Consider the following 72,089-nt stretch of genomic DNA (forward strand, 5'->3'; position numbering starts at 1 on the left):
TCTTCAAGTACTTCAACAAAAAAAGCACTTCCATCTGGCCAGTCCCTGTATGACAGCCTGGAAAATCTTTTTTACATAGAGCATGAGGTGACGCATTTGTTCACTATCCCACCTAATTTATTCAGGTACACAGAGACTGATGAGACTTTAAGGAATCTACAAAGACATCTAATACTAGGGCCAGAATGATGGGAAAGCATTCTAGAGATCCTGTAGATTTATCATTGGTCAAATCAAAATTTTGCACCATCTGTTGTAAATGCGCAGAACAGAAATTAACCATGGTCTTGCAAATTAAAGCGTATCACGTCAGCATTAAAGGAAGCCCGGCCAAAGCAGAAAGATCAGTGCAAAGAATCCATAGAAGGCAGCTGGGAGACCGACTTACAACATCTACCTCCACTACTTCTCTTTAATTCATATCAACCAGCGCAGCACAAATTTATTGCACCATTTATTGACTCCCTGTTTTTGAGACTGTCTGTCTCTATCTATGTAAGAGAAACATTAATTGTCAGCAGATATTTATTTCTATCATATATTTTGCATAATATCTTGGCATTTTTGTATAAATACCCTCCAAGACAAGGTATTTGGGGTTGGTTGGTGGTGGATATTCGTAGCTGTGACTGTAATACTGAACAATTTTGGAATAAAAAGGCTGTTGGAACCATTTTGTCTTGCTCACTGGATGAAGAATTGATGCTAAGGACCATGTTGTAGAATTCTTGAATCATTTCATGGATCAATAAGTCTCTTCTAACTTATGTTTTATAGTTTATGTGTTTACTATATCATCTATGTTTCATGATCTAAGTAATAGAGAAAAAGAATAACCCAGAATTTGCTTGTTTGCACTCTGTGTTCAATCTCTGTTATTATTAATGTTTTCTTCAAGAATTAGCATAAACAATGAATTCTTAATTGCTCTTGTTTCCCCTGGTTCTTTCATCTTGAATATTAGCTAAGGAATTCTTAATTGCTCCTTGGTGATAATCATCCATTTTCCCTTTGTCAACATGATGAAGGATTCTTAATTGCCCTTCACCCATTGACTCCATTCCATCAGATTTCAGCCTACGAATTGTTCCATATTTGAGCACCTTGCTCTGTAATAAATCCTCTGATAACAAACTTAACCCAGAAAGCCAATCTCCTTTGACTCCATCATGCCCAATGGACTGAAACTCTTCAATTTTACCTCACTGTTCTATTGAGCCCCCATCCTTCCAACCAAAATTCAAAATGATGCAGGAGCATCTAACTTCCTCCTTAATCAAAGAGGAATCCAAAGCGGAGCTAAGTTGACGTGGCCACAAAAACCATATTTTCGTTAAATTCATATTATTAATAGAGATTGTTGTCATTCGGTTGAGTAAATTTAGAGATCTTATGATGGGAGATCGGATCTGGAACGATCCAATCTACTTTCCTCCATTGTTATAAACTAGTCTTAGTGCATTTTTAGGGGGGAGCCAGGCGCATGTATATCCAGCGTGTTGGAAATAATACTGAGAGGGGGGGGGTGAATCAGTATTATCATATCAATAAAACTTTTTCATTTCCATATTCAGATTCATATATGCTACTTCCATAACTTCTTATGATTCAGTTAGTTGATCCTTAATGAGTGCATTAGAACATTATCAACCATATTAACAATAAGCAGGTGCAGTAAAATAGAACAGATCATCACACATAAGCCACACACATGAACACCGTGATATAAGGTGGAAACCCAATGTGGGAGAAAACCACCTGTTGCAAGCCATCTCAATATTCTTCTTAATAAGAAAATCCTTTTTACAATATTTTTGTACTGGTGCAGTGTTATACCAGTACGTAGGCTTCTACCTGCAGAGAGCTACAACCCCCATAGTTCTTGTACTAGCCAATCCATTTACTAGTACGCAGGCTGCTACCTGCTACAATGCTCCAAAGTTTTCCCTTAGCTCTTGTACTAGCTTAGATGCTAGTACGTAGGCGCCGGCCTACAATCATCTCTCCTCCGGGTACCACTTTTCATACATTTTCAGACTGGATACACCTGAAGCACAACACATAATCTGAAAGGCCACGTTTCATCCAATTTTCATACTGGACCCATAAATATCATTGAAGCACATAATCAATCAATCTTCTGGATCACCCCAAACACCAGATCAATACATATACAAGGATAATATGTGAGTTATCAACCAGATCTAGTCCATCAGATCACATAAAGTTAAGTCATCAATCATGCTGCTATCAGAACTCAATACCAGTAACCAAACATCAAATATGCACCCAGAACCCTGCAGAATAGTCAAAGGCAGTTAAAACAAATTTCAAGCAGGGTCCGCAACTTCACCAATAAGCATCTGCGGATATCCGCACTTCAACTGTCACTGTGCCTGCGGATCTCCGCACCTGCACCTGCGGGTTGCCTGTGCACCTCTGCACCTTCTCTGTGTCTGACTTGCGCACCTCCACACTGTGCCTTCTGCTGCACTGCGTACCTACGTACCTGCGCCTTCAGCTGCGCTGCGTACCTCCGTACTTTTCCTGTGTTGCAGCTGCGGTCCTGAGTATAAAGGTGATTTTCATACTTCAAGCATACCCCATACTATCAGATCTACAGATATGATCATGGGCAAAGTTGATCTCGACCCTTCAGTAAATTCGCCTTATAAAGCTCATGTTTCTCCTTGATTTAGATCTAGGCATTACTCACCAAGAGATCATTAGTATCTCAGATCTTCCTCTTCTTAAGATATTCAACACAACCACAACTATATCTCATCCAAATGATCTCCTTCCCTTTTATAGGCTAGGCCTTGCTTAAACCATGGTCCAAAACCATAGGTGTTCAATACTAGGAACCCAATACCTTGGATCAATACTTTAGAAGAAAAACCACGGACCAAGACCATAGGATCAAACGTGTCAGGCTAAATACCATGGACCACCATAGGATTTCCCACGTGTGTGCGCTTTTCCCTGCATGAAAGTGTGTGAACTTTAGGACCGCACCTTTTGTTCCGTGATCCTGCGAACATGTCTGCACCTTCTGAACGTAGTACCTGCGGACCCAGCCTATGACCACACCTACTAAACGGTGCACCTGCGTACTTCTTATTTCTTCTTTCTTTGTGAGTTGATCATCAATCTCTACTACTGACCTGTTGTACTGGGATCTATCACCTGTATGAGTTTCCATCAAGGATAACACTTGAGCCATAATGCCAACAATCTCCCCCTTTGGACTTGATGGCAAAGCTAACTTGTCATACTGAGAACTTGTCTTTTGATTCCTTTGAGTTGTCCTGCATCCCATGTATTATGTCACATCTGATATTTCTTCTATAGATTCATCTAGATATGTATAAGTGAGATGTTCTTCTATGAGTGGGTTGCCATCAAGTACAACACATGCATCATAATGCCAACACAGCGCTGCCAGGGCAACCTGGGTCATAAAAAAAACGTATTGTAATTTGAATTCAGAAATAATATAAATCATGTGTTTTGTGGTTATGAGTTTCTTTCATTATGTATACGAGTATGTTAGTTCTTAAATTGATCCTGCTTGTTGGTGTAGCCTGCGCAAGGATAGAATTATGACAACGTTTTTTTCTGAGGTTACAAATCGTAGTATTGGTGTATGGGCCTGTAGTCACTTGAAAACATCTTCAAGAGAAGAGCGTTGTGTGAACTTGGTTCATACGTTGGGGAACTGCAGCTACGTTGGCTTATAAAGACCATGGTGATGAGATGAGCGGCGTTGAAAGGCATTTAGACAGCACATTGACCAAGATTAAACAGTGGCACAATTGTTAGACGCAACAAAGGTAATGCGTATTCAAGATTTGTGAAGGACTGTGGTTGATTGTACGTTGGGGAGAGAAATCAATATAAATATAAAGTCATCGATTCTTGCTGTGATAATCGATACAAGTTTCAATTCTTCGCTGTATGAATATGTGTAGCCATCAAATTGTTTATTGGATGTCGTCCATAGTTATGTCAACATGGTAAACGGTTCCAAATTTATATATGAAAGGGGATTTTGGAAATACCCCAAGATCTCTTTTCATCACAAAACAAACCTTTGCACTTCATAACTAGCCTAATACACCCTAAAACGAAGCTAAATTATAAAGAGAGAGCCCTCTTTGGATACAGATTGGCTAGAATCTATGTCTGAAAGATTGGTCTATGGTTACCTCAGCCGTATTCCCTTTCTTACAACTTCTGGGAACAACTTGAGTGATAACATGTGGAATCTACTAGAACTGATTGTTTGCGTGTTCTCCAAAGACGTCTCCTGATCGAAGACTCATAGCATATCCTGAAGTAGATACCCCAGTTTATTTGTCTCCATCGAAGTCTAAATCAGAGTATCCAATCAAGTTGAAGTTGTCCACCTGTGTATACTTGATTCCAAAGTCTTGAGTTCCCTTCAAGTACCTTAGAACTCTTTTTTGCAGCAGACCAATGTCCCTCACAAGGCTTTTGCATAAACCTAGAGAGGATTCCAACAGCAAACGAAATGTCTGGTCTGGTAGTAGTTAGGTAGTTGAGACTTCCTACAAGTTGTCTATACTTTGTTGCATCCTCAAATTCTTTTCCTTCAATAGATGTGAGCTTTAAGTTTTGTTCCATTGGAGTAGTAAGAGGATTGCACTTTGTCATGCCAAACCTATTCAACAGATCTCCAATGTATTTCTTTTGAGAAAGAAATATGGACTTCGAATGTTGGGTTACTTCAATGCCAAGATAGTAATGAACATAGCTCAAATCAGTCATTTCAAAACTTTTCCCCAATTCCTTCTTTATGGATGCAATGTAGCTTTCATTGTTCCCCGTCATCAAAAGATCATCTACATATACCACAAGATATACAACTATTTTTCCAACTTTCTTGACAAATAAAGTTGCATCATCAAGATCATAATGTTTGAAAATGAGTTTCAGAAGATGCTCAGATAGTTTTTTATACCAGGCTCACGGTGCTTGTTAGAGGCCATACAAGGACTTCACCAGTTTTCATACTTTATGTTCATGTCCTTTCACAGCAAATCCTTCAGGCTGAGACATAAAAACATTCTCTTTTATATCTCCATTTAAGAAAGTAGTTTTTCAATCCATTTGGTGGACTTTCCAACCGTTCTGAGCTGCTAGTGCAAAGAGTGTCCAGATGGTAGCCCATTTTGCTATGGGGGCAAAAGTCTCCTCATAATCAACCCCTTCCTTCTGTGCAAAACCTTTTGCCACAAGCCTAGCTTTGTGCTTGTCAAGTGAGCCATCAGCTTTATACTTGTTCTTGTAGACCCACTTGCAGCCAATTGGTTTGGTTCCTAATGGAGGATCAACCAGCTTCCAAGTGTCGTTCTTTATGAGGGCATCATACTCCTTTTGCATCACTTCTTTCCATGAGAATCAACTTCTTTGAAGGAAGTTGGTTCAAAATTTGTAGACAAGTTCAATTCACAATCATAAGAAACATCCATATCAACAGGTGAATTAGAGTCATCTACATCACCTCCATTTTGCCGGTTTGAATTTCTAGTTCCTGTCTTTCCAACCTCATCAGGATGAACACTTTCAAGTGTCTTTGTCAGCCACTTTGGGGGACCTTTCTCAGATGGTCCAGGCTGCTCCGCTGATTGAGTTGGGACTGAATCAAGGTTGAGTCTCCCAATTTTGTCAATCACATCACTTAAAGCATCATCCATTGTTGGAGTTTCATGCAGGGGAGAGTGTTCCTCAGAAGAAGATTCCACATGTTGATCTAATATAGGAATCCCCCCTTCAAGATGTGGAATCTGATTAGCAAATTCTTGAAATGATTTTGCTTTTGCCTATCCAAGCGATCAAGTTTCCGCTCAACAACATTGTCAGTTTTGGATGATTCAAGAAAAATTACATCTCTATATATAACAAACTTTTTATTTACTTCATCATAGAGACGATATGCTTTGGAGGTGTTTGAATACCCGAGGAAGATACACTTACAACTTCTAGCACCAAGTTTGTTTCTATGTACCTTGGGTATCAAGGCATAACAGGTGGAACCAAAGACCCTGAGATGCTTTACCGAAGGAACATGTCCATACCACATTTCATATGGGGTCTTGTTTCTTATAGCATTAGATGGACATCTATTCTGTTAGAGTCGGTCCAGTCAGTCCTCTGTCAGAGATCAAAACTCTTTATGCATTTCATGTTTAGGTGTCCCGCTCCATTCACTCAGCTGCATTCCGCTAGGGGCATGCCATAATTTGATGGAGAAGGTCATGCTAGTCATTTCCCCTCATGTCTGGCTCCTGCTGGCTTATGTCTTTGTGTCAAACAATCAAAAAGTCCACAACAGTCAAGGTCTGGTCCTTTAATGGACAAAAGTCATTTTTGGTCATTAGGTCTAGGGATTGATCAATTTGGTCTTTAAATATGTCCAGTAAAGCCATGCAGGCCAGAGTGATGTTCTTGCAAAGTAATGATCCGCAGAGTTTCATCATCATATTGATAGACTTCGACTATTCTTCAAAACTCTGTTTTGAAGAAAAGTCAAATAGTGTCATTTGTGACAAAATTTTCAAAAAGAGTCGACAGTTGATTTCTTCAGGTGCAGTCATGGTTCCCATGACCAGATGCTCTATCATGCAATCCTTGCAAAAAGTGTCGAAAATTTCATCGTTTGAGCCAAAATTTCAGAGGAAAAGTGAAAATCAGGGTTATATTAAAATCAGTGAAAAAGTGTTGAACAAGACATTAGAAAAGTGGGTTTTTAAAAAAGTAAATTTAAAACATGACCTCCAAGGCTATATATACAAGTTTTCATCAAAATCAAAGGCATTGTGCTAATCCAAGCCTTGGAGAAACGTTGCAAAGGGTGTGAGTGTGCATCGTGAGTGTTTGAGGGAGTTGGAGGTAGTTTGAAGGCACGCGGCGCACACAGACAGGGGTGCGGCGCACACAGAGCCTGCCCGTAGTTCAAACTTTCCACAGGTGCGGCGCATACCCAGCGCGCGGCGCACTGGGCTTTGCGCGCGGCGCACAAGGACAAAACGCCCAAAACTTCACCAAATCGCCTCAAATCTTTGTGGAGCTCATCTACTTGAAATGTAGGCACGAAACATAACTTGTGCATCAAATTTTTATGGTGATATAAGGGTTTTTATGCCTATAATTAAATGCAAAAAAATTTCATAAAGCAAACACAAGAAGACATCAAAGAAAAACTATTCTGCTAGGGTTTGTGCCACAATGTTGTTGCTACCAAGGTTATTTTTCCTACCCTACCCCTGTTCCTTATTCCCCTATTGCATTATTCCTACTATCACTACCCTAAACACTCCCAAACTCCTTATTCCCTTACCCCTCCTCCTATCACTCAATACAAACCCCAAAACCCTACCTTGCCAAAAAACCAAACCCTACCCTATCAAAATACCCCAAAGCCTCCTACATATCCATAAACAAAATTCTCCTACAACCCCTATTCCCATTATATTACCCCCCTCCTAATGCTCCCTTGTTTCATTGTCCCTGTTACGCAGTAATTTGTCACTGTCTCCTTGTCAGTCTCCCTACTGTATCATGAATTCAAAATAACCATGCTCATGCTCTCTAAACTGGCCAAATGATCCACTTTGCCAAAGTTTATTTCATCAGCGCGACTGTTATTAAAATAACCGCGCTGACTGGCGGCTGGTAATGTAACTGATGCGCTGCCAGCGCGGAAGCACACGGGTTTTTCGCGCTGGTCGAATTTCATGACCCAGCGCATCCTATGTTTGTATCCAGTCGCGCTGACACAGCCTTCTCTGTTGTTAAGATGCGACGTCAGCGCTCCAGTCCAGTTATGCACCCGCGCTAACCCTGTTTGGGCGAGTTTGTTCTAACAGCCAGCCTTCTAGATGACTCCAGACCTGGTTGTTGGCCTTGTGAATGTCTCCCTACCTTCTATGGCATGTCTGTTCGTCATTTGAGCCACCTTCCTTGGAGATAAGCTCATCCTCCCACCATTCATGGAGACTCCTTCTCCTATTTAAACCTCTACCATTGCCATGAGCAGCTAGTTTTGGATAGTGTGGAATTCATAGTGCTTAGAGTGCTGCTGCTAATAGGTAGTTGGTGTGACAAGTGTGGATTTGCTAGAGGAAGCTTAAGGAAGGTTGTGAGTATTGCTTGTGTGAGAGAGAGTTTTGTCTTGGGAGAATCTACCTCCAAGGGTGAATGCCTAAGAGACTTGCTGGCTGGACCCTCTTGAGAAGGACTCAGCGTCAGAACTTTGGTTGTACCTTTCTCTGTTATTGATTAATAATAGATGACTACTGTTATGGTTCCATTCTCATTTGTCTTTGTAATGGTTAATGTGAATTACGTCCTTTCTGACTGATGTATAATTGCATTTATTAGATTTCACGTTTGTGTTTGTGTTTCTCTTCGTGTGTGCAGGCATATATCTACGAGGATCGTGGAAGATCGTGACCGGCCAAAGCGAAGGAGCGAGAACGACATCTCTTCATCAAACAATAGCGTTGGAATCCAAGTAGGTGTTCATTGCCTATCTTTTATTTGCAATTAGGAACTTGCACAGTAGCATTGATTGATTGTTGCTAGACCCATTCTGGGCTAGTAGGGATCGCCTCTATCCGTAGAGGGGATTTACCTCTCCAACAATTTGGCGACTCCGCTGGGGAGCTGGCCTTTGTCTCTTTTGTTCATTCTTGTTCTTGAGTTTGATTGTTACTCTCTTTTCAAAATTGGGGATTAGTTCTCTGCTTTTAGACTTCCTGGTTCAGTCTGGGAGGTGCCTTAATCGTTTAAAGAGTTCTTACCTTGGTTTGGGAGTTTTTGGCTTGATTCGGCCTGTTTTTTTAGCCTCAGCGTGGTTTATATCGAAACAGTCTCGCTGACAGCGCATAGCTGTCGCTTTGACCCCGTTGTCATCGCGCTTGTATGTAAAACAGTTGCGACGGTTCTGAAATCGAACCAGCGCGCTTAAGTCGTGTGCTTCCGCGCTGACAGCGCTTTGTTGCTACGCGTGACTTCTGGTCAGCGCATTGTTGCTGAGTGTTACCCGCGCTGATCCTGTAGAATTGAATTTGTTTCAATTTTGCCTCCTGAGCCTGTTGGTTTGACTATCTCCTGCTCTTTCTACTTGGTTTATGACTTGATTTTTATTGTTTGAATTGTGAAGCACTTGCTTGCGAAGTCTTGTCGAACGAATCTTGTTTTGTGTCCCGTGACCTAGTGCCATCATCCCGTTTTCATTGGATTGACCTTGTTTTATCACTCGTTCACAAAGATTCGTTGCTGCTTGCCTTTGCTATTGCGGAAACCTTCCTCTTTTTGCTTTCTTTGCTTGGTTGTTTGAGGTGATTGTCGTTGAACCAGTCCTCAGATTGTTTCACTACCCAGACACAGATCACAGTTGCTTGGGTTCAATCGCCTTTTTTCACGCTTGTTGTGTTTTTCATTGAGTGATTTTATTTCTCTTTGCTCGGTGTTGTTGTCTCTCAAAATTCATTTTAAGTGCACAGTGCCATTGAAAAAGAAATCAAACTAATGTATTTTGCATACAATAGTTAATGAAAAGAAGAGCATTTCATTGATTCGTTTTCTCAAAAAGAAAAATTTGATTTCTTTGTCATTAGCTGCATTAGATTGTTTGATTGATTGAGTTCATCTTGTTTTATTGGAAACTCTTAACCCTCTCATAGTTAGAATTCATCGAACGAAATGGTATTCTTTGGCATGTAGTTTGCATCTAGGTAATTGTGAGAGATCACACGATAAGGCCTGAAACCGAAACTTAATTCAAGATTAACCATAAAATAAACTGAATAAACCTAAAAACGCATTGGAACTTAACGCAAACATCTAGAGGTCTAGGTTAGAGACGTGTTCCGGCGTCTTTAAACATAGTCACTATTGTTTCACATTACGGTTGGGTGATTCCTCCTTCTGTGACTCGATAGTGGTCTAACACGGACTGTGCTCCCACGTACCGTCGAGTATGTAGGGAGACCCCACTAGGCTTTTATCCTTAATCCATAGGAAGCCGAGTCTGCCGCCCTGCGAACCGTAACGCACCGAACACAGCATTCGGGAAGATTGACTGCAGTACGGAAAGTCCTTGGTTCTCATACGATTGCCAAGGTGTATAAGCAGTTTTACGGATTGCTTGGTAAACCCTTTGCCTAGAATCTCCAGAGCAGTCACTTTTGATCCTTTTCGGACTCCCTAAAAGAAAAGGTGCCAGTGAGCGTCTTGTCACTTCGTGCTCATTAAACATTCGAAGGAGACTAGAGTCATCTTTTCGTCCTTTTCTCGACTCTTGAAACATGAAAAGGTCAGGTTTAGCTCCTGTGTCTTAAAAATTTATTCGGCCACGATAACATTACCTGGTTAGTTCTTGTGTGCGTTAGCTTGAGTAGGGTCTTTATCGTTAGTTTCCTTTAGGTTTTGTGTGGGGTTTGTCATCCTGGCTGACCCGTCAACTCCCGGTCCAAGTGATCAAGGTTCTCCATCTTCTGTTGCTCCTGAGGTACCAGTTGTAAGCGATACTCTTCCTGTTATCCCAAGTATCCAACCTATCAACGTACGTGCCCCGGGCGACGAGGATTACGAAGAAGATTGGAACCCTATTTGGGAGCCTGACGAGGACGATATTCCTGTTACCCCCCCTGGTTTTTCGTCTCCAATGTCTACTTCCCATATGGATGAGACATCTCCCAGTGCGAGTAAGACACCCGTGGTGTCGAATATTGAATCGCCCATTCCAGCTACTTCTCCACTCCCCCCATGATATCAGTCGATGAGGGATAGAATAGCTGCCAGGATGCCTACTACGACTATGTGGGATCCTCAGATCACTCCCACCATGGGACCCTTTGTTTCACAACCCCATATTGCACCTATTACCTCAGTTCCCACGATTCCAACTGTTTGTGTAGCATACTCAACTCCGGTCGTCAGTGTCGTGATAGCGTCTTCATCTACAAACCCTGGTGCTGGTCCCTCTCACGGTCAAGTGAGTAATGGCCAGCCGGAGCTTTCGTCTGGAGTCGTCGACCATGCACAAAGTGCTCAACCCTCTTCTGGTCCTGTTCCAGGAGGGGGGCCGTATGATGCCCATGGGCAATCCATTGTGGACCCAAATACGCAAAGTCCACTCTTTTATTATGATTCTACCGGTCAATACCTTCAGTTTACTCAAACCACGCCTCTTCAACCTTTCGTTGAAGTCTCGGTACCATTATCCATTACTTGGGACGCCGGTACTCATTCTTTTCATGGGGGCCAGGCAATTCCTGGACAGCCTCAAGGACCACCTAATCTAGGCCAGCCACCTTATGTGCAAGCCCCCCAAGGGCAACCACTTTATGGCCAGTCTTACCCAGGAAAATCTGGGGGCCCACAAGGACAACCCTACCCGGGACAACCTTCGGCCATTGGTGGTCCATCTTTTTCCTATCAGAGTCAACCTTCTAGTTATCCAGGGCAACCTGGTGCCCAACAAGGTTACCCGTCTGGACAACCAGGACAGCCTTACATCCAACAAGGCCAACCTAGTTTCCAGCAGGGTTATCCCGCTGGACAAGCTGGGCAAAATTATATTCCTCAAGGTCAACCAGCAGTCCAACAGGGGTATCCGTCTGGGCAAGGGGGGCAACCCTACGTGCAGCAGGGCCCACCCACTTCTCAGTCTAGTCATTCTTCTGGGCAAGGGGGGCAACCCTACGTACAACAGGGCCAACCCACTGCTCAGTCCATGCATCCTCCTGGGCAAGGGGGGCAACCCTACGTACAGCAGGGCCAACCCACTGCTCAGCCAGTACAACCTTCCGGACCAACGGGCCAACCTTCTATGTAGCAAGGCCAACCCACTGTCCGCCCTAATCATCCATCTGGACAGGCCGGCCAACTGCAAGGTCAACCAGCCGTCCAGCCTGCTCGGCCATCTGTTCCACAAGGACAACCCTTGGTTGCTCAAGGACAACCTGGCACCCAGCAAGTACGTCCTTCTGGGCAAACAGGTCTATCCCAAACTCAACCAGGCCAACCTTCCGGTCAGATGATCCAAGCCCAGCCAGTTCAAGGACATTATTCTGGGCCCCAAACTCAAACGGGTTATCAAATGCAAGGCGGGCCACGGCCCCAACCTTCCTACCAAGTGCAGCCTTCTTATTAGGCTCAGCATGGAGCCCATCAAATGTATGGCTACCAGCAACCCAAGGGGCAAACTCAGTTTACCCCTTATCAAAATTATCAATAGATGCAGGTCACTCCTTACCAAAATTATCAGTATGCTGCACCTGCGGGTCAAGTTGCTAATACATGGGGTGCTGGGGGGCAGACCTAGGGACAACTGTCTGCATATGGACAGAATCCGTATGGACAGAACCCCTACGGGCAAGGTCCCTATGGGCCAGGCCCTTTTGGGTCAGGTCCATCTGGACAGAGTCCATGGGGGCAACCACCACCTGGTTGGAACCCTGGTACCGCCCCGCTTCCACAGCCACAAATGTCCTTTAACCCTCAGTTGCCGTTCTTAGCGACGTTGGAACTTCCGGATGTGTCCAAGTTGACGAATGATCCCATTCTGCATAATCCATATTGGCCACCAGTTCCAACTAAAATACCCGGTGATTGTCCAAAATTTGATGGCAAAGCTGGTGAAGATCCTCAAGCCCATGTCATGACCTATCACCTCTGGTGTTCATCGAACTCATGGCTTGATGACTCTATCCGGCTCTGCCTCTTTCAGAGAACTCTCACCGGCTCAGCCGCTAAGTGGTACATTGAGCTGAATCGCGACACGTTTCAAGATTTCAACTCACTGGCTATGGCGTTCTTAACTCATTTTCAGTTACCCATTCGGTACGAGACAGGGACACATCTCCTCACGTCTCTCAAACAGGACACGACGACCCATATATCTGATCATATACATGAATGGAGAAGGCGTCGTCGCTTGATCAAATTCTGGATTCCTGATCAACTCCTGACCGATTGGTTCACAACTTCCTTTGTCCCTGCGATTGCGCGAGACATCGCCATGGGAGCTTGTGTAACTGAAGAGCAAGCGATCGTGCGAGCTCAGTACCTAGACTTAGTATACTCTCAGTCGGGTACTCTATATGATTATTTGCCAGACGCCCCGAGGCCTGGACAGCCCAAGGCTCCGCCCAAACCATCTGTTGATGGAGTCATTGGCTCTGTAAATTCGTCATCGAAGAAATCGTCCGCGAACCCTAGGAAGCAAAAACAGAACGCTTCTAATGGAATTGCTCCTCAGGGCCAATCTAATCCTGGAAGTACCTCTGAGGTAAACGCCGTTCAGTCCACCGCGGCGGATAAATCCTCAAAAGGGAAAAAGAAAGGGAAAGCTAAAGATAAATCTGGACAGCCCAAGCAGGATTCCCCTAAGCCTTCACCCGAGGAAGGAGCTAAACGAAAACCTAAGTATCCTTGTCTCATCTGTGATGAGGATCACTACACTAAGGACTGCCCAAGGCGGTCCGAAGTTAGTCGGTTATTGAAAGGTGCTCCTGGGACTCCTGCCGTGCTTAAAGAGCCTTTCCCTTCCCAGCAGACTCAAATGGTGGCAGACCCGTCTCAACCCTCTTCCTCGTTCGGTTCTCAAGTGTTCATGGCTGGAACGATTCCCATCCATGTTTCAACTCGAGCGAAAGACTATCCATCTCATGCCGGGAAAGAGCCGGAGGTTCCCTCCAGCGCTCCTCCGTCTAGTTCTGGTCCTCTCCACATCGAAAGGCCCAGCGCTGAGACAATCCCCCGACCCCCTCCCAAAGGTGTACTCAGGAAGTCGTCTTACAACCCTAATGCTCGTGCTGCCTAGCACTATAGCATTGTTGAGGACTTAGCTCAGGCTCCGTCTGCTATGTCCGCTCTAGAAGTCCTCCAGAGCTACCCCTCCCAGAGGAAGTCCCTGCTATCAGCTATTGGTGGCATCGACCCGGCAGATTCAGATTTGATTTCTTTTGATCTCGAGGGTTTTACACAGAGACTGCCTCACCAAGTCGCTTTCCTTATACAGGTCATCATCAATAGCAAAACGATTCATCGTACGGTTATTGATTAAGGTGCCTCAACCCGCATCATGTCCGTTGCTTGCTGGAAGGCGATTGGTTCCCCTGCTTTGAGTCAGTCTCCTACGACGTTAGAAGCTTTCGATGGAAGAGAGTCCCGTCCTTACGGTATCCTCCAACGCTTGCCCATCTCTTTGGAAGGGAAGACCGTAGAAGTGGAGGTCGAAGTTGTTGACGCCAATCTTACCTACAACCTCCTCCTCGGACGGAGCTAGACATACGCCATGCAAGCCGTGGATTCCTCCCCGTTCCATGTCATTCGTTTCCCTCACCAGGGGAAGATTGTCACAGTGGACCAACTCTCCTTCTTCGCCTCTTCTTCTGAAGGTAATGTGCCATTCGTGGAGCATACCTCTAAGTCGCTCGAGAGCATGGGTGCCAGACTTTTCAAAGATCCCACTCTAATGGGAGTCTTTCCCCTCCCACCTCCAAATCTCGCCCCTATTAACATGATCTCTGTACGCTCTGATCCGTGGGTTCTTCCTCCTGCTAATCAGGAAGACTCTTGGGGTGATATGATGCCGTTGAGCCCTGCCGAACTCAACTACATCGAGATTGTCGCTACATCGGCTCCCCCTGATGAACCTGCTCTCCCGAGCAGTGTTCCCGATTCATATGATCATTTCCCTTGGCTAGGAGATGAGGCTACTTCGGATCCATTGAAGGAAATATTTCCTTCCGATGAAGCCATCATAGAGACAATGTCTCTCGAAGAGCTCCCTTGGTCAGATCACCACCACCGCTCTTCGTTTCTCCCTCCCCATCCGGAAATGACCGCATGTCTCGAGCGGTTTGCTTCGTGTGTCCCATCCCCGCCCCTCCAAACACCCATTCAGCTTTATCAAGTGTCTTCAGAGGGCAATACGGGAAATATCACGCAAACCCAACCGATCGACATCTCTGTCAAACCAGGGATTGTCGAGCACATTCATATCGGAGTCACTTGCACTCCAGAGGAAGTTCAACTCTACACTGCTCTATTTCGCGAATTTCGTGATGTCTTCGCATGGTCCTACGAGGAAATGCCCGGCATCGACCCCAGTATAGTGGTGCACGAAATACCTACATATCCAGGTGCCAAGCCTGTTCGACAGCGCTTACGCCCTGTGCACCCCCGAAAGGCTACAGCCATCAAGGCCGAAGTCGAAAAGCTTCTTAAAGCTGGTTTCATTTAGCCCATTCCCCTTACGGATTGGGTATCTAATATAGTCCCTGTGAATAAAAAGCAGGGCACTATCCGGGTCTGTGTTGACTACCGTGATATCAATCGTGCCTGTCCGAAGGATAACTTCCCTATGCCCTTCATCGATCAGCTTATTGATGAGTGCGCAGGAAGTGAAATTTACTCATTTATGGACGGCTTCTCTGGCTATAACCAGATCAACATTGCACCTGCGGACCAGCATAAGACGACTTTTATTTGTCCTTGGGGCACCTTCTCCTATAAGAAGCTTCCTTTCGGTCTAAAGAATGCCGGCGCTACATTTCAGCGTGCAATGTCTTATGCCTTTCATGACATTTGTCACATTGTACAACCTTATCTGGATGACCTCCCAGCTCATTCAGCTAAGCGTCAGGACCATCCCTCTCATCTTCGCGAGATTTTTCTTCGCTGTCGACACTACCGTATTAGGCTTAATCCTCATAAGTGTGTCTTCTGCGTAGAATCAGGTCGACTGCTTGGGTTCATCGTCTCCCGAGAAGGCATCCGTCTGGATCCCCTCAAAGTTGAGGCCATCTTGAATCTTCCTCCCCCTGCCTCCTTGCAGCAATTGCAGAGCTTGCAGGGCAAAGCGAATTTCCTTAGACGGTTCATTCCGAATTATGCCGAGGTGGCTAAGGGTTTCACACGGTTATTAAAGCGAGACACACCCTTTCATTGGGATGCCATCGCCCAGGAGTCTTTCGAGCAACTCAAGGACCTCCTTGTCTCGGCTCCACTCTTAAGACCTCCGAACTACCACCGTGATTATACTCTCTATCTAGCTGCCGCTGACACCACCATCGGCATGGTTCTGGTGCAGGATGATGATGATGGCAATGAGCACGTTATCTATTACCTTAGTCGCAATCTCTTGGATATGGAAACTCGCTACGCTTATGTTGAGAAGTTGGCATTGGCAGCTGTCTGCGCCGTCCAACGATTCCGACACTATATCCTGTTGCGCACTACGACCGTGATTTCCGACTGCAACCCAATGACCTACATCTTGTCGCGTCAGCTGCTGGGGGGCAAGTACTCGAAATGGATAGTAATCCTACAAGAGTTTGACTTGGAATTTACTGCTGCCAAGTCTAAGAAGTCTCTGGTCTTTGCAGAATTGCTCTGTTCTTTGCCATCCTCTTCTGCACCATCTCGTTCGGAAGAGCATATCCCGGATGAAACATTGTTTCTAATCAGCACCCTCGACCCTTGGTATGGGGACATCATCGTATATTTGCAGACGTCTTCCTTCCGTCCCAATGTATCGAAAGACGCTCGACGGAGGATTCGTCACCAATCTCAACCCTATCGCATTATTGGTGATACCCTGTACCGCCTCGGCATTGATTCTGTTCTCCGCCGATGTTTGACTCTCGAGGAGGCTGAGCGGGTGTTGAATGACTGCCACTCCGGTGCTTGTGGCGGCCACATGTCCGGATATGCCACCACCTAGAAAATCCTCCGTGCTAGTTATTTCTGGCCTTCCATCTTCAAGGATTGCATCCTTGCCGTCCGTGCATGTCATGAATGTCAGATCTACCACCGGAAAATGCGTGCACCTCCTGCACCACTGCACCCTGTTGTTACCGTAGGTCCATTTGCCAAATGGGGCATCGATTATACGTCCTGTAACCCTCGTTCGGCCGAGGGGCATGGGTATATCATCGTTGCCGTGGATTATTTCACCAAATGGGCCGAAGCGATGCCTACATGTAACGAAGACGGTTACACAGCGGCGCAGTTTTTGTTTAATCATGTCATTACTCGGTTCGGAGTCCCCCAGGTTATCATCACGGATCACGAAAAAAATTTCCGTAATCACATGATGACGGAGCTAACGACCCAGCTAGGCTTGCGTCAAGATAGTTCGACACCGTATTACCCTCAATCCAACGGCCAAGTTGAAGCTGTGAACAAAGTTTTGATCACAATGCTCCAACGTACCGTGGGTACGCACAAGTCTAACTGGCATCTGATGCTGTTCCCCGCCTTGTGGGCCTATCGGACCTCCGTGAAGGACGCCACCGGTTTCACTCCTTTTCAGCTTGTTTATGGACTGGAGGCCACCCTTCCTGTTGAGTGTGAGATTCCTTCGTTAAAGTTAGCTGTCGAGTTGCTTCCCAACACCACTCCGGTGGAGGAACGGCTTCTTTATTTAGAACGGCTAGACGAGACTCGTCGCTTAGCCTCTCTAGCTATTGAAGCGCAGAAGAAGAGGGTTAAGGCTCACTTCGACAATACTATTCAACCTCGTTCCTTTGTTGAGGGAGATCTAGTACTGCTCTATGATCAAGCTAAAGATAAGCTGGGGGCAGGTAAACTCGAATCCATGTGGCTAGGCCCCTATATCGTGAAGAGAGTTCTGCAAAAGGGGGCATATGAGCTGATCGACTACGAAGGAAATCCTCTCGACAAGCCCCGCAACGGGCTCTATTTGAAAAAATACTATGCATGATTTCGTGCACCTAGTTTGTACATACGTGTGTTTTTAGCAAGTGTGTTATGTGTGCATGATTTCTTGTTTTGCTTTGGTGTGAAGGCGTGTTTGCCTCTTATTGTGTTTTCTGCTTCTTGTGCAGATGTCTAGTACGCCTTATGTTGGTTTCGCTGATGGCGCCTGCCGTAGCACTTGCAATTTGTCTTCTACGGCGTGGGTGATCTACGATCCTCACGACGAGTTGCTAGATCTTCAAGGTGTATGCTTGGGTCGTACCACTAACAATGTTGCCGAATACAGTGCGGTAATTGAATTACTAGCCGAAGCAGTTGATCTCGGCATTCGTGCATTGGTGGTAAACCTGGACTCTCAACTTGTCGTCCATCAACTCAACGAGCGGTATTCCGTAAGAGACCAACGCATTTTAAGGTTGTATTTACGTGTAAGATTGTTAGAAAGGAATTTTGATTACATTACATATCAACACATTCCGAGACGATTAAACATGTTAACTGATGCATTGGCGAACCATGTGTTAGACAAACATTTGCGTAATAGATAAACATCATACAAGAAGGCATATAAAGCATAATAAGACCATAGAATAAGCATATGTAAATAAATTCTTTTCCAAGCATAGTTTGCATGTGTGTTTGCATGTGTGTTTTTAAGCTTGCATAAAAAATGAAAATATGTGGATCGCATGTTGTGCAACTAATACATTAGATCACATTTGTGTTAGACATTTTCATAGCATATAAAACATCATCATATGTAAAAGGTCCACCCAAAATCGGTATATATATATATATCGTGTGGCGCACTAAGGCGCTCAAAAATAAGTGTATATGTCTGAAATAAGGCCGATGTCCTCAGTACATCTGAGACGCGTGTCTCTCAAAAAACATCAGTGGAAATAAAACCTAGATGTCTACTGTGGTGGGTTGTGCTCTCTGTAGCACACGACTGCCCGTGCCACCCGCCTCAACAGACGGTGCATCCTGGGTTCTGTTAGTGTCAGTCTTTCCAGCCTTCCTCCAGTGATCAAACGTGCTCTTACAAAGTGATTTTGAAGTGTCAAGGTCAAATTTTGTCATTTCAGTGAGTCTTCAAGCAAAATTTGGTCACAAGGCATTAGGTCTAGGGTTTGTTTTCACTCCTTTCAAAGTTGCCCAAATGTCAGTCCATGTCATCATTCAGATGAGTGTATCATCATTCAGAGGGTTGTCATCATCATATTAGGTTCCATTGGGTCATGTTACACCTTGTTCATGCTTCAGTTGTGCCTAGGCAGGGTCATTTCCCTCTCCTAGGGTTTTGAAAGCTAATTTCTCTTGGACAGTCAAATCATCGGCAAAACTGGTATCCAGATGTTCATACACCTCTCCCTATCCTTAAAGTACCTTATCAAACACTTCCCATCCCTTAGATCCGCCAAATTCCTCATTTTTGTACAAACCCTAGTTTCTAGCTACAACCTGGCAATTTTCTAGGTTTGGCCTGTGTTTTGCCCTTTTGGACCCCTTCCCCTCACTCAATCTCTGAGATTCCACTTTCTCCTGCTTCCTAACATCCCTCCCTACTCCCAAAAATTTCCTCAAGAATTTAGAAGCCCCTTATCCCCTCCATTTCGCGTCATTTCGGCAAAATTCCTTGTTTCACACATCGGGACAAGTCGCACTCAAATGATGTTCCAGAGAACTAAAAGATGAATTTTGGAAATCTGAGAGAGGTTTTTGTCCATAACATGCCAAATAAGAGAAACCTCCTTCACTTTTTTCACAGGTGTCATGGTTTTAGAGAAATGTCAAAATTGCAATCGCCAGATCCAAGGAGGTTGGCCAAGGCACTAAAACGACGGAAAAGGCCCGATCCACTCCAAATTTTGGCCAAAGCCTCTTTGACTGAGCATGGCACTAAATAGCTCAGCCCCAACACAAATTCCAAGAAATTTTGAGCATTTTGGGTGATTTTTGGTTTTTAAGGCAAAAAACAGGTTTTTCCGCTTGACGGGTCTCACCCCCCGCGCGACCCTTTCACTTGGCAACTCTATTTTCAAAAAACTCAGCATTTCTGGATTTGGCATGAAAAGTTACACATTCTCACCCATTTCCAAGAGATTTTATGAAGTTTTGGGCCTCCTGAAAGTCAAAACACAAGCAAAAAATGACTTTCTGCCACATTTTTGACACACAGAAAGCAGTCTTGGGAGATTGCCATTTTGGAGGGTCAAATGACAACCCAATTCAGAAATTCCAGTTGGGTTGGAAAGTAGACTCATAGACCTTTCCAAAACGCCTACTCTTGCGTTATGTGGACACCTGAAAGTGCCCCAAAAGTGCTCTCCAAGGCGCGCGACCCGTCAGGAAAATTGCTCAGGATTTCAGCCTACAGCTCAACAAAACGCAGTTTTGACTGTGTTTGACTTTTTGGAGTTGATTTTTATCCTTCTTGTTGTAAATGATATAAATTTATGACACTTTTACACTTATTTGTCTCTTCTAGAAGATTCATTCATAAGATAGGCAAAAATTTAATGAATGAATTGGTTTCCTAGCTTATAGAGGCAAGTTGTTTTGACTGCCTAGATTTTAGTGCTCAGTTTAGAATTGGTTGAAACAGCTCCTAGAAGGATGAGCTCGACCCCTAGAGGCAAGGAAAGGTGTTAGCTTGCCTATATTATGTATTTTCTTAGTCATTTTCAGAGGTTGGAAGGTTGGACTCTTGAGGGAGAAGCTCTTATTGTATTACTCACTGTATCTTTGCAATTTTTGGCAAAGGAAGACCAGGGTTTTGCAGTCCTTTTTGGGATTCTTGTGGTCACATGTATTGATGGTGTGTTTCTCTTTGTACTTGTAAGTGTGTTATGTGAATCATTTCCTTACTTTTCCTTCTGCACATTAGGCAAATGAAGTGTTAAAGTAGAACTCATGACTGTCATGCTCTGCTTTTAAGTTTGCTTAATATCAATGTTTTCGACTGTTTAAAGGGGATTCAAGGTTATTGCTTGCTCTCTTTAACTCCTCACCGGTCATTCTCATCCATCCATCTCTATTAAAGGCATCAATACTGTTTCCTACCTCGCCCCAAAGAACCCCCTGCGAAAACTGTGTCCAATCCCCGCACCTAAAATTGCAATTTCCCCAATTTTCCACCAAAAACCCTAAAAATCCCAAATCAACCCTTTTGATCAGTTTACTAGCCTAAAATCAGTGTTACCCTATTGGTTATCTCGCCCATTGAAGATTTTTATCGAGATAGACCGGAGAGAGCCCTCTCCTGCCCCGTAGGGCTAGCTACGAGGCTAAGTGGTTTGATGTTGCCTTGAGGTTTACCTTTCTCAGCCTGAGGTGAAATTTCAAGCGCTAACATACTGGCGACCATACTGGGGAGAAAAAACTTGTTTGTGGGTTGATGTGTTGGTTTCATAAGTCTTAGACGGAGCCTGAAGTTATGCCAGGTAGCCTTCGAAACACTTTTGCTTTGCATAAGCGGAAGTAGATAAACGCTGCTTCAGTCAATCTCCGTGAGCTTGTGAATACAGCACTTCATTTGCATTTCACCCCAGTACATGTATCAAGTTCAGATCTGATTGTTGATGGTGGACAACGATCAGACACTTGAAAGGCTGAAATCATTCACTTGGCGACTCTAAATCAGTTTCGAGATCAGATCCAAAGACTCCACTGGAGGATGATCCCGACCAACAAAAACATGAAAGGACAATATGGACATATCAGGTATTCAAGTTGGAATTTCATCCAAGACATTTTGTTCTTTGTCATAAATTATTTCTTCTCTTTTCCCAAGAATGTTAAGAAGGCTTTGCAAAGTATACTGTGTTTGAGAAGAGATCTTCGGCCTGCAGTTGATTCTTTCCCTTTGAAGATTGTGAATACCAAAGATTTGCATGCCTTTGAGCTTGATCAAGATCCTTTTTTCGAATTTTGTGATGACCATATTCAGATTGATGAAGCCCAAGCAACCAAAACTGATCCTATACCTTCTGTACATACCCCTACACCTTGTAAAATTCCAGATCGGTATAAACCTCTTGTTTTACCTTATGTTCTCCATGCTTTCCCCAAAAACTATGATCTATACTTGCCGATGTTCGATAGTGAAAGCAAGAATGTCAATGCTGAGCAACATGTGCAGAATTTTCTAGATCTTTTTGAAGTTGATGAAGAAGATGTCATTATTAGGATTTTTGCTCTTTCTTTGCAAGCCAAAGTGAAGAGTTGGTTCAAAGCCCGGCCTGATGCGAGCATTTCAGATTTCCAGCAGTTTGTCAAAGTTTTTCTCGATAGGTGGATGATCGGACAGAACCTTTTCTTGATTGTAGAAGAGTATAACCAGCTGAAAAGAATGCCAGGGGAGACAGTACAACAATTTTCGGCCAGATTTAATCAAGTTTATTATTCGATGCCAATTGATATAAGGCCTACTCATAGATCTGCTCTCTTGCACTATCCGGGTGCCTTTGATCTGGAGATGGAGTTTCAACTGAGAGAAAGGGATATTGCAACACTTCACGAGATGCAAAACAGTGCAGTAAATGTAGAATCTCATCTGTTGATCCGAAGGGCAAGGTTGAAAGAAGAAGAGATGAAAAACATAGATACGGCCGAATCAACATCTCTAGAGGTGAAGCTTGCCATTTTGGTAAATGCAGTGGAAAAGATGATGGACAAGATCAACGCAAGGAATGATTATGACGTTCAAGCCCATGGCGCGCTGATTGAAGAAGAACAAGTTGCTGATCCAAAACATTTTGTTTCTTATCCCAATTGTTATAGATCTGATGATGATTGTTTTGTAGATCACCTTGGAGAAGAGAGATCTGTTGATATGACATGTATGCTTGATAATGTCTTTTATACTGATGATTTGCCTCAGTTTGATCAGTATGATGATGATTATGTTCTCCAAACAGAAGCTAATCTTGCAGACAAATCAACAGCTAGTTTGTGGGAGGAAAAAGTTCATTTTCAGCAGCTTGAATACAATGTTCAGCCATCACATATCAGCTATGACATTGATGAGGAAAGTGCAGCAAAGTTTGAAGTAAGTGAAGGATCTTTGCCTTTTTGTTTTGATTCGTTTCAGTTCATCAGAGATAACTACCATGCAATCAGAAATCAAATGTCAACAAGTCTTGATTTGAATCATATAAAGAGCAATGAGAACCTTGTTCAAGACTTCTCATATTCAGATTTGCAACCCCCGAAAGCCATTGATTATCAAATTGCAGATGAAGACTTGGAAGTGCACACGCATGATTTAATGATTCAAGGTGACTCCGTACCATTTTGTTTTGAATCATTTCAGTTTTTGAAGGGTAGATTGCATAGTAAATCTTCAAATGAACAACCTATAACAAATCAGCAATCTCTCAGTGTTAATGTTGAGGATGAGACAGATAACAAAATTCTTGAGTAGCCTGTAGCATTAGATTTGCAGCGACCAAATGAAATTGAAGGGCAGATTACAGATGAAGTTGTGGAAGACGAAATACATGATTTGATGATACAGGAAGATTCTATACCCTTTTCTTTCGAAGCATTTCAGTTTATAAGGAAGAATCTTCGTAAAATCTCTCAAGAAAAAGATGAACAGCTAGAAGGATGTCATGCATTTTCAATGGATACATTACAGCAGTCTTTTCAAGTTTTTCATGATCCAATAGCTGATGTTTTGGATGAGGTTTGCAGTCAAAGTCTTTCTCCATTGACTACATGTGAGCTTGAAACGTGTATTGATACAAATTTGATCCGGCAGCCGGTTTCTTTCTCATTTTCAGCAGAGGTCTCGTCACAAGGCTCAGATCAAAGTTTGCATTCATGGTATGAGGAGACGAGAAGTAATCCATTGGATGAGCTAAGTTCCAGTGTGCATGAATTTCAAGATCCTTATGCAGTGTTTTTGGAGGTGGATAGAGAATTCATATCATTCAAAGGATCTGTTTCTAAGTTGTCATGGGAGTTGCCTTTCAGTAGTTTTCTCTTGTTGTTCATAAGTGAGCACTTGCGGAGAATTCAACCAGCGGACGGGATTCTTACTTGGTTGCATTGGTTGTGTCATTTCACTTGATCATGTGATGAATGAAACTGTTAGAGTAGGTTTTGATGAATAAGCTCCCCTTTGAGCATCATTTCAATTTGTCGGTTGTGTTTAAGTATCGAGTCAGTTTTTAGTTGAGTGAGAGTCAATTTGTGTTGTCAAGTCATCAGTTTTTAGTCATGCATTTCAGCTTGAGTTAATGACTCCATCGCCCAATGGTCGAAAGCACTGGTCTGCTCTCCCAGAGGTCTAAGGTTCTTGGCACCTCCAAGGAGCTACCATCCCCATTGGAGCCAATGTTAGTGTCAATCTTTCCAACCTTCATCCAGTGATCAAATGTGCTCTTACAAAGTGATTTTGAAGTGTCAAGGTCAAATTTTGTCATTTCAGTGAGTCTTCAAGCAAAATTTGGTCACAAGGCATTAGGTCTAGGGTTTGTTTTCACTCCTTTCAAAGTTGCCCAAATGTCAGTCCATGTCATCATTCAGCTGAGTGTATCATCATTCAGAGGGTTTTCATCATCATATTAGGTTCCATTGGGTCATGTTACACCTTGTTCATGCTTCAGTTGTGCCTAGGCAGGGTCATTTCCCTCTCCTAGGGTTTTGAAAGCTAATTTCTCTTGGACGGTCAAATCATCGGCAAAACTGGTATCCAGATGTTCATACACCTTCCCCTATCCTTAAAGTACCTTATCAAACACTTCCCATCCCTTAGATCCGCCAAATTCCTCATTTTTGTACAAACCCTAGTTTCTAGCTACAACCTGGCAATTTTCTAGGTTTGGCCTGTGTTTTGCCCTTTTGGACCCCTTCCCCTCACTCAATCTCTGAGATTCCACTTTCCCCTACTTCCTAACATCCCTCCCTACTCCCAAAAATTTCCTCAAGAATTTAGAAGCCCCTTATCCCCTTCATTTCGCGTCATTTCGGCAAAATTCCTTGTTTCACACATCGGGACAAGTCGCACTCAAATGATGTTCCAGAGAAATAAAAGATGAATTTTGGAAATCTGAGAGAGGTTTTTGTCCACAACATGCCAAAGAAGAGAAACCTCCTTCACTTTTTTCACAGGGGTCATGGTTTTAGAGAAATGTCAAAATTGCAATCGCGAGATCCAAGGAGGTTGGCCAAGGCAATAAAACGACGGAAAAGGCCCGATCCACTCCAAATTTTGGCCAAAGCCTCTTTGAATGAGCATGGAACTAAATAGCTCAGCCCCAACACAAATTCCAAGAAATTTTGAGCATTTTGGGTGATTTTTTGTTTTTAAGGCAAAAAACAGGTTTTTCCGCTTGACGGGTCTCACCCCCCGCGCGACCCTTTCACTTGGCAACTCTATTTTCAAAAAACTCAGCATTTCTGGATTTGGCATGAAAATTTACACATGCTCATCCATTTCCAAGAGATTTTATGAAGTTTTGGGCCTCCTGAAAGTCAAAATACAAGCAAAAAATGACTTTCTGCCACATTTTTGGCACACAGAAAGCAGTCTTGGGAGATTGAAATTTTGGAGGGCAAATGACAACCAAATTCAGAAATTCCAGTTGAGTTGGAAAGTAGACTCACAGAAATTTCCAACAAGCCTACTCTTGCCTCATTTGGACACCTGAAAGTGCCCCAAAAGTGCTCTCAAAGGCGTGTGACCCGTCAGGATTTGGCGCGCGACCCGTCAGGCAAATTGCTCAGGATTTCAGCCTACAACTCAGCAAAACGCAGTTTTGACTGTGTTTGACTTTTTGGAGTTGATTTTTATCCTTCTTGTTGTAAATGATGTAAATTTATGACACTTCTACACTTATTTATCTCTTCTAGAAGATTCATTCATAAGATAGGCAAAAATAATTGGTTTCCTAGCTTATAGAGGCAAGTTGTTTTGATACCTAGATTTTAGTGCTCAGTTTAGAATTGGTTGAAACAGCTCCTAGAAGGATGAGCTTGACCCCTAGAGGCAAGGAAAGGTGTTAGCTTACCTATATTATGTATTTTCTTAGTCATTTTCAGAGGTTGGAAGGTTGGACTCTTGAGGGAGAAGCTCTTATTGTATTACTCACTGTATCTCTGCAATTTTTGGCAAAGAAAGACCAGGGTTTTGCAGTCCTTTTTGGGATTCTTGTGGTCACATGAATTGATGGTGTGTTTCTCTTTGTACTTGTAAGTGTGTTATGTGAATCATTTCCTTACTTTTCCTTCTGCACATTAGGCAAATGAAGTGTTAAAGTAGAACTCATGACTGTCATGCTCTGCTTTTAAGTTTGCTTAATATCAATGTTTTCGACTGTTTAAAGGGGATTCAAGGTTATTGCTTGCTATCTTTAACTCCTCACCGGTCATTCTCATCCATCCATCTCTATTAAAGGCATCAATACTGTTTCCTACCTCGCCCCAAAGAACCCCCTGCGAAAACTGTGTCCAATCCCCGCACCTAAAATTGCAATTTCCCCAATTTTCCACCAAAAACCCTAAAAATCCCAAATCAACCCTTTTGATCAGTTTACTAGCCTAAAATCAGTGTTACCCTATTGGTTATCTCGCCCATTGAAGATTTTTATCGAGATAGACCGGAGAGAGCCCTCTCCTGCCCCGTAGGGCTAGCTACAAGGCTAAGTGGTTTGATGTTGCCTTGAGGTTTACCTTTCTCAGCCTGAGGTGAAATTTCAAGCGCTAACAGGTTCCACCCCCACTGTGTGGATCTGAGATGCTATGGGGACCTCCTCGATCCCCTGGTAATCTGGCACTCCCGCCAGTAAATCCTCAAGGTTCTGTAGCACAATCTCCGGTGTGTTGACTCCTGGAGGAGCCAAGGCTAGGGCTCCAGCGCCCTGCCCCTCTCTCCGTGCCTCTGGGGCTAGACCAAGGGGTCTCGCGGGTCCCACATCTGCACATCATAGCATTCATCAAGACATGTACATGAAAAAATTAAAAAACATTAAAAAGATAAAAATTAAAAAGAGATCAAGTGTCATACCTCCATCGTCCCAATGCTCTCCCGCGAGCAGTGGCATGTCGGGATCGCCGCGGAAGTCGATACCAGCATATGGCCAGTCCTCTACGAAAATGACCTGCCGATCCAGCTACTCGCGAAAATAAACACCCCATGCCACTGGGCGGCCGCCACCTCCGCGCGGCATGACATGGCCCCATCGACTGGCCCTCGTCTCCCGGGGACCTCTGGGTGGATCCACGACCATGTCCTGTAGCTGTAAGGCCGGCACCCGCTCCAGCATGAGCGGAAGTAAGAGCGACCCATAACCGAACTGCTTCGACTCTCCGCGTCGACAGTTGCTCAGTTGCCTCTTCATGCTGTTTGTTACTGCTGCTGCCCAGTTGAATATGGTGGGCAATAAGCACTCGAGAGCTAATAGTGAATGGGTCTTTGAGGCCTCATGATTGGCCAAGCAACCCGCTGCCCGTGTCACCATGAAGAGTATGGTGCGAAGAATGATGTCGTCCACCGTCGGAATGCCCACCTTCCCACTCCGTGTTTTAACGGCCCGTGGACACACTCGATCCATGAGCTGGTCAAGGGTCTCACCACTGGGCCGTTGCCCCTCCAGAATGGGCATCTCGCCCCGGCATGACAACCCAGTCAAAAAATAAATATCCGTGTAATCGAACTCGATATCACGGCCTCGGATCGTGAACTTGCCGTCAACTGGGTTCCAAGCTCTGATTAAGAGCTCGAGGAGATCAGGTTGCGCTCTCAGGCGCGGAGTGAGGAAACTTTTTAGGAATCCACATGCCCGCATTGCATTTCGGCAATCCGCATTGGCATACGCTGCTATATCTTCGTTATCGTGAGCTCTCTCTTGCCAAACAAACGCCATTGTGTCCTGCATGACCATGAAAAAATATTAGAGCCCTGACCGTTGAAGTTTGTACGTTCAATTTCTTAAAAACAAAATTTCACGGCGTCAGCGCGGCTGTTTTTAAAACAGTCGCGCTGATCATGGCGCCCCTTTGTTTTTTCCTTGGGTCAGCGCGGAAGCACACGTGTTTTCCGCGCTGATCCGAGAGGTGGTGTGTGTAAAATTTATCGATCAGCGCGGACCCGATGGGGAAATCCGCGCTGACCGAGAGCGCATCAAAGCTCCAAGAATTCGCCCAAATGGCCAAATCCCACCGTGGAAATGCTGCAAAAAAGGCTTAAAATGAAGCGCAGGGAGAGGAGAACCTACCTAGAACAGGCTGTCGGATGGATGGTGTCCACACGGGATGGAAATCACTCCATCAACCTCGCAGCTCCACAACGTTCTCCACAACTCAAAATGGTAACAATGGTAAAAAATGGCTTTTACCCCCCTATTTATGGTAAAAAAATTGTAATTGACTATGGTTTTTTATAAATGTGGGTTTTTGTCATATTTTTACCATGGATTTCGTGCTAATGTCGCTATATTACGCTTTTACGCATGTTTTACTATGTTTTTTTTACATGTCGAACGAGTTTACGCGAGTGGTGTTCTTGTGCAGATTCTAGTAACCGGCGTGGTCGCAACGGTTCTATGTACACTTGGTCCCAAAAACGTCGTCTTCAAGCTCTTTTCCGACGTAAAGCAAGAAAAGATGGCCGGGTTCCCTCTCGACTCGTTAAACGGAACGAGAGGCGGTCGCTTTTAAAGCTCTTTTTTTGACCGTTTAACTTAAAAAGATTGCCGGGTGTTTGTCATTTCGCACTCGTTATTGGCTCCAAAACGACGTACTTCCGACCGCTTTTTTACTTTTTCGGGTCGAAGTCACTATTCACGAAAAGTACTCCTCGATCATGCTAGTCGGACGGTTCTTTCGAGCATTTTTTTATACTTTTTCGGGCTCGAGAGACACAACTTTACGAAAAAGGACCCCCCTGGAGTTTTCTTTTCCGCCGTCTTTTCAGACTCTCTAAACAGGAAAAGACGCCGAGTTCTTCCTTTGTCAGGCTCGTTAAAACTTAATGACATCGGACATCGTCGAAATGACGCCTTCCCAAGCATATGCTATCCCCGTCAAGCTTGTCATCCAAAAATAATCGGGGTACCTGCCAGAAATGGTGCGGAAAATGAAACTGTAATAATCGCCGTGTCGGCAGTATGTCGCTCTTGAACATGGCACTCGTCTGCATTCGTGTCTGGGTGGGTATTTTCTCATCTTGTTTTACACTAGCCTCCGTGGGTTTGGGTTATCCTATTTGACCTCTCATCTGCTCATTGCCTTGTCACCATGACCTCTGCTCATTTGATGTCAGATACTGCCAAATCCGCTGTCGTGCCACCGATATGTTCAAGAGAAGTTGGCCTCTGCAAGCTTACCACCTCCCTCTGATGTCTCACACAAAACATTTTATCCTTCTCTGTCTCGTGTCGATGATGTGGGAAACATCATGGCCCACCTTCGATCAAGGTTACTTCCTGTCGACTTCAGCTCATTATCCAGGACAGTGACCTAGAGACTCCCTTCAGGTGCCTTAGAGCCTGCATGCCTCAATGGCAAGTTCTTCGTGTTTGACGTGAGGTTTTCATCATTGGCCTTCGATCGGATGATTCTGCGGGTGTTCAACACCAGCTCATTAATTCACACACCACGGATTGTACCTATAAGTACCTTGAGGACCATTGTCATTATTGGTGGTACCTCTCGCGTCTGTTAACAATTTTCATCATTGACTGGTACTCAAACGATGTTCATGCATGTTCGACTTCAGCTCATGTATTCACATGCTTGGACTTGTACTTTGTTCAGGTTGGGATGGAGCGCAAGACCCTGGTTTTTGTCTGTTACCAACCAGGCTGTGATTTTGTGGATTATTATTACATGACTCATTGATGGATGGCTGCGCCCATACCTGAGTCTTTGGGATGGCTGCGACCATACCTTATTATCATCATGGTCTCTTAAGCTGGGTGGTTGCGTCCATACCACAGACCTTCTTCGTATGTCTTTTGGATGGCTGCGCCCATGCCTAGACTACATGTAATCGAGATATCAGTTGTACATACGTGCAGGTTCTTCCTGGTGGTGTTCCAGTTCAGCAGTTTTGTAAAGCATTTCACCCCTCCCACTCTCTCGGGCTTCATGCTTTAGGGGGCATCTGTTACGCAGTAATTTGTCACTGTCTCCTTGTCAGTCTCCCTACTGTATCATGAATTCAAAATAACCATGCTCATGCTCTCTGAACTGGCCAAATGACGCACTTTGCCAAAGTTTATTTCATCAGCGCGACTGTTATTAAAATAACCGCGCTGACTGGCAGCTGGTAGTGTAACTGATGCGCTACCAGCGCGGAAGCACACGGGTTTTCCGCGCTGGTCGAATTTCATGACCCAGCGCATCCTATGTTTGTATCCAGTCGCGCTGACACAGCCTTCTCTATGTTAAGATGCGACGTCAGCGCTCCAGTCCAGTTATGCACCCGCGCTGACCCTGTTTGGGCGAGTTTGTTCTAACAGTCAGCCTTCCAGATGACTCCAGGCCTGGTTGTTGGCCTTGTGAATGTCGCCCTACCTTCTATGGCATGTCTGTTCGTCATTTGAGCCACCTTCCTTGGAGATAAGCTCATCCTCCCACCATTCATGGAGACTCCTTCTCCTATTTAAACCTCTACCATTGCCATGAGCAGCTAGTTTTGGATAGTGTGGAATTCATAGTGCTTAGAGTGCTGCTGCTAATAGGTAGTTGGTGTGACAAGTGTGGATTTGCTAGAGGAAGCTTAAGGAAGGTTGTGAGTATTGCTTGTGTGAGAGAGAGTTTTGTCTTGGGAGAATCTACCTCCAAGGGTGAATGCCTAAGAGACTTGCTGGCTGGACCCTCTTGAGAAGGACTCAGCGTCAGAACTTTGGTTGTACCTTTCTCTGTTATTGATTAATAATAGATGACTACTGTTATGGTTCCATTCTCATTTGTCTTTGTAATGGTTAATGTGAATTACATCCTTTCTGACTGATGTATAATTGCATTTATTAGATTTCACGTTTGTGTTTGTGTTTATCTTCGTGTGTGCAGGCATCTATCTACGGGGATCGTGGAAGATCGTGACCGGCCAAAGTGAAGGAGCGAGAGCGACATCTCTTCATCAAACAATAGCGTTGGAATCCAAGTAGGTGTTCATTTCCTATCTTTTATTTGCAATTATGAACTTGCACAGTAGCATTGATTGATTGTTGCTAGACCCATTCTGGGCTAGTAGGGATCGCCTCTATCCGTAGAGGGGATTTACCTCTCCAACAGTCCCCTTGGTGGCAGATTATCAAAACAACCTAGATTTCATCATCATCAAAGGGGCAGCCTAAATTCAGTTTATAAAACAGCAGTCATCGCATCCTAGGTTTCCATCAGAGTATGAGGAGGAAACCCATAGTGATACAACTTCAGGATAACAGCCCCCCAGGAGACATCACCGGAGTGGAAAACATGTTAGAGATGAGCCAAACACCCTCACCGAGTTGCAGGCATGCCCTCTTGCTATGTCATGTTTCCAACATTTAGCATGTCTTGAATTTTGTCAAAGGGTGGCAAATGTCAGATTTCATCATGAGTTGGCCCGTCTTTTTGCACTTCACCTACATGGAGGTCAGTCTATCTTGGCTGGGGTCACTCTCACATTGACACCCGAAGCCATATCAGTGGCAACAGGCATACCAAAGTTTGGAGAACAGTGGCATAAGAAGAAGAAGGTGAAGAGGCATCATTATGAGCCTTACATTAAGGCCAGTTGTTTGAGTCAGCTCACGAGAGTTTTCCCGTTCATATTTTTGAGAGATGAGTATGCTCCGCTCATGAAACTGATCATGAAATACTTCAGTTGTGAGGGGAGGTTTTCTCGCCTTTATGCCTATCACATCAGGTTGCTCATGCACTTTACCAGGGTGCGAATGATGAACCTCCCATTTTTCATCTGCGGGAACATAGAGAGGATGAAAAATTTCATGCAGCACAAGACCCCTCGACAGCAGCTTAACAGTGTTTATCACTTTGCTCTTATCTGGATTTTGGTAGATCATCAGTTGGGATTGCAAGGTATTGCTTGGGAGGACTTCATCTCCCGTGACTTCTTCAACACTCCACAGGTAGTATCAGAGGCAGAGCATGAGATAGGTGGTCCACCTCATCAGTATGAGCGACATGAGACTACTACTATGCCAGTATACATCACCTATTAGAGAGGCAATAGACCCTTATTTGCAGCAGAAAAGCGAGTGTTATCTCCACCCGGGGTGGAAGGGGCCTCGCTTCCGACATCAGCATCACATGAGCAGGGCAGAGGTAAGGAGCCAGTGCAGGAGGAAGGGCCATCAGGTGAACGAGAGACCGAATTCATTCTCCTCCATGATGATGAGACAGATACAGAACCAATAAATGCAGAGTTTACAGAGATCATCCAGGAGCAGCAATCAGTGATTGAGTCCTTATCCCTTGACTTGGAGAAGGAAAAGTGGAACATGAAGTACCTGGAGCATAGAAACAAGCAGCTTGAGGATCATCAGGCGATTATGGAGCTGCAAAACATTCATGAACATCGCCAAGCTGCTCAAAGGAGAAGAGTTGAGCTCACATCATTGGAGCAAGAAATCAATGAGGATCAAGAGGCCCATCTCGAGAGCGTGAACATGCACTTGGAGAGGCTGCTGGACAAGGCCGATCAGGACCTTGCCTTACTAAGACACATGGCTTATCGTTATAGGACACGAAACATGAGTGCAAGGGCCCGGATAAGGAGTTTGGAGGCAAAATTGAGGAAAGCAACAAGAAAGGCAAAAGAGGCAAAAGAGAAAGGTCGGCTTCGAATCTTGGTTGAGGCTTCCTTGGCCCATCATAACACCCCATAGGGAACCTCCATCCCTAATGTCAAGAAATTTGGGGAATTTTTGGTCACATGACAAATTTTTGGGCAAAACACAGGGTTTTTCTCCCTGTGTGGCGTGGCGCTAAAATTCTAGAGCTCCAAATGAGGAATGGTTTGAATTTTTGGATTCAACATGGAAAATCACGACTACTAGTGCCTGGATAAGAAATTTTGGCAAGGTATGAGTCTCTAAAAGGTCAAAAAACACCCAAAAATGGCCTCTCTGCCCCTTTTTTGACACACAGGAAGTAGTCTTGGGAGAATGGAGATTTGGAGGCGCAAATGAGCACCAAATTCAAAAATTCTAGTTGGGTTAGAAAGTAAACAGGACAAGCTTTCCAACAAGCCCACTTGGGCACATTTTTCACACCTTCAAGTTCCCCAAAATAGGCCCCAAAGTAGCATGGCGCACAGAGGAAAAATTGTCAAATTTGCTTCCGTTTCGCGAAATTTCGGTTCGCGACTTCTCCAAGTGGGCCCGCTCATCTACACTTCGGTTTTTTGTCACCAAAGGTGGCATTTAAAGTATTTTTTCTCCAGATTGGCTTCTATCCAAGTGGCAAAGGAAGGAAAACAGTCACCCAAGCCAAATGTCATGTTTGTAGCGCTGCGCCTGTAGCTGATGGTTGGCTCTTCATCTCCATTTTGTAATGATTCAAGTAACTCCCCAACCCTTGGGCGTTCTATCTATTCCTTACACATTCTATATATTGTATGCAAGCTATTTGAAAAGGGTTGGTTGGCTTGTAACTTCTGGGAGACTGTGGGAAAGAAACTTTGTTTCTTCACTGTGTATTTTTGACAGAGAATTAGTGAAAGACAGCGGCTATGTTTCATGAGATTCTTGTGGTTGTGAGTGTAGCAAATGTGTCTCTTATGTTTTCATATCTATTTCGTTATGTTTCATAATTCAATTCATGTTCATTTCTAGTGAGATTAGGTAGAATTCAATTTTATTTCTCTGCCTGTGGGAAAATTTCATGTTCAATGTTTTTCTTCTATTGAAAAGGATTCATGTAACTATGCCCTTTTCACTTTCTTCAGCAATCTATTCATGCCATGTTACCTCAAACTAAATTGTTACATTTTCCACCTACCTTGCCTCATGGAATAATCTGTGCCTTTGTATTAAATTCTCTGTTCCTTGCTGACCGTTGGTCCCATACCATCCCAGAAGCTCGGTCATTCATGAAAATGGTTTCTTGTATCCCTATTCACTTACTAGCCTAAGATCAATATTTCACTGTAAGTCATCTCAGACCGTTTTTGCTTATATATTCACTGAGCATGACTCGGAGAGAGCCCTCTCCTGCTCTGGTAGGGCTAGCTACCAGACTGAGCGTGGTTTGTGGTTACCCTAATTTTTGCCTTCCTTCAGCCTAAGGCAGATTTAGGTGCTAACATAGTGGCGACTCCACTGGGGAACAAAATTGAAATCAAATCCCCTTGTTTCATAATAATTCTAAGCTTTCGGATGATGAGCTTAGGATTGGAAAGGCTGAGTAAGTTGGTTGTGTCCTGTGATTTTTCTCAATAGCACGCTGGCTTCGAGACGATATACCAGAGCCAATCCAGACCCAGATCCTCCTCATATCTACGAAAACCCCAATTTGATTCCGAGACTCCTTCGTCAAGAAAGCACCATAACTCCCGTGTTCAAATCCCATTCATGTCCCGACATTTTTGAGTATCTTGAAGAGCTTGAGTTTGACGAACGGTTTGAGATATCATTGTTTGAGTCTAAATCTGAAAGGGCTGTTGATTATACTGTCCCCAATCCTCAATTTCTTGTAGACCTCAAAACAGAAAGAGCTAATCACTTAATTGATAATTATATTGCGGCACAACCCCAAACTCCAATTGCTAGCCCCTTACAAACTGTGCACACTCCTCCAACACCCCTAAGGCCAAATCCACCGAGGGTGATGACTGCCCGTTTTGCACCCCTTGTTCTGCCCCAAGCTCTAGATGATATGCCAGCAGATTATCAAAGTAAAATCCCGTTTTTTGATGGCACTCCTAACAGCATTACTGCTCAGCAACATGTGGACAAAATGGCAGACTTCTATGAACTCCATGAGATCGATGCGGAGAACGTGGCAATGAGACTCTTTGTACAAACATTTGCAAGTGATGTGAGGAAATGGTTTAGAGGTTTGCTGGTAGCAAGTATCACTACCTTGGTTGAACTACAAAGACAATTTTTAAATTGATGGGAAGTGAAAAAGAATCCCCTTCAAATTCTGGCTAAATATGAGAAAATCAAACGAAACGCTGGTGAGTCGGTCCAAGATTATTGTGTTAGATTCAATACAGTTTATAACGAGATTCCAGATCATCTAAAGCCACCTGTGGGACTGGCTATGATGAAATTTCCGGATGGTTTTGACGCTGATATGGCCTACCAATTAAGAGAGAGAGAACCGGCCACAATGGAAGACATGCAGAAAATCGCGGTCAGCGTTGAAGCAAATCTGTTGTCCAAAAGAGCTAGAGCGAAAGCAGAAAAGAAAATCACTGTGAAAGAAGAGTCTTCTTCAATGGATCAACTACTCAAAAAGGTAGAGCAGATGCTTGAAAGGGTGAAGCTCGACAAGCCTGAGCCACAAGTTAGAAATCCTAACTTCTGTGGCCAGCAACAGCCACAATATAGAATAAGACAGAGAGATCAGCAAACCCAAGAGCAGACAGCACAACAGCCGGTACAAACACCTTTGCAGCAAAATTTTGTGCATGGACTGGAGTCAGATGAGGATGGGAATGTAATAGGCAAAGAAAACCACCTCTTTACTCCAGATGAGCTGCCTACTTACATTACCGAAGAAGAAGAGTGTGCGGTGAGTTCAGCTGCACACAAAGACACGGATTTCATTCTAGCTAGTGACACTGTTTTAGAAGAAGAATCAAAGGAGTATCAAAGGGGGTATATGAATGCTCTGTCTGCACAGCAGCAGTGATATTCACTTAGAAACAGAGATGTGCCGACCAAACCAATTCAGAAAAAGAAGGAGGTTGAAGCAGCAAAGAATGATTCATCAGCCACACAAAGAAAAGGAAAAGAGGCGGTTGGTCCGGAGAGCAGCAAATCAAAATCAGCAGAACAATCACAACAGCAAGCTACATCAAAAGAAAAAGAAAAGAAAGAGATCCCAGTCAAAGAGGTAGAAAAGACTCCCGCTTTTAGCTTAGAGAATGAGATTTCTAAGTTAAAGGTATCCATCCCCTTGACTGAAATAATGAAGAACAAAATTTATAGAGGAAAAATATCTAAGATGTTGAATTTGGACCCAATGTCTGACATGGTAAATGTAGAAGATAATCAGCATGAAATGATTTTTGGACCAGCATCGAATGGTGAGTCTCCTGATAGCGATGTGCCACCCTTTTACATCAGTTTAAGATTGCATGATTTTGTGTTACATAATGCCATGTTCGATTCCGGAGCTTCTCACAATCTCATGCCCAAGGCTATCATGGATAAGCTCGGTCTGGACATCACCCGACAGTACCACGATCTCTATTCATTTGATTCCAGCAGAGTGAGATGTATAGGACTCATCAAAGACTTGGTTGTGAGTTTGGATCAACTTCCCATGAAAAATGTTTTGATGGATGTGGTGGTAGCAGATATTCCTCCAAGGTTTGGCATGCTTCTTTCCAGGTCTTGGGTAGCGAAATTGAAAGGGACACTACAGCTGGATTTCTCCTATGCAACAATCCTGGTGTTTGGACAAATGAGGAAATTATATCGGGAACAAAAAATGAAATATATGATCACAAGCAAGGAGAAACCTATAAATCATCCAATTAACTATGTACATACATATTTAGTCTTTTGTTTTGTTTTCAGATAGTTTAAATGATATAGATAGTCAGATAGTAGAAGCAGATGATATTCCAGAAATAACAGAAAATTACAGAGAAATTTTGAAGAAAGAAGGACAAACAAATTTCCAGCACTTACAAGAGGAGGAAGAAGGCTTGTGGACCATGGATTTTGATGGAGTAGTAGGAAATGATGGCGCTGGAATTGGAATTCGGGTACGCAGTCCTTTCTCCGCCCCAAACAAAGTGCCTAGCAGCGTGAGGATTTGCTCTTACAAGCTGGCCTTTGAGTGTTCAAACAATGAAGCTGAGTATGAAGCTCTGATTGCTGGCCTGAAGATTCTTAGAAAGTTGAATGCTAAAAGGATTTCGGTATATGGCGACTCCGAATTGGTAATAAAGCATGTCAGAGGTGAGTATCAAGCAAAGCATCCTAGGATGCGGGTCTATCGTAATGCAGTTTTAGACATATTAAAATTATTTTCAAAATACACCTTGACATGTGTGCCTCGTATACAAAATAGTATTGATGATGCTCTTTCCAAGGCAACAAGTAGTTTGAAGATCCCCATGAACTCCAGCAATAAATTTGAAATCCATGTCAAGCATCGTCCAACCATTCCAGACAATCAGCAATATTGGCAAGTGTTTCAAGATGATGAGGAGATTAAGGATTTTCTACAAAACAAAGGCAAGTTCAAAGAAACCTCAATTGATGTAGAAAACGACGATGGTAAAGGGAATGGTACAGATGACGTGCAGATAAATGAAATGGATGTGTTGCAGCTGAAGAATAACATTATTCCTAAAGGCCTGATACCTCTAGAAGAACTTTTTGATCAGGATGATGTAGCCCGCAAGCCAACATTACAACCAACAGAGAAGGGTGTAGAAGAGGTCAACATCGGAACAGCTACCAATCCAAAGTTGGTAAAATTGTCTAAAGCATTACCGCCAAAGATCATAGACAAATATATTAGTTTGATGGCTTCATTTGCAGATGTGTTTGCTTGGGACTATTCTGATTTAAAGACCTATGATACCAATATTATTCAGCACACAATACCCATCAAGCCCAATCAAAAACCATTTAGACAGAATATGAGAAGGATAAATCCAGAGTTGCTGCCATCTATTGAAAAAGAGGTAAACAGGTTGTACACGTCAGGTATCATTGTGCCCATCAGATTTTCAGATTGGATCTCTAACTTGGTGCTCGTATGAAAAAATACAGGTGAGATTTGCTTGTGTATTGTTTTCATAAATCTAAATAAAGTCTCATTGAAGGAAAATTATCCACTGCCCAAAATGGACCATATACTTCAGCGAGTAGTGGGGGCATCTCGTATGTCACTACTTGATGGTTATTCCTAATATAACCAAATTTCTGTCCATGAGGATGACCGAGACAAGACAGCATTCACCACTCCATGGGGAACCTTTCATTATGCAAAAATGCCTTTCGGTTTAAAGAAAGCAGGTGCCACATTTCAGCGTGCAATGGACTTGGCTTTTGCGAATGAAAAGGATGTGTTTTTGGTGGTGTACCTGGATGATTTGACGGTTTTTTCCAAATCTGATGAAGAACACATGCATCGTCTAAAAACTGTCTTTCAAAAGTGCAGAAAATATGGTTTATCGCTGAATCCTAAGAAGAGCTTGTTCGCCATGGAGGAAGGCAAATTACTTGGGCACATTATTTCAAAGGATGGCATTCGTATTGACCCAGCACGTGTGCAAGAAATTCAGCAAATCGATTTGCCCCGGAATAAAAAAGAGATACAGTCGTTCAATGGTAAGATGAATTTTCTGCGTCGCTTTGTGCCTAATCTTGTTGAACACTTAAGAGAGATGACCAACATGCTCAAGAAGGACAACCAAGTGAAATGGACAGAGGAGGCTGTAAAATCTTTCAACTTGGTCAAATTGGCCCTTTCTTCAGCTCCAGTTCTAGTCAACCCGGACTACACTCAGGATTTCATATTGTTTTCATTTGCTTCGGAGCACACTATGGCAACAGTATTATTGCAGAAAAGAGATGATCACGAAAGACCCATAGCATTCTTCAGCAGGGCTATAAGAGATGCAGCTTTAAAGTACAACATCATTGAGAAGCAAGCCCTGGCATTGGTGAAGGCATTGAAGGATTTCCGGGTATATATTCTACATTCTCACATTCTGGCCTATGTTCCTAACGCTGTTGTAAAGGATGTTTTAGTGCAGACCGATCTGGAAGGAAGAAGAGGCAAATGGATTGCAGCCTTGTTGAAATATGCTGTGGAAATAAAGCCCACAAAGCTGGTCAAAGGACAGGGATTGGGGAAGTTAATGGCCGAATCAAACTTGCATGCCTTGGACATCAATCCGATCGCTACTATGTCCGATGAGAACGAGGAAATATCATCCATTCAGGTATCTGAAATGTTTGTTCTGTCCCCATGGTATTCAGATATAATATATGTGCTAAAAAATCTATCACCACTGCCCGGCATGACTAGAAATAAAGCGAGAACACTAAAGCTGAAGGCTGCCAAGTTTTGCATTCTAAATTCCGCGCTATATTGGAAAGATCCCGATGGCATTTTGTTGATTTCTTTGGTGGAAGAGGAGGCAAAGAAAGTCATGGAGGATTTCCACGAAGGAGAGTGTGGTGGTCACCTTTTTTGGAAGTCAACAACAAATAAAATTTTGAGAGCAGGGTACTATTGGCCCACATTGTTTGCTGATGTGTACAAGATGGTCAAGCATTGTCATAAATGTCATATTTTCGAAGGAAAACAGAAATTACAGCCTTTACCACTTAAGCCTATTGAGGTGAGCGCTCCTTTTTAGCAATGGGGGTTGGATTTCATTGGTGAAATTCATCCCGCTTCTTCCGGAGAGCATAGATGGATCCTCACAGTGACAGATTATTTCACAAAATGGATTGAAGCAGCACCCACCAGACAAGCTACAGATACGGTAATCATTTCATTTCTTGAAAATAACATCTTGTCTCGCTTTGGTTGTCCGAATAAGTTAATCACCAATAATGCAGCAGCTTTCAAATCAAAGAGGATGGTAGAATTTTGTCATAAATATCACATCATTTTGGGTCACTCAACTGCCTATCATCCGCAAGGAAATGGATTGGCAGAATCTTCGAATAAATCATTGGTCAACATCATCAAGAAGCTGCTGGAAATAAATAAAAAGAGCTGGAATAAGAGGTTGGTCCATGCGCTTTGGGCAGATCGGATCAGTCAGAAAAAATCCATTGGTATGTCACCGTTTGAGCTTGTTTATGGAGTTGACATAGTATTTCCCACCTCTCTTGCTGCCCCGGTAGTTAGACTTCTTCAGGAGGCAGGAAGTGAAGAAGATCCCATGCAGAGAAGGTTGAATCAAATGGTCCACTTGCAGCAGACAAGAGAAGAAGTTTTCAAGAACACATCCAAATTGCAGGAGAAAATAAAGAAAATCTATGATAGAAAAGAAAAGGCAGATAAATTTCAGTTGGATGATGTGGTGTTGAAGTGGGATGCAAGGAATGAAGAGAAAGGTAAGCACGAAAAGTTCGAGAATCTTTGGAAAGGTCCTTTCAAAATTGCAGCATATAGGGGTCAGAATGCCTTTCTTCTGAAGGAAATGAATGGGGAAGATTGTCCAAGAGGGACGATCAATGGTCGGCTGCTCAAGCGTCACCACTATTGATTTATTAACGCTGCTTCCACTGTCATTGTAAATACCATTTTTATTTCAGTTTGGTTTCAGTTTGTCAAGTTAGTTTTTGAGTCATTTCAATATCAAGTTTGAGTCAATTTCTCGGTCATTTCAGTTTCATAAATAAGTCAGAGTCCTGTGTTGTAGTCGAAATGATGACTCCATAGCCCAATGGACAAAAGGCATTATCTAGCTCCTCCGGAGATCTGATGTTCTTGGCAGCTCCAAGGAGCTACCATCCCCCATTGGAGCCAATGTTAGAGTCGGTCTCGTCAGTCCTCCATCAGAGATCAAAACTCTTTATGCATTTCATGTTTAGGTGTCCTGCTCCATTCACTCAACTGCATTCTGCTAGGGGCATGCCATAATCTAACGGAGAAGGTCATGCTAGTCATTTCCCCTCATGTTTGGCTCCTGTTGGCTTATGTCTTTGTGTCAAACAATCAAAAAGTCCACAACAGTCAAGATTTGGTCCTTTAATGGACAAAAGTCATTTTTGGTCATTAGGTCTAGGGATTGATCAATTTGGTCTTTAAATATGTCCAGTAAAGCCATGCAGTCCAGAGTGATGTTCTTGCAAAGTAATGATCTGCAGAGTTTCATCATCATATTGATAGACTTCGACTATTCTTCAAAACTCTGTTTTGAAGAAAAGTCAAATAGTGTCATTTGTGACAAAATTTTAAAAAAGATTCAACAATTGATTTCTTTAGGTGCAGTCATGGTTCCCGTGACCAGATGCTCTGTCATGTAATCCCTGCAAAAAGTGTCGAAAATTTCATCGTTTGAGCCAAAATTTCAGAGGAAAAGTGAAAATTAGGGTTATATTAAAATCGGTGAAAAAGTGTTGAACAGGACATTAGAAAAGTGAGTTTTTTAAAAAGTAAATTTAAAAAATGACCTCCAAGGCTATATATACAAGTTTTCATCAAAATCAAAGGCATTGTGCTAATCCAAGCCTTGGAGAAACGTTGCAAAGGGTGTGAGTGTGCATCGTGAGTGTTTGAGGGAGTTGGAGGCAGTTTGAAGGCGCGCGGCGCACACAGACAAGGGTGCGGCACACACAGACAGGGGCGCGGCGTACACAGAGCCTGCCCATAGTTCAAACTTTCCACAGGTGCGGCGTATACCTAGCGTGCGGCACACTGGGCTTTGCGCGCGACGCACAGGGACAAAACGCCCAAAACTTCACCAAATCGCCTCAAATCTTTGTGGAGCTCATCTATTTGAAAGGTAGGCACGAAACATAACTTGTGCATCAAATTTTTATGGTGATATAAGGGTTTTTATGCCTATAATTAAATGCAAAAAAATTTCATAAAGCAAACACAAGAAGACATCAAAGAAAAACTATTCTGCTAGGGTTTGTGCCACAGTGTTGTTGCTGCCAAGGTTATTTTTCCTACCCTACCCCTGTTCCTTATTCCCCTATTGCATTCTTCCTACTATCACTACCCTAAACACTACCAAACTCCTTATTCCCTTACCCCTCCTCCTATCACTCAATACAAACCCTAAAACCCTACCTTGCCAAAAAACCAAACCCTACCCTATCAAAATACCCCAAAGCCCCCTACATATCCCTAAACAAAATTCTCCTACAACCCCTATTCCCATTATATTACCCCCCTCCTAATGCTCCCTTGTTTCATTGTCCCCTTGGTGGCAGATTATCAAAACAACCTAGCTTTCATCATCATCAAAGGGGCAGCCTAAATTCAGTTTATAAAATAGCAGTCATGGCATCCGAGGTTTCATCAGAGTATGAGGAGGAAACCCATAGTGATACAACTTTAGGATAACAGCCCCCCAGGAGACATCACCGGAGTGGAAAACATGTTAGAGATGAGCCAAACACCCTCACCGAGTTGCAGGCATGCCCTCTTGCTATGTCATGTTTCCAACATTTAGCATGTCTTGAATTTTGTCAAAGGGTGGCAAATGTCAGAGTTCATCATGAGTTGGCCCGTCTTTTTGCACTTCACCTACATGGAGGTCAGTCTATCTTGGCTGGGGTCACTTTCACATTGACACCCGAAGCCATATCAGTGGCAACAGGCATACCAAATTTTGGAGAACAGTGGGATAAGAAGAAGAAGGTGAAGAGGCATCATTATGAGCCTTACATTAAGGCCAGTTGTTTGAGTCAGCTCACAAGAGTTTTCCCGTTCAGATTTTTGAGAGATGAGTATGCTCCGCTCATGAAACTGATCATGAAATACTTCAGTTGTGAGGGGAGGTTTTCTCGCCTTTATGCCTATCACATCAGGTTGCTCATGCACTTTACCAGGGTGCGAATGATGAACCTCCCATTTTTCATCTGCGGGAACATAGAGAGGATGAAAAATTTCATGCAGCACAAGACCCCTCGAGAGCAGCTTAACAATGTTTATCTCTTTGCTCTTATCCGGATTTTGGTAGATCATCAGTTGGGATTGCAAGGTATTGCTTGGGAGGACTTCATCTCCCGTGACTTCTTCAACACTCCACAGGTAGTATCAGAGGCAGAGCATGAGATAGGTGGTCCACCTCATCAGTATGAGCGACATGAGACTACTACTATGCCAGTATACATCACCTATTAGAGAGGCAGTAGACCCTTATTTGCAGCAGTAAAGCGAGTGTTATCTCCACCCGGGGTGGAAGGGGCCTCGCTTCCGACATCAACATCACATGAGCAGGGCAGAGGTAAGGAGCCAGTGCAGGAGGAAGGGCCATCAGGTGAACGAGAGACCAAATTCATTCTCCTCCATGATGATGAGACAGATACAGAACCAATAAATGCAGAGCTTACAGAGATCATCCAGGAGCAGAAATCAGTGATTGAGTCCTTATCCCTTGACTTGGAGAAGGAAAAGTGGAACATGAAGTACCTGGAGCAGAGAAACAAGCAGCTTGAGGATCAGTGAGTGATTATGGAGCTGCAAAACATTCGTGAACATCGCCAAGCTGCTCAAAGGAGAAGAGTTGAGCTCACATCATTGGGGCAAGAAATCAATGAGGATCAGGAGGCCCATCTCGAGAGCGTGAACATGCACTTGGAGAGGCTACTAGACAAGGCTGATCAGGACCTTTCCTTACTGAGACACATGGCTTATCATTACAGGACACGAAACATGAGTTCAAGGGCCCAGATAAGGAGTTTGAAGGCGAAATTGAGGAAAGCAACAAGAAAGGAAAAAGGGGAAAAAGAGCAAGATCAGCTTTGAATCTTGGCTGAGGCTTCCTTGGCCCATCATAACACCCCATAGGGAACCTCCAGCCCAAATTTCAAGAAATTTGGGGAATTTTTAGTCACATGACAGATTTTTGGGCAAAACACAGGGTTTTTCTCCCTATGTGGCGCGGCGCTAAAGTTCTAGAGCTCCAAATGAGGAATGGTTTGCATTTTTGGATTCAACATGGAAAATCACAACCACTGGTGCCCAGACAAGAAATTTTGGCAAGGTATGAGTCTCCGAAAGGTAAAAAAAAACACCCCAAAATGGCCTCTCTGCCCCTTTTTTGACACACAGGAAGCAGTCTTAGAAGAATGGAGATTTGGAGGGGCAAATGAGCACCAAATTCAAAAATTCCAGTGAGGTTAGAAAGTAGACAGGACAGGCTTTCCAACAAGCCCACTTGGGAATATTTTGAACACCTGCAAGTGCCCCAAAATAGGCCCCAAAGTAGCGTGGCACACATAGAAAATGGCGCGGCGCACATAGGAAAAATTACCAAATTTGCTTCTGTTTTGCGAAATGTCGGTTCGCGACTTCTCCAAGTGGGCCTGCTCATCTACACTTCGGTTTTTTGGCACCAAAGGCAGCATTTAAAGTATTTTTTCTCCAGATTGGTTTCTATCCAAGTAGCGAAGGAAGGCAAACGGTCACCCAAGCCAAATGTCATGTTTGTAGCGTTGCACTTGTAGCTGATGGTTGGCTCTTCATCTCCATTTTGTAATGATTCGAGTAACTCCCCAACCCTTGGGCGTTATATCTCTTCCTTACACATTCTATATATTGTATGCAAGTTATTTGCAAAGGGTTGGTTGGCTTGTAACTTCTGGGAGACTGTGGGAAAGAAACTCTGTTTCTTCACTGTGTATTTTTGATAGAGAATTAATGAAAGGCAGCGGCTCTGTTTCATGAGATTCTTGTGGTTGTGAGTGTAGAAAATGTGTCTCTTATGTTTTCATATGTATTTCGTTATGTTTCATAATTCAATTCATGTTCATTTCTAGTGAAATTTTCTAAGTGAGATTAGGTAGAATTCAATTTTATTGCTCTGCCTGTGGGAAAATTTCATGTTCAGTGTTTTTCTTCTGTTGAAAAGGATTCATGTAACTATGCCCTTTTCACTTTCTTCAGCAATCTATTCATGCCGTGTTACCTCAAACTAAATTGTTACATTTTCCGCCTACCTTGCCTCACGGAATAATCTGTGCCTTTGTATTAAATTCTCTGTTCCTTGCTGACCGTTGGTCCCATACCATCCCAGAAGCTCGGTCATTCATGAAAATGGTTTCTTGTATCCCTATTCACTTACTAGCCTAAGATCAATATTTCACTGTAAGTCATCTCAGACCGTTTTTGCTTATATATTCATTGAGCATGACTCGGAGAGAGCCCTCTCCTGCTCTGGTAGGGCTAGCTACCAGACTGAGCGTGGTTTGTGGTTACCATAATTGTTGCCTTCCTTCAGCCTAAGGCAGATTTAGGTGCTAACATATTCTTTATATATGCAGCACATAGAACAACATCAGCCCAAAACATTATCTTTACATTTTTGAAGAAGAGCATGGATCATACCATATTTAAGATTGTCCTATTCATTCTTTCAGCTACACCATTCTGTTGGGGATTATAAGGCATAGTTGTTTGATGTTTGATCCCATGTTGGCGAAGATAGTTTTCAAATTCATTTGATGTGTATTCTTTTCCATTATCAGTGCGAATATACCCAGTATGAGATTGTGCATCATTTTCAATCCATTTATGAAAATTCTTGAATGTTTGAAAAGCATCAGATTTGTTCTTCAATAAATAAACCCAACACATTCTAGTGTAGTCATCAATAAATGTCATGATATATTTATTTCCATTTGCGGAAGGAATAGGCATTGGACCACATAAATATGAATGAATGAGTTCAATTTTTCTATGTGCTCTTGAATTTGAATCATGAAAAGATTGTTTGCTATGCTTTCCTAGAATGCAAGCATCACATTGCTTAAGTTTCCTAGGAATTGTAGGCAAACCAACAACACCATTTGTCTTCAACAAGCGGAGACTGTCATAGTTAAAATGTCCAAATCTAGCATGCCATAATAAACTTGATGGAAGTGTACCTTCTTCATGATGAGAATTGTATGAGAAATGTTGTGCACACGCAGAGGTTCCTTGCAACTTGAGAAGCCTTTCTTCTTCTATTCCCCTCATGACAAGTGAGTGGTCAGATGCTTTTCTTACCTCAAGCTTGCCATCAAACATATGAATGGAGTGACCTTGCTGGCGGATGTGGACCAAGGACAACAAGTTTCTCTTGAGCTGTGGGAGATATAGAACATGATGCAGAAGAAATTCTGGTAGACCAGGCATTTTAAGCCTGATTGTGCCAAGCCTTGATGGCTTGATTTTTGATTGGTCTGCAAAGTATACTGCTCCATCAACATTGTCAGTGAAATCTTCAAAAAAATCTTTTTTATGAGTCATGTGGCAGGTTGCTCCTGAATCAAGCAACCAATCATTTTTCCAAGAAACAAGTGAAGCATTAAATAAATCTTCATTTACTCCAATGTTACATTGTGCCGCAACATAGTGAGCGGATTCAGGTTCTTTACCTTTGTCTGTATCATTAGTTTTACCTTTTTGTTCGTTTCTTTTCTGCTCAATTTTTTCCCATGGTAGCTTGCATGTAGAGGCATCATGTGATCCATTTCTTTTGCAACATATGTAGTGCAAATCTACATTTTCTCCTTGAGAATGTCTGCCCCCCCTGCCTCTGAAATATCTTCCTCTTCCTCTTCGACCACCTCTTCCTCTTGTAGAATCTGGAGCAAGATGCTTTTCTTTATGAGCAAGGCACACAACCTCTTCATAAGATTCAAGGGCTATCTTCTTTCCAAAATCTTTCTCTCTTTCAACAAACTTTTTCACAAGAGAGTCAAAGGTTATATCTTTGAGATTTCCATTTGCTTGCAATGACTCAAGATAATTGGAGTAAGTAGGATAAAGTGCCTTGAGAAAAGCGATAAGAGGAATATCCAATTCAACCTTAGTGGATTTGATATCATGCATTATAGACTTTACTTCAGATGCAAGAGCAAGAGAATCATTATTTTGTAGTTCAAGAAGAGTTTAATCATGAGTTGAACAACTTCAAGTGCAGAATGTGAGTCATAGAGTTCTTTCAGCTTTTGTAAGGCTTCAAAGGCAGTTGAATATGACAAAATATGGTGACTCACCTCTTCATTTACAGATGTTGTGATTAATGCATAAGCTTTGATGTTCTTGTTTTCCCAAATGACGAGCTCTTTGTCCAGGGTAGGCTATATTGGTTCATTGTCTTCGTCTCCGACACACACTCCTTTCCACAACTCATTGAAAATGAGGGTGTGTTTTATCATCCGGGACCATTCAGGATAGTTCTCCTTTCCAGTGAGAACAATTCCCACCATGGATATGATTGAATGCATTTTGTAAAAAAAAACTTTTGCTGCAAAATTTTACTCTTAATGGGAAAGAAAAATATAGTGTCAATACACAAAACTCTATAAATATACAAAATTGTACAGTGTATTCAACTGGACAGTGCTCCAACAAAGGTACATTTGCATCTTCTCACAATCAAAAAACGCAGTAACAATGGACAAGTCTTCTCACAATCACCAAGGGGCGGTGAGCGTGGATTGTAAGGTGCAGTTGGCATTCTCGGCTAGTGCACTCACATGAACATAATAATGAGAAAACGAGTCTATATTCCCAATAAGAGGCCCTCAAAATGTAACTAATTATGAAAACCAATCGCACAAATGAATGAAATTCGAAGCATGTGTTTATAGTGAAACTCTAATAGAAAAAGGCATCATCAAAATTTTCGCTTCAAAATGTTTCATGGTGCCTCCACGCATGAGCTTGGAACCCCAGCACTAAGGAAGTGAAATAGTGTGCTGTCAAAGGTGAGGTTGTGGGTTTACCCACATGGCGCAGTGGTAATACAACTTGGGTATCCCTCTTCCGCCCCTCAGACAAGAACCGGTAGGAAATCGTAATGTGAAAAACTTCAAAGTATCATTCACGCAACAGCATTCTGTCAGCCAGCGTTAAAAAATACTGGAGCAGTGACAAACATGAAACAACATTTATAAGAATCATTGATAAACAAAACGCCCTTCAAATCTTTCAGTATTTTTTGGAACATGACACTGCAATAGTAATATGACTGCAAAGTGATGGTTTGATAATGAATAGGACACTGCGTATCTACACCATGGAAAGCACTACCTAAGAGATTGCTACATCTAAGGCAACATCGACTTCATCTTTGGAGATGCAATGGCATTGTTAGAACACTGCTGCAAGTCTGCGGGGTTTGTCACCGCATAAGACCGTAGATCTCGGGATGTTCCGACGGCTTATGTGTTTCTCAAGCGTGATCATAGTGTGGCTTGATTCCTTCGGCAATGGACCGGACTTATGGAGGAGAGTTACATCGGCAACCACTATGGTGGCAGCATGACAGCTGTGCAAACTGTGAATAGTATGGCAGAAAATGTTTATGGATAGTCCAGAGAGCCAGAGAGCACAGGCAGTGTCAGGCTCTGAATTATATGGGCAACTAATTGTATGGAGGAGCAACGCTTCTATATGGAGAGCAGACTAGGGAGTTACAAGGGACATAAGAGCTAAAAAAAGAAGGAGCTGGCTCTGATACCATGTCAGGCCAGGCAGTAACTCCATAAGGCAAAAAATGATTCGTGTGTTCTATTCCATCAGGTAGGTTTTCATTATATACATGAGGGAGAGACTGTTCAGTTCATCTCCCAATGACTGTTCATATTTCTTATTTATCTATTTACATATATTCACCCAATCACAAGGATTAGGTGTCAACAAAAGATATTATTCTTGATATGAGGATAAGAACTTCATGCAGAAGAAACATGGAGTATCTTTGTGTGGGGTTCAAAGGAACTAATCCAAGTAAAGCCAAGTCGATTGAGATTGGAAAAGTGAGGGAGTTGTACCCTCACTTACATGCTGATTGAAACAATCCAAAATCTTCCATTAGGGAGGAATGATCTAGATGATCAGAAAAATCCTCAAAAATGAAAGTGCTTGAAATAGCTAGAAACCAATGCAAAATCATATTGTTCGTCGTCTTATTTCCAACACCACTTCAATCGACTCAATCTAATGTCATATGAGAAAGTTATGATGTTATAAAAAAATTTCCAAATAGCTAAAATGTCAAATGGTAGAGTCGACTGGGATGCTGACTGGGTGGTCCATGTGATGACATCATCAGCTAGCTATGCAGGGTACAGTGTCAGATGAGAAAATCCCATGCCAACACATGGCAGGGTCGTACAATTTGGGTTAACGATATTTCATTGGTTGTTGTGTTTTGTTTGTGGCCAATCATAGGCCGCCACATAGCCCAATGGAAGGTCATCATGTGGGGTTCGATCGCTATACCTTTGGCAATCCAACACAATGCCTTACAAACACATGGCCACAATGGTTCTTAACATAACATGGTGGGTGCTTTTATTTGAAAATGAGTAATGACATGTTTAGGGAAGAGGGGTCGGGCAGTTAGCCCTAGCCCCTAGTCTTATATTCCGACACATGACCAGCGCGGAGGAGCAGAAAGCGAAGGGGCGAGAACTAGGCCCCAACCTGGTTCTATGTGGTTCCCATAAGACCACTGTTGGGAGGCTACAGCGGAGGGGATGAGCGGATAAGATCTGGTTCCTGGTCACCAACCAACCCCATAACCAACGAATGGAACAATGGAGCTAAACTGGCGGGGATGGGTGGTTAGCCCAACCCCCGACCATATGGGCCATACGACCACCTGTTAGGGCTGAAAATTTGGCACTTAAGGGGTTATTGGTGAAATTAAGGAGGTGATATTTTGTGCCTTTTTTTAGACGAATCCCACTAGCATCAGGTCAATTTTTTAGTCGAAAACCAATGGAAAGATAGAATACGTAGAATGGTTAGCCAATTTTTCATAATTGCAAAACAAATAAAATAGCTTGGTTCCAGGAAGCATATCTTACTCGTTTTTTAACCTTTTTGAGCTAAACAAGAGCCTAGATAGGGGTTTTTGAGCATTCTAAATCCAATTTGAGCACTATAAACAAATTTAATTTCATATTTGAGCATATAATTGTAGTGACCCAACATTGGAAGCTAGACCCAGAGATGTAGCCCAAGAGGGGTGTTCAGTCAATTTAGTGTCCTAAATTGCTACATAAATTATCAATCCGGGTATCGTAAACTGATGAAGTGTAGTGCACTATATGTGTTAGATGACCCTTCTTACCTCACTATTTTTGAGTGTATGTTTGTTTTGGGGTTTTGCTCTTTTGATTCCTAATGTTCTACAATGTATTCTTCAAAATCTTAATATATTACTGCTAGAATATAGAGAAATGAAATGAGAGCTAAAAGTGCTTTAAGCAAGATTTGGAAGTAAAGTTTTAAACAAGAAAATGAAAACAGAGCTTCTCTTCTTGCTATTATGATTGTTTCCAAAACATGAAGTGAAAGGACTTAAAACTACTGTCTACTCAATTACAAAACCAAATCTTAAATGAGAAAATGAGATTGCAGCTATCTATGATAAACCAAAAATGAAATATTGGAAATAAGATTACCACTACTGTCTAATCTATTGCAGAATCAAAACTTAATAAACAAATGACGGTGGAATTGCAGCGAAACTAAGTGAAAAACTATAATTGAAAATGAAGTTGCAACTATTCTATTATGAAAGCAAGGATAAATGAAGTATTTTTGTCACTCTGCTACAAAAATTAGGGAGAACTACCTCCTTGTGATAGCATTTTGAGAGATTTCATTCTTCATTATTCTAAGAAAAGTAAACATAAAAATGCAGAGTATGACTCATTCATAAATGAAACATTTCATCACTTAGTTTTAAGATTAACCATCAACTGAAAGGGATTTTGGAAACATTCATTTATAACATGAGTTACTAAACTAATAAGAAAATGGCATTGAACAGCTTAATTCAAAATCTAAAAAAAACTAATGAACAACAAATGAAATGAATCAATTTATGCTACTAACATCAACTTAAAGCTATTGGTAAGAAACTAGAAAGCAGTGAAAACCAAAGAACTATTCTGCGCTGAAATAAAACTACTCTGAGTTAGTGAAAAGATGACACAAGTTGCATTATAAACAGAGTTAGAAAATGATTATAAACATTATGGAAAAACACAGTGAATTTACAATTGAACTATGAAAGACAAAACAGAAATAAAATGTACCCTTGACCACGCAGGGGCCCTCTGCAAAGGTCTTGGATTATAAGCACTCAATCAATACACCAACAATGCTTTAGGTCTCCATTGAAACAGAGTCTTTATATTAAAACAGAGAACTGAGTTCTTCAAAATACAAAGCGAAAATCTAAACTATTACATAAGCAAAAACTTGAACTTGTTCTGCGTTCTACACGCTGGTATTTATAGAGAAATATACAATTGTTTTGAAGAGAGAAATCAGGTACAACAAAACATGTAGACCGACAAGTATGCGGAATTCTTGTCCCTGGTTGCTTGGAAACATAAATCTATGGTAGTGGCTATTATATTCCTTTTGCATAGGTGGAACATGAAGTCTGTGGCATCAGGAGACTGCTTCGGATCCCATCACTGAGAAATGTGTGCAAAACAGAGTCCTGTTTGCCATAGGTTTCTATGGTTGACTTCCCTTTGACCGAAGTCCTCCTCATCTATCTAGGCCAGATGAATAGGATATGATTCATGCTCTGATGTTTCCCAAGCTACGCACTTAGTCTTTTTCCTCTCTTGACACCTGGAACCTACAAAAGCGTGGAAATGGCTGTGGAACAGCCTATTAGCTGCGGAATGTGGTTGTTACGTAGCTGAAAGACAAAAACCTATTCAAATAGCAAAAATAACAGTATAACATGTAAATCACTGAAATATACTCCTTGAGGCAATGTGTAATGGTTTTTGATGATAAAGATGCATTTTTCATGGAAAAACAGAGAAGGAAGGATGAGAAAAGTAGTTAAGGGAAAGGCAATTTTGGAACTCAACATACCCCCACTGCTAGACTATTGCATGTCCCCATGCAATAAAAATTGTAAACTCCCTCCTCCTACTGCATTTTCTTTGAGACTTCAGCCAAAACATCCAACCTATTCTTGCTTTTCTTTGCTGCAACTGCCATCCTAGGCTTCCTCATGAGAAATCTATACTTGAGGTTAATGAGAGCCCTATTTAGCTTCTTGTTTTTCCTTTTTAGTTTTATGTTCTTCTTGTGCCATAGACCCAAATGAAGCATAGTGCTATCATGGATAATTTTATCCAACTTGTTTTGTTCTTTTAAGGCTTCATTTTCCCTCTGGATGTGCCTATTTAGAACCTCTAACTCATAGATTTCTTGCTTAAGTGAGCTAGTCAAAGTCTCTTGTGATGTGGTTGGCTGCTCAGGGTTGTATGAAGTACCTTGATCCACTGATGTATTCTTTTTCTCTAGTGACTCAATGTAATCATAAATCTATTGTTGGATTGGATCAATTCCTGGAGAGGTTCTCTTTGGGTTGCTTTCAAAGTTTTGTTGAGGAGAGTGTTGTGGGCTCTGCTCATATGAGATATTGTTTTGGGACTAAGTTGGAGTTTCTTCCACCAAATCTATGGATTGAGTCTCTTTTTACTTTTCTTGCTTCACTTTTCCCTTGAGTCTAGAACTTCTCCTCAAACTTTGGGAGCCTATGATTTCTTCCTCTATAACCTGTCTTCTTTTCCCCTTCTCCTTCTCTTTCTTGAACTAATCCCTGATGTTGACTAATCTCTCAGAAAGTAATTGTTCATCCTCTGATGAAGGTTCAGGAGTATTTTTATGGATTTCCTCAACTTTTTCTTTCATATTTCTCCTTCGTTTTGTCTGCTTTCTGATCTCTGTTAATGTTTCAGAGATGGGCTCTTCTTCACTGTTTTTCTATGCTGAAGTTTCAGGAGTGTTTTCAATGGGGAGATTGGTTTTTCTTCTCCTACTTCTCTTTACAGAACTTCCTTCAGGCAATTTTGGTTCATCTTGGAAAAATTTTATGATCAAAAATTTCTCCCATGTGTCTCCTACACTCTTTAAGTGATATTCCACTAAAATTTTTACTAGACCATGGTGATAAAGAATGGTTTCTATGGCTTCCATTTTCTTCTAAACAATAGTGGCCATTCTCCTCAAACTATTCAACAGGAAAAATGGGAGATTGAGGGTTTTGTTTTCAAGAAAATTCATCAACAGTCTTATGTGATATACATACATGGAACCAAATTTTCCCTCGCATGTAATAATTTTTTGCAAAATTAATAACATGCTACTCCATTTACCCTTAAGTGCAGAGATGGGAATTCCTCTCCTAAAAACTGAAGTGTCCATACCTGGATTTTAGAGAATGACTTTCCAAGTTTCATTGTGGAATTCTTTATTCTTGAACCACCTCTCTCCTACTCTTGGTAGCTCGGTTGCTTCAACAATAAAAGGCTTGGTCACTGTAAACTTTATGTCACCAATCTCCACGTCCATCCCATCAAATGATCTCGCAAATGACTTGGTGATTTCTTTATGGTGACCATCAAATTTTTCAATGAAACTCAGCCAACCAGCTTTCTTCAACATTCCTTTCAACTGAGGATAACCTTCCATGTACTTCACTCCTATAGGTTCTATTCTGACGATGAGACCCATCACTTCTGTTCTCTGCTATTCTTCAAAATTCCCTTCACTGTCTGAGAAATGAAGTGACTGTGTAAAGAAGACTGTGTATACGGCAGTGGAACAACTGGTATATGGAAGCAAAGATAGCTATGGATATGGGGATGAAATGACAGAGACTATGAGCATGAAATAAAACAACTGTACATACAGGGTATATGAAAATAGAGAAGTTGTATGCATGAAATACGTGAAAACAGAGTGACTGTTATACACAGAGAATATGAAAATAGAATGACTGTGTGCTCAATGTAACAGAGTGTTTGTATACACAAGAAGGCTGCGGAAGTATAAGAGAGAAACTCGGTGTAATAAATGAACAATAGGGTTTTGAAGAGTCGTATTCAAATGGGTTATGTCATGAATCTAACCGTTTAACAGGTGTGCTGGAGAAGTACAGTTAAGTACGAGTCAAAAATGGAGATTGCATCATTAAACCGTTAGGCATTAAAGTCGAAAGGTGTGGTGGATTCATCACAACAATCAAATCTCATAATTATAAATCAAGGAGTAGTGTGATTATACGAGTTATAAAATCTATGTTTTGTATTGCTTTTTGAAATAAGTTTTTGTTCTTACCTCTAGAACCATACCTTCCACTTGCTAATCTTTTGTTGTTTTCTTCCTCAGCTGATATGTCTTCGAAAGTTGTTTTCTCCTCCATTATCTGCATATGAAATTTATTATGAACTAGCCTCTTTATTCTTGAACTGATGATCAAACTTTTGCTACAAAGTCAGATTGGATGCAGAACATGATTAGCTATGGAATGGGAACAGTTGTGGAATGTAAAACAGAGAATAAAATGTGACTTTATGAATGAATGAAATGGAGATGGATGTGTGGGTGAAAATATGACAAAATGAAAAATAGAGATGGAAGAAATGCTGGAGAAGAAAAATTTATTGGTGGAATATGGTAGTGGAGTGAAGTGAAACTTGCAGAAGTAAAACAAAATGAAATGAAATAAAACAATGAATTTTTCATAATACATAATGAGTCACCATTTTTTTTTGTAAAATATAGGGTGTCAGAGTCTTCTGATTTTCACCCTGTATTTTCTGTATAAGCATGTCAATCACTGATTGGTTTTCAACCTTATACAATTTTTTTTTTTTAGATATGATGAAAAGAACAAAGACTAAGTTGGTGGAGAAGAAGGATTCTTCTTCACCAACTTCATTTCAAAATTATTTTGGAAGATCTTGATGAACTCCTCCTTTGAGATTGGATTTTGATAAATTTTCAACTTATGACCATTCACAAGGAGAGGAGTTTGATTCTCATCTATTGTTCTGATTCTTACTGCTCCATTACTGAAAATGTTTTCAATCTCATATGGCCCAAGCCAATGATTTTGAAACTTTCCTTGAAAATCCTTAAACCTTGAATCAAATAATAGTGCCCAATATCCCTCTTGAAATCTTTTGTCCTTGATGTATTTGTCATGCCACTTAGCCCTATGTTGTTGAACTAAACCAGTTCTTTGAACAACCTCTTGTCTGATTTCATCAAGTTCATTTAACTGCTCCAGTCTATGCTTTTGAGCTTCTGATAAATCCATCCCCAACTGGACTGCCATCTTGAAAGTTTTGACTTGGAACTCTATAGGGAACAGGATTGGCTTTCCATAAACAAGTTCATAGGTGTATGTCATGTCGTGTTCCTTGTTGGGTCCCTTTAATACTAGTGATTACCCCATTACTATTGTAGTTATACCCCTTATTTATATTGTTGTGCCCCTATTACCCCCATGTTGTTATTTCTGTGCCCCATAGAATCCCTCTATTGTTATTTTTGTGGCTTTATATTATTATTGTTAGGTCGGCTGGATTATATTGTGACTCCTTAGACTCCTATATATAGAAAGGAGGTTTTGTCATTTGTATCATCGAAGAATTGTTCATTTATGTAATGTAAAGGAGGTTGCCCCCTCGAAGAGGCTGAATTCTAAGGCGTGGATCTCTCTTTTCTATATTTTTTTGAGCTGGTTTCATAACATTTGGTATCAGAGCTTTGGATTCTAGGGTTTCGCTGCTCCAAACAGGTCATCGTGGAATTTTCGCTATAACTTTTTTTTTGTGACGTTTCAGAAGTCGCAAAAAAAAACCCATTTGAGAAGAAATCGCGCTAAACCTTGGGTCTGAATTTCAGAGCTTTTCGCGTGATATTTGCGGAGATATGATCTGAGGAAGTTGGTCTTTTTGCAGACTCCTGAATTACATTCAAAACAGGTGACCTGGGGAAAATCGTCATAACTTTCTCTCTGGGGATCGGATTGAAATTTCGTAAGAAGGTACAGAAAGAGGAAGGACTGTAGTTTCTTGTATGCTTGTTTCAGATTCAAAGGTTGAAACAGTGACTCGTGGCACGTCGTACAATTTCGCTCTACTGAACTAGTCTAAAAGCAAGTCACTGTGGGAGATTTCACATAACTCTTCCTTGGAGAATCCAAATTGGGTCAGACTTGTGGCATTGGAAAGAGGACACAGAAGGCTACTACAGGTCGCAATTTCAGAACTGGATGATCTGAAATTACAGAGATACATCAGATTCAATATCAGGCTTCTATAAAGTGAAAAAAGGTGTGTAGTTTTTTTTTAAATTTTTGTGTAAGCTTGGTTTAATGGAATTCAAAGGGCATAGTAAAGCATTATTATCGGTAACTGATGCCCCGAGGAAAGAAAATGCAAACACCTAGTAAGGAACCTGAAAGCTCTAGCATGACTCATGAAGAAGAGGAAGAAATGCTACATGATATATCAAAATTACAAGAACAAGTGCAACAAATGTCACGCTCACAAAAGCTAACAGAAGCTAAGATAAGTGGCGTGGAATCTAAGATAAATGGCGTGGAATCTAAGATAAATGACGTGGAAGCTAAGATGGATGATTTGAAGATAGATTTGAAGAAAGACATGGCAAATTTGAAGACAGATTTGAAGACAGACATGGCAGATTTGAAGACAGATTTGACAAATTTTCTACAAGAAATACTTACTAATGGTGAAAAGGTAGTAAAGGAAACTCATGATGTGAAAAAAAGAAATGTTAATCATGATTCCATAGACTCTAATGTTGGATCGAAGACCCACCATATTCCAAAAATCGATATGAGGAAGTTTGATGGCAAGGATCCCGCCACATGGATATTACAGATGGAGCAATTCTTCGATCTCAATAATGTGCAAAACACACAAAAGGTACGTATGGCAACTTTATATTTGGAACCAAATCAGTTTGTATGGTATCAATGGCTTTGCTCTCGTAAAAAATTTATCACTTGGGCAATTTTTACGGAAGAATTGATAGCACATTATGAAGATACAAAAAGCAACACTTTTTTTAGCCAATTGATAAGTCTCAAACAAAAGGGTTCAATAATGGAGCACATTGAGGAGTTCCAAAAATTGAACATAAGGGTAAAAGATATTCCAGAGGAGCATAGGATTGATGTGTTCATAGGGTCTTTAAAGGATAATATCCAACATGATGTTCGCCTTTGGGAACCTGATTCATTAGAGAAGGCATTCAGGTTAGCAAGAAAAATGGAAAGCAAAATTATGGCAACCAGGAAGCATACCACTCACAACTATAAAGACGGAAGTGTTGTTGCCCCTAGTCTTCCACAACCTATAAGGTTGACACCACAACAATTGGAAGAAAAAAGAGCAAAAGGGCTTTGTTACAGTTGTGATAGCAAATACACTAAAGGTCATAAGTGTGCTGAGAAGAAATTATTCTACATAGATTGTGAAGAGGAAGAAGAAAAGGAGCAAGAAAGGTCAAAAGAAGAAGATATACTCCAGGAACAAAGCCTAGATGAAGAACAAATAAATCCGACCATATCTTGTAATGCATTGGCGGGAATTACCACTCCTCAAACCATCAAGATAGAAGGACAAATCAAGAAGAAAAAGGTAATAGTGTTGATTGATTCAGGAAGCACCCACAATTTTATTCATTGTAGGGTAGCAAAAGAATTGAATTGCTTCCTATATCCAGCACCAGAGTGTCAAGTGATGATTGCAAATGGAGGAACAATAAATTGCTCTGGAAAGTGCCATAATATCAAGCTATCCATGGGAGAATATGTATTGACTAGCCCAATGCTTTCCATTCCAATGGGAGGTGCTGATGTTGTACTAGGAGTCCAATGGCTACAATCCTTGGGTACAATAGCTTTTAATTTTCAAGAACTTTTCATCAAATTTTCTACGGAAGGAAAGGAAGTTGAATTAAGGGGTATTGCAGGGAAACCAGGAAAGATAATCAGCTCTAATGGTATGACAAAGCTTCTAAAAAAGGAGCAAAGAGGTGTAATTGCACAATTATGTTCGCTAGATGTTTCCACATTGGAATCATCTATTTCTCCAGATCTCCAAAAAGTCCTGGACAATCATTCCAAGGTATTTGAGACTCCCAAAGGTCTCCCACCTATGCGTGATCATGATCATGCTATTCATCTGATTCCAGGAAGTGTTCCTCCAAACATCAGGCCGTACAGATATCCCTATGTCCAAAAAAGTGAAATTGAACGTATGGTTGCAGAAATGCTAGAGGCTGGTATAATTCAACCGAGTCAAAGTTCTTTCTCTGCTCCAGTAGTATTGGTGCACAAGAAGGATGGATCATGGCGCATGTGTCCGGATTATAGGGAGCTCAACAAGCTCACTATTAAAGATAAGTTCCCCATTCCTGTCATTGATGAATTACTGGATGAATTGCATGGATCAATTTACTTCACCAAGTTGGATCTTCGTTCGGGATATCATCAAATCAGAATGAAGATTGAAGACATTCCGAAAACGGCATTTAGAACTCATGAGGGTCATTATGAATTTTTGGTCATGCCTTTTGGCCTTACCAATGCACCTTCAACATTTCAAGGTTTGATGAATTCAATTTTCAAACCATTCCTTAGAAAATTTGTGTTAGTATTTTTTGATGATATACTAATCTACAGCAAGTCTTGGAAGGATCATGTTGAACATGTTGACAGGGTGCTACAACTATTGGAGGAGAAACAATTATATGCAAAAAGATCCAAATGTTTCTTTGGAGTCCAGGAGGTGGAATATTTGGGTCATATTGTATCTCATGAAGGAGTTAAGGTAGACCCTAGCAAAATTAAAGCCATTAAGGAATGGAAAATCCCCACATCCATAAAGCATCTGCGAGGATTTCTTGGGTTGACAGGGTATTATCGCAAGTTTGTTAAGAATTATGGGAGAATAGCAGCACCTCTAACAACATTATTGAAGAAAGATGCATTTTCATGGACTCCGAAAGCAACAAAGGCCTTTGAACATCTTAAAGAGGCAATGTGCCAAGCACCGGTCTTAGCTACACCGGACTTCACAAAAACCTTTATTGTGGAATGTGATGCTTCAGGAAATGGAATTGGTGTTGTTCTAATGCAAGATGAAAGACCCATTGCTTTTGAAAGTCGTCCAATCAAGGGAAAGTTTTTAAGCAAAGCTATTTATGAGAAGGAAATGTTGGCAATACTCCATGCACTTAAGAAATGGCGACCCTACCTAATGGGAAGACACTTCAAGGTAAAAACGGATCATGATAGCCTTAAATACTTTTTAGAACAAAGATTATCCTCTGAAGAGCAACAAAAGTGGGTCACAAAGATGTTGGGTTATGACTTTGAAATCATCTACAAAAAAGGGAAGCAAAATGTGGTGGCAGATGCACTCTCAAGAAAGGATGAGGATGTGGAAGCATTGTTGTGTGCCATTTCTATTATCCAACCAGATTGGATAAACGAAGCAAGGGAGGAATGGAAGAATGACGAAGAAGTGTGGGCACTTATTCGAAAGCTACAACAAGATTCCAGTACGTCTGATACATTTAGCTGGCAAAATGATTCGTTATGGTACAAAGATCGCTTATACCTCTGTAAGAATTCCCAGCTAAAACAAAAGATTCTTATGGAATTGCACACTTCTCCCTTAGGAGGGCACTCAGGATTTTTAAAAACTTACCACAGGGTTAAGAAGGAATTTTTTTGGGATGGCCTTAAATCAGATATTCAAAAGTTTGTGGCGGAATGTTTGGTTTGCCAACAAAATAAAGTTGAAACAATTAAGACACCGGGTCTATTACAACCTTTATCCATTCCAAGCCAACGTTGGGAGGAGGTTTCAATGGATTTTATCACAGGTTTACCCAAGTCTGAGGGAAAGAGTGTCATCATGGTGGTAGTTGACAGACTTACCAAGTATGCACACTTTTGTGCATTATCACATCCATTTAAAGCCAGTACAGTTTCTACTGCATTTATGGAAACAATTCAAAAGCTACATGGAAACCCAAAGATTATTGTAAGTGACAGAGATCCCATTTTCACTGGAAATTTTTGGACAGAATTATTTTCTTGTCTTGGTACTCAGTTAGCTCATAGCTCATCTTATCATCCTCAATCTGATGGGCAAACTGAGATAGTAAACAAATGTTTGGAAGGATATCTTCGTTGCTTTGTATCTGATAAACAGACACAATGGGTCAAATGGTTGCCTCTGGCTGAATGGTGGTATAACACTTCCTTCCATACAGCAACAAAAATGACCCCATTTATGGCACTTTATGGGTATCAACCACCATCCATCACATCATATTTAAGAGAAAATTCTAAGGTTCAGGCAGTGGAACATCACATCGAACATCAACAACAAGTCCTCCAACTCTTAAAGGATAACCTCGTGTTGGCACAAAATAGAATGAAACAACAGGCAGATCAACATCGCAGTGAAAGAAGTTTTGATGTAGGTGATTGGGTATTCCTACGGCTACAACCATATAAGCAAATGTCCCTAAAGCAAGCTAAGAAGGATAATAAATTATCACCAAAGTATTATGGTCCGTACAAGGTGTTGCAAAAGATTGGTACTATGGCATACAAATTGGAGCTTCCTGCAGCTTCTCGATTGCACCCAGTTTTCCATGTTTCATGTTTAAAGAAGGTTATAGGCGACAAGCTCCCAGTTCAAACAATATTGCCAGAACTTGACGAGGAAGGAAAAATTATATTGGAACCGGAAGCAGTCACAGAAACAAGAACTCGACAGCTACGAAATCGATCAATTTCAGAGTATCTTATCAAGTGGAAGAACTTATCCGCTGAAGATTCCACATGGGAGGATGAGAATTTTATGCAGAAGTATCCAGAACTACTCAAGCGTTGAGGACAACACTTTTTTGAAGGAGAGGGGCATGTTGGGTCCCTATAATACTAGTGATTACCCCATTACTATTGTAGTTATACCCCTTATTTATATTGTTGTGCCCCTATTACCCCCATGTTGTTATTTCTGTGCCCCATAGAATCTCTCTATTGTTATTTTTGTGGCTTTATATTATTATTGTTAGGTCGGCTGGATTATATTATGACTCCTTAGACTCCTATATATAGAAAGGAGGTTTTGTCATTTGTATCATCAAAGAATTGTTCATTTATGTAATGTAAAGGAGGTTGCCCCCTCGAAGAGGCTGAATTCTAAGGCGTGGATCTCTCTTTTCTATCCTTTTGTGAGTTGGTTTCATAACATTCCTCCATGTAGTTCTATAGGCCCACAAGGCTTCAGGAAGCCTTTCTACCCAATCTCTTCTATGTAGATGCACAGTCTTGGTGAGGATTCCTTCAATCACTTTATTTGTAGACTCCACTTTACCATTTGCTTGTGGATGATAGGGAGTGGATTTCCTATGCTTGATATTGTACTCTTCCATAAGCCTCTCCATCATGTTGGATGTGAATTGAGCTCCCTGATCTGTCACAATTTCTCTTGGAACACCAAAGAGAGTAAAAATATCCTCAAAAAGAAAACTAACTACAGATTTTTCGTTAGAAAAAAGTAATTCTTTGGCTTCTACCCATTTGGTGACATAATCAGTGCATACCAATATATACTTTTTCTGCTTGGATGGAGGATTAATAGGTCCAATAAAGTCTAAAGCCCATTTTTCAAAGGGTTTGATAAGTACTTGAGGTTGTAATGGCATTTCATTTGAGGGGGCAGGTTTCCCTACCCTTTGGCAGCTGTTGCACCTTTTGACATACTCTTTAGCATATTTGAAGATGGATGGCCAATAATATCCCAAAGAAAGGATTTTATAGGATATCCTTTTGTTAGCAAAGTGTCCACCACATGGCTCATCATGACATGCTTTGAGAATATCAGGCATTTCATCTTCCCTGACACACCTTCTGATCATAAGATCTGGCCTTGTTTTATACAATTCGTTAGTGATCCATGAATATCTTGCACTATCTTGAATAATCTTTCTTTTCTCTCTAGGAAATAAATGTGAAGGTAACTTCCCTGTAACCAAGTAGTTAGCAACATCTGCAAACCAAGGAGTTTGAGTAGTTACTACAAATAGATATTCATCAGGAAAGGAGAATCTTCTTTGATATTCTGAATCCTGGACAAGAAATCAACAACTGTGTTTTATTTTCCAGGTCTATCTAGCACAGTAATGTTGAATTCTTGCAAAAGTAAAAGCCAACTTGTAACTTTGCCATTAGTAATAGGTTTATTCATCAAATATCTAAATGCAGAGTGATCTGTATGAACAAAAGTTTCATAACCTGTTATATAGTGTCTAAACTTGTTAATTGCATGAACAACAGCTAAGAATTCTTTTTCAGTCATAGTATAATTGAACTCAGTGGGAGTCAAATTTTTACTGTGTAGTAAATGGAATAAGGAATCAAATCCTTTTGTCCCAATACAGCTCCTAGAGCTGTATCTGAAGCATCTATAGAAATATGGAAAGGAAGATTCCAATTTGGTCCTCTTAAGATAGGTGCTTCATATATTTTTGCTTTCAAGGTTTCAAATGTTAGTTGGCAATCAGGATTCCACTTGAATTCACAATCTTTTGTAAGCAATTTGAAGAGTGGAGATGCTACTTTGGTAAAGTTTTCTATAAACATTCTATAATATCCTATAAATCCTAGAAAACTTCTAACATCTTTTTGGCAATTTGGAATTGGTAACTTAGAGATGACTTCAACTTTTGATTTGTCCACTTTAATCCCATCTCCTAAAATGTGATGTCCTAAAACAATACCTTCTGTAAACATCATAAAGCATTTTTCATGGCTTAGTGAAAGGTTTGTTTCTTTACATCTTTTAAGGATTTTTTCCAAAATTTCCAAAGCTTCTTCAAATGTGTTACCATAGACTGTAAAATCATCCATATATACCTCTACACAATCATGTATTTGATCAGAAAAAATTCCTAGTATTTCTCTTTGGAATGTTGCAGGTGCATTACATAACCCAAAAGGAATCACTCGATAGGCAAAAGTTCCCCATGGACAAGTAAATGTGGTTTTATCCTGGTCCTCAAGTGCTACCTGAATTTGATTATAACCATTAAAACCATCCAAGAATGAGAAAAACTTTTTACCTGCTAATGTATCTACGACCTTATCTATAAAGGGAAAAGGAAAGTGATCTTTCAAGGTTGCTTTATTCAATTCTTGGTAATCAATGCACACCCTCCATTTACCATTCTTTTTAGGCATAATTACCAAAGGAGAAACCCATTGGCTATCTGAGATTGCGTAAATGAAGTTTACATTGAGTAATTTTTGGAGCTCTTCTTTCACAATCTCCCTAAGATTTGGATTCATTCTTCTTTGAGGTTGTTTGATTCGTCTATTTTTTTCCTCAATATAGATATGATGGATACAAGTCTTAGGATCAATACCTTTCATGTCGGTATACTCCCATGCAAAGGCAGTAGAATGCTTTTGTAATATTTTGGTTATCTCTTCTTGTTGTAGTTTCTCCAAATTTTTGTTTATGTTCAATGTCCTACCTAGAAAAATTTCAATTGTAGAGCTACCAAAATCTTCCATAGAATAGAGAGACATCTACCTAGATGACAAGTATTCAACATTAGATTTTTCTTGGAATTATGCGTGATCATATTCTGAAGATGTTTCAAAATTTTCCAATGTGTTCAAAATTTGATAATCTTCACTAATTTTTTATATAGTAAAGATAGGTTGAATAATATATTCATCTTCGATCCATTCCTTGTCATCTATTTCTGTGATTGCTTTTGCTGGAGGATAGAAAGTAAATTTCTTTGTTGAATTACCATCAGAAATGTACATGTCACCAGATCTACAACTAATAAAAGCATCAACTGTGGCCAGCCAAGGTCTTCCTAATATGAGTGGGTGTCCTCCTAGATTATTCTTGGGAGTTAAAATCATGAAATCAACAGGATATTCCAAAGAATCTAAGGAGACTGAAATGTCTTCTAGCACACCATCTAGTTTGATTACCGATCTATCTGCAAGCTGCAGTAAGGTAGGTGTGTAAAGAAGGTTAGGAATTTTAAGTTGCTCCATAGTATGTCTACTCATAATGTTTATTGTTGCCCCTAAGTCAATCAATGTGTTTGGAATTTCAATCCCGTTTATATGTGTCTTGACAATTGGACTTCCTAGATCCACATATTTATGCATGGAAATCTTTCTCATCATGATATCTGCTATCTTTCCTACCAGGTGAATTCTTTTTGTTTCCCTTGGTTTTCTTCCTGGTTTTTTTATGCTCAACTCCTTTATTGTCTTAGCTAGAATTGGAATTTCTCTAATGGCTTGTAACAAAGGAATTTTGATACAAAAATTCTTCAATTCATCTAGGAAATCATAATTGGGCAACAAGATCTATTTTTCTACTCCTCTATCAATTTGTAATTTCTCAGGAAAAGGAGGTGTAGAAGTAGATGATGGTTCCTCAATGATAGGAGTTGTGTTTATTGACTCTTTCTATTTTCCTTTTTCAATGGTTTGATTTTGGAGGGATGTTCCCTCAAAACTTTTATTGACTTTTAGAGAATCATCCTCAGAAGTATCTTGTTCTTGAATGACTATAGAAGGTTTTTCCTTTTCTAATATCCTACTAGATCTAAGTTGAATATCATTAAGATCCAGAGGAGCAATCATGTAAGTAGGAAATTGTTGTCCTTCTACCATGTAAGCATTCTGAGGGTTTTTATTATTGGGGTTTGGCAATGGTTGGGCTGGTAGTTGATTGGTTTTTGTTGAAATGGAAGAGTTGAGGATTTTGACTTTGTTGTGGAGGTTGTTGTGGAAATGGCAATGAAAGGTGAGGGCTTTGATTTGGAAGTTGTAGTTGCTAATTTTGTGGGGAGGATAGCTTTGATAAGATGTAGGATATTGATAATATTGGGAAAATCTCCCATAAGGATTTTGTACCCCTTGTGCCCATGGTTGAGATTGATACTGAGTTTGAGGTTTTGGCCAAGGTTGCTGCCAAGAATTCCAATTTGGTGGGGGTTGAAGATACATTGGATTGTTGAATCCTTGATTTTGTGGCCCCTGCCAAGGTCTTCTTGCAAAAAACAAATAGCTTCTATATGATTTGGGATTGTTTCCTCTTGAAAGATAGCCTTAAGACCTAGGATTGAAGGGAAATCCTTGGTCTCATGACTTTCTGAACAAATCATACAAGTTTCTACAATTTTTTCATCTAAGGGGCATTCCCTTAGAGCATGTTTCTTTTTGCATTTTGGACAAAACATGGTTAAAGCATCAACCTCTGTTTTCTGCTTGTTTTGAATTTTAAGGGTGTCTAGTTGCTCATTAAGTCTCCCTACGATGTCAGTTTTAAACTCATCAAGCATATTTCCAATTTCTGCCCTACTTACATATCCCGTTGCAGATTTGTTTGCTCTAACAAGAGAAGGATCTCTCAGGCCTTTCCTAGTTTTAGATTTCCCTCTTGAGAGATGAACACATAGTTCTACTATGTCACTCAATGGAAGTTGATAGATATCTCCCTTCCCCATCATGTTAAGGATATCTATCCATTCATATCTAATGGCCTTTAACAAAAGAGCTTTCAAAGTTTCTTCATCTAGATTGTTCATCTTAGCTCTTTTCTGCTTACAGTTGAATCTCTCAAGAAAATCCTCTAAGTTTTCATCTTCGTTTTGTATCATTTTGAACACTTCATCCTTATGATTGGTAGGCATACAATAATCCAAATATCTATCCAAAAATGCCTATTTCATGTCATTCCAAGTTCTAATGGATTGAGTGACTAACCCCATAAAGCACTTCAAGGAAGCCCCTTTTAGTGTTGAAGGGAACAATTTGAGTTTTTGAGAGTCTTCTAGATAGTCATAGGTTCTGCAGAAGACTTCAAACTCAAACAAAAATGTTTTAGGATCCTCACTTCTCAACCCATAAAAGTTTGGTAGGACAGATGGTGAAATGTTTTTCATTGTGGTATGTGTTTCCTAATCTACTATAGGGAATCCAAATGAGTTATCTACTTCCCTATTTCCTCTGCCTCCTCTATTATTACCTCTACCTCCTCCATTGTTTCCTCTACCTCTCCCTCTACCCCCTCCTCCAAATAGTGACAATTCTCCATCTTGTTCTTCTTCTGCCATTATAGTTTCTTCAGAGTCCTCTGGTTCTTCTATTAATGGATTATGGGAGATATATTCTACTTCTTCTTCTTCACTAGGTATCCCTACTTCCTCAACTACAATAGGCTCCCCTGTAGAGGTGAAAAAGGTCTTCTCTCCTAGGTATGTTTTAGTAGATGAGGTGGGAGAATACTATAACTGAGCTCTTACCCCTTGAATTCCAGGAATCCTATGGTTGGGAGTATGAGTCTGGGATGGAGGTGTGTCTTTTATAACTCTTGGTGGAGTAGGTGGAGTTGTGGAAATTGAACTTCTGCCCCTAGCTATAACTCTACCCCTAGAGTCCCGTTCTCTATGCATGTCATTGTTTTTTTGTTGTTGTTGCTGTTTTTTTTTTTTTTTTTTTTTTTTTTTTTTTTTTTTTTTTTTATGAATGTAAGAGATAAGGATACCCAGTTACACTTCCCCAGCAACGGCGCCAAAATGTTCAGTCAATTTAGTGTCTAAATTGCTACATAAATTATCAATCCGGGTATCGTAAATAGATGAAGTGTAGTGCACTATATGTGCTAGATGACCCTTCTTACCTCACTTTTTTTGAGTTATGTTTGTTTTGGGGTTTTCCTCTTTTGATTCCTAATGTTCTGCAATGTAATCTACAAAATCTTAATCATTGCTGCTAAGAATCTAGAGAAATGAAATGAGAGCTAAAAGTGCATTAAGCCAGATTTGGAAGTAAATTTTTAAACAAGAAAATGAAAACAGAGCTTCTCTTCTTGCTATTATGATTGTTTCCAAAACATGAACTGAAAGGACTTAAAACTACTGTCTACTCAATTACAAAACCAAAGCTTAAATGAGAAAATGAGGTTGCATCTATCTATGATAAACCAAAAATGAAATGCTGGAAATAAGATTACCACTACTGTTTAATCTATTGCAAAATCAAAACTTAATGAACAACTGAAGATGGAATTGCAGCGAAACTAAGTGAAAAACTATAACTGAAAATGATGTTGCAATTATTTTATTATGAAAGCAAGGCTAAATGAAGTATTTTTGTCACTCTGCTACACAATTTAGGGAGAACTACCTTGTTGTGATATCATTTTGAGAGATTTCATTCTTCATTATTCTAAGAAAAGTAAACATAAAAATGTAGAGAAAGAATTATTCATAAATGAAACATTTCACCACTTAGTTTTACGATTAACCATCAACTGAAAGGGATTTTGGAAGTATTCATTTATAACATGAGTTACTAAACTAATAAGAAAATGGCATTGAACAACTTAATTCAAAATCTAAAAAAACTAATGAACAGCAAATGAAATGAATCAATTTATGCTACTGACATCAACTTAAAGCTACTGGTAAGAAACTAGAAAGCAGTGAAAACCAAAGAACTATTCTACACTGAAATAAAAATACTCTGAGTTAGTGAAAAGATGACACAAGATGCATTATAAACAGATTTAGAAAACGATTATAAACATTATGGAAAAACACAATGAACTTACAATTGAACTATGAAAGACAAAACATAAATAAAATGTACCCTTGACCACGTAGGTGCCCTCTGCAAAAGTCTCGGATTATAAGCACTCAATCAATACACCAACAACGCTTTAGGTATCCATTGAAACAGAGTATTTATATTAAAACGGAGAACTAAGTTCTTCAAAATACAAAGCGGAAATCTGAACTATTACATAAGCAAAAACTTGAACTTGTTCTGCGTTCTACACGCTGGTATTTATAGAGAAATATACAATTGTTTTGAAGAGAGAAATCAAGTACAGCAAAACACGTAGGCAGGAAAGTATGCGGAATTCTTATCCATGGTTGCTTGGAAACATAAATCTATAGTAGTAGTTGTTAGATTCTATTTGCGTGGGTGGCACATGAACTCCGTGGCCACAGGAGACTGCTTCAGATCCCATCACTGAGAAACGTGTGCAAAACAATCATATTTGCCATAGGTTTCTATGGTTGGCTTCCCTTTAACGGGAGTCCTCCTCATCAATATAGGCTAGATGAATAGGATATGATCCATGATTTATGTTTCCCAAGCTACCCACGTAGTCTTTTTCCTCTCTTAACACCTGGAACCTACAAAAGCGTGGAAATGGCTGCGGAACAGCTGATTAGCTGCGGAATGTGGCTGCATTCCATAGCTGAAAGACAAAAACCTATTCAAATAGAAAACATAATAGTATAACATGTAAATCACTGAAATATACTCCTTGAGGCAATGTATAATGGTTTTTGATGATAAATATGCATTTTTCAAGGAAAGACAGAGAAGGAAGGATGAGAAAAGTAGCTAAGGGAAAGGCAATTTTGGAACTCAACAAGGGGTTAACTCTATTATCAAATTGTTGTGGTGTGTTGTTGTTTATGGTTCATTTTTCTCTGTCTTATTTCTACAAACTGGCCTCAAAACACTAATTTTATGTGTTTTTGCAACTTGATCCATTTCCCATAAGATATAAACTTACTTGCATTTTTTTAAGAAACCTTCAAGATTTTAATTTAAGATCAACTAGTTAATATACGAGTTAGCGAGAGTGTTTTGGTTGTTTCATGGTATCACTGTGTAATAACATATGAATTGCAAGTACTCTAAGGACTCCACTCTATCTGATCTAAATTTCTTGTATGTAACTTCATATTCTGAATTAATAGAAAATATTTGAAGTCTATTTTGATTTCTCATGTGTAGGCTTAAATCACTCTTTATTATGCTTTGTGATTTAGTCATTTGAATTAATTTAATACAGTATATGGTTGGGGCTGTGCACTCTGTAACAACAATTATGGTTTTGTAATTCATGTTTGTCTGCTACAAGACCTTGGATTGCATCACATCACATAATCTTCTAAGAATGGAAACTTTCCATGCATAAATACTAGATTAGATATATAAATTTCTTAAAGAAATATAAAAATTAGTGACATGTTTCGTGCGATATGTTTAACCTTAAAATGTATAGGAACTTCCTCTCCAAGATACAAATCAAATACTTTTCTTTTGCACTTACTCACACCTTGTATCTAATAAGGTGGAAATTTATAGTCGACTACCAGTTTTGAAGTCATATTAAGTGAGCTTGAGCCGTAGTCAGAACCAAAGCTAGTAGTCGGGGCCTAGAGCTAGAGTCAACCAGAATCAGAGTCTATGATGTAGTCAGAGACAAACTCATGTTCCATGAACATAATTTGGTTTATGGTCATCCCAAAACCACCTCTTGTTTTGTGGTCCCCCTTAAACTACCACTCAGTAGAATACTTATTGATTTTGCTATATAGCTTGTGGTCATCTTCAAACCACCATTTCAATAGTTTGTGGTTATCTTTAAACCATTATTACGAAGCACTTCCATTTAGTAGAATACATCAACTTCTAGCCAGTTTAGGAATTACTCTACGAATTGAATCAAGCCAAGTTCTATAGTTGGTGACTAGCCTTAAACTACTATTGATAGAAGACTTTGGCTTCTATTACCTTTTTTATTTGTGCTCTTCCTTAAACCACCACTAGTAGAAGACTGCGATTTTTTCTACCCCGTTTGATTTTTTATCTTCCTTGAACCACTAGATTTATAGGTCACATCTAGCCATTGGTTGATTTACCTTCATATTTTAGCTCTCTTCTTGGATTCGAATACACCCTTTGGATTAAGACAGGGCCAGGGTGGGTGTGAATGTTGGAAACATAATCCATAGGGGATTATGTAAATTGTAATAACTTGCGTAGAAATTTAAAAGCCACAATTGAACATGAAGAGTCATGAGAATTCAAAGAGACCTCTTCAGATATGAAACCATGGGTCATAATCTTATGTATTTATGTGTATCATATGACTAATATTTTAATTTCATGTTTATTTAAACTTTCAAAAGGGCCAAATGAAAACATGAAAAAGGAACCATCCATGGTATTTAGCCCACACAATGGCAGATATTTCAAATGGAAATAAATTCATAACCCTTGTTATCACTTAAGAATTATAATGCCAAAATTTCTCATACTAGCTTGATGATAAAGGTCGGTGTTAGTCTAAGTTTGATTTTGTTTTTCCTAAGAGTCTGAGTCTTAGGGGGTCTTGAGTCAAGTATGCATTCTCATTCATCACTGTTCATTCTCATTCATCACCGGTCTCATAGCCATGTGTCAGTTTGGTTAAAAAAATTACTATGTACCACAAAGCCTTTTAGGTGATTTCGCAGCACGAAAGTGCATTAGGTGATTTTGTAGCACGATACGTTATTAGGTGATTTTGCAGCGCATAATTCGACATTTACACTGACCGCGCTGTGAAATCGGAGATTCGTGCATTCCGCAGCGAATCTTTCCCAACTGTCAAATCTGTCAAGTTAATCTATGGTTGCGTCATTCATTGTCAGTTTGTGCACTCCACATATCACGTCTAACCGCTTATCTCCATTATTACAACCACCAGGTACGTTGGTACACATAGAATACAAGTTCCAAGGAAAGCCAGGTATGCACAGTTTTAATGATGATTGTAAGCCTTGCATGAGAAACAAATCTGCAAGATTTCAATTTGAAAAACATTGTCATCAAGCGAGGCAGCTATCAGGTGAGGCAGCAATTCAAGCGAGGCAGAGTTTGGAGTTTGAGCAGCGCTAGCATTTCCAGCCTCCATTACACTGAATCTTCATGGAGGGATCGGTAGAAAGGAAAGACCACAGATCAGGCAAATGTCTGAGAAACGAGCCTGAAGGTTTAGACATAACCTTGAAGAACAGAGAAGTCGAGCATGCATTTAAACAAGCTGGATGTTGGAATTTTTGCAAGAAGCTTCAGGGAGGTCATGCACAAGTTACTAAGGAATTTGCACTGAATTTCACAGGACTAAACTCAAAGGTTGGCATGCTGGAATTGCAGGTCTCACCAGACATGATATCCACAGTTACAAAGATTCCAAGAGGGCAAGAAAATTGGTTCAAGAATTTCAAATTTGACATGAACCCATGCAAAGAATTTCTAAAGCAGGAGTTCATTAACTCAGATTTGAGCAAGTATGTTCCTAGAAGTTATGTCAAAGAATCATATGCCCATTTGCTTACCTGTATACAGAAGTACCTGACCTGTGAAGGGAGATATAACAAAGTGTATTCATACCATTTTAAACTTCTATTGCATTTCACAGGGAAGACATCTATTGATCTACCTTTTTACTTATTCCGCAGCTTAAGTAAAATGTGTGACAAGGTATAACTAAGAAAAGAAGCCTGTGAGACTTCACGGTTCCACCATGACTTGGTTAAGTTGATTGTTCTCCATGAACTCCAGAGGGTAGGCAAAGACTAGGACACATTCATATTCATGTCCGGTTTCAAGAGCAAAACTGGTCTCAGTCCTCAAGCTGCAAAAGAACCTTCAACAACAACCAGTCCTTAAGCAGAAACAAGAGCCAAGGGGTTTTCAAAGTTAAAGGCAAGGAAACAAGTGAGAGAATCTACCAGGCCACTGACTATTCAGGACACACCCCAGCAGTCCATTAAGGAGAAAACTCAAGTCAAAGAAACTGCACATGAATCAAGCACAGGTGAAGGAATTCAAAGAAGAAGGACTAGGAGCCAGGTGGCTAAAGAAAAAGGTAAGTCAGTGAGTATTGAAGAAAGCCATGTTTCAAAGGGGGACTTAAATGTTTTATTGCAAGAAATTGACATTGAAGAGTCCCCACTAGTTCAAGCTGATTTGATGCAGTCAGGAAAAGAGAAGGTTAAGAGGGTCAAGGCCTCAAAGAAACTCAAGTTTGATGATCAAGTTGATCAATTTGTTTTTAAGACCAGGAGACCCATAACAAGGAAGTTTAAACAAGTACAGGAGGTACCACCAAGAGCTGATGAAACAGGGGAGGTGACATGGCCTCATGAAAGAAAGGATAAAGGCAAAACAGTTGCCACTCAAGAAGAAGGTAGTGTGTAAGACTTGAAAAGGAGATTGGAATCTGCCAACTTTGAAATTGCTAGATTGAAAAAAGCTGCTAGGAAATTTGCAGCTAAGGAGGCTTATTTCAATCAAATGAAAACTCGGTGGGAGGACCAAACATTTCAAATTCCTGAGGTGCTTGATTTTAATGTTCAATTCTGTAGCTGGACTACTCCTGCAATAAAAGAAGCTCAATTTATCAGAAAATTCAATACAAACCTCAGGTCTGGGATCAAAGTAATGAAGAAACAAATTGAAGACTTAAAGATACAGTTGAGCCAGCGAAAAGAATCTCCATAAAGAAATCTCACTTCAAGTAAGGATATGTTTCAAAGTTTTGATGGTTTTGCTTGGTATAATCTTTTCAAACATTCCCATTCAGTTTTGAAAGGTCTTGGAGCTGTTGAAAGAATGCTTAAATAGTAAAAGGCTCAAATAGCAAAATTTTGGGTTGAAACTGTGATTTTTGAAACAACTCAGCAGTTTCTTAGCGCGCTACGAAGCTGCTGAAGGTGATGACTAGAGCTCAGCAGTTTCGTAGCAC

The sequence above is a fragment of the Pinus tabuliformis genome, chromosome 2_1 (genome assembly GCF_031772625.1).
Source record: "Pinus tabuliformis cultivar Carrire ecotype Pingquan chromosome 2_1, CPIR1, whole genome shotgun sequence".
Taxonomy (NCBI): domain Eukaryota; kingdom Viridiplantae; phylum Streptophyta; class Pinopsida; order Pinales; family Pinaceae; genus Pinus; species Pinus tabuliformis.